At 34.5% G+C, this 72,089-nt stretch overlaps 1 protein-coding gene across 1 annotated transcript; it reads right to left on the reverse strand.

Annotated features, from left to right (window-relative positions):
• Positions 1–22,044: 22,044 nt before the first annotated feature.
• On the reverse strand, positions 22,045–25,470 carry LOC131067849 (glycerol-3-phosphate acyltransferase RAM2). The gene is made up of 2 exons (XM_058003021.2): positions 24,363–25,470; positions 22,045–23,307 (listed from the first exon to the last, which is right to left on the reverse strand). Exons 1-2 carry the CDS (start codon positions 25,056–25,058, stop codon positions 22,450–22,452), a joined length of 1,554 nt encoding a protein of 517 aa, XP_057859004.2. The 5' UTR covers positions 25,059–25,470; the 3' UTR covers positions 22,045–22,449.
• Positions 25,471–72,089: the final 46,619 nt, after the last annotated feature.

The following is a 72,089-nucleotide window of genomic DNA, read 5'->3' on the forward strand; positions in this document are numbered from 1 at the left end:
GAGGAGCATCCACTGATCATGATAATATTGGTTCATATGTTGATTTTGTTTGTGCTGATGATCATCCCATAGATCATGATTTACGTGGTAAATAGGTATAGGGGGATCCAGTACATACATGTACAGTTTGCAGTTATATATATATATATATATATTTAAATTTACATAATTTATATAGATCTCTCTATCTATATGTCTTCACTATTTACACATTTGCATGTCTCCAGCCCATGTTTGGGGCCACTACGACACCGACTTCCACGTTGGATTACCCATTTGCCACTGTGGTGAGTGCAGCTCCTCCAGCATCGGTTGTTGCGGATGAGCAGAGAGATTCGGTATGTTGACACTCTATCTTAATTTATATATATATTTAGAAATTTAATTAATTTTGTTCATCAAACTTACATTCAATATTTTAAATAAATAAATAAACATCATGTACATTTGATTTAATATCTAGATTTAATTAATTTTGTTGTATAGGTGGACACGACCATCAGGATGAGTTTACATCTAGATGGGCCATATGATCATCCTGATCCACTTGATAGTTTTCTACATACATCATCATCATTTCAGGTATTTAATGTTGATTTAAATTAAAAAAAATTGATACAAGTTTCAGAATCATATTTTATTTAAAAATTAAATTAATTGATACATATAATTGACACGTGCAACTCTTTTTTAAATACCTTGTAGGATCTTGTTGATAGTGGCTCAATTTTTTTTCATGTCGCCCCAGATATTGTAATACCTAGAGGAGATGATCTGAGTCAGGTATGTATGCGTATGAACATTAAATTATCTCTAGTTCAAAATAAACATTTTAAATATAAATTAGGTCTATATTTCTATTTTAAATCATCAATTGATCTTGATCTATATGTGTGTGTGTGTGTGTGTGTGTGTGTGTGTTCACGTACTATATATAGCATGAGATACCAGTGCCATCGACTGCCCCTATAGCACTTAGAGATGCAGAGCCCTCAGTAGAGTCTAGAGGAGATGAGCCTACTCATGTACATGTATGTGCTACTGAACTTATAATTGAAAATTTTAAATTGTTTATATATATATATATGAACATGAACTACGTAGAACTCTCACAAACTTGAACATTTTTGTCTTGCAGAGGGGATCTTCTCCTCTTCGTCCGTGTGGCTTAAAGAGGAATCTAGATCATATTTAGGGCTTACATCCGTCTTCATTTTAGGGGCTAGATTTGTTACATGTTTCATGCAATTTACTGACATTTGATCATTCCATCCCATGGGACTTGTTTATTTTGCGCACTTAGATTATATATTTCATTTTGAGCATGGACTTGATACATACATGTGTACAGACTGGGACTTGTTTATTTTGCGCGTACACATGGACTTGTTTATTTTGCACATACACTTTGATTATATTTCATGTTGACCACATGTGGACTTGTTGATCATCACACATCTAGACTTGATATACATATATGCAGTGCTTGTACATGTGATATATATATATATATATAGATATATACATATATATATATATACATATATACATATATATATATACATACATATATATATATATATACATACATATATATATATATACATACATATATATATATATACATATATATACATATATACATATATATATACATATATACATATATATATATATATATGTATATATGTATACATGTATACATATGTATACATATACATGTATACATATGTATACATATACATGTATATATATGTATGTACATATATATGTATATATATGTATACATATATATGTATATATATCTATATATATATAGATATATATACATATATATGTATATATGTATACATATATATGTATATATGTATACATATATATACATATATATGTACATACATATATATACATATATATGTACATACATATATATACATATATATGTATATATGTATATACATATATATGTACATATGTATATATATATATATGTATATATGTATATATATATATATATATAGATATATGTATATATATATAGATATATATATGTATATATATACATATATATATATATATACATATATATATATGTATATATATATATTTATGTATATATATACATATATATATATGTATATATATATATGTATATATATATATATATGTATATATAGATACATATATATGTATATATATGTAGATATACACATACATACATGTGTTTCATGGACATTATATTTATACATATATTTATTTATTTATAATCATCTCGAGCTATATGTAAATTTCATTTATTTTTAATCTAAATCTATATATGTATGTGTATGTGTACTTACATGATACTAAAACCAAATAAATAGATTAAAAATAAATGAAGCAAGTGCAATTTTGAACACATAGATTAAAAATAATAATTTAGAGCTTCATCCACATCTCAAAATAGCAAGTGAAATTGAACACATACACACACATGAGGAATTGATATTTATAAAAATAGCACACTTGTACACATGTACATATATATCATGTATTAAAAATAAAACACTTGTAATTTTGATATTTTTCCAAATAACACATGTTTACACACACAAATGTTGTATACATTAAAAATTTAATTCAAAGCAATTGATAATTTCTAAAATTACCATGTACATGCACACATATATACATACTAAAAGCTTAAATATAAAAAAATTTAATCCAGGTGCATCTCTTGAATATATAATAATTTAGCTTCATCCATGTATCTCAAATTAAAAATTTTCAAGATCCACACGTCTTAAATCTAAATATTTATTAAAGTCTAACTCAATATTCTAAAATCTAAAGTATTATATAAGTTTGATTTAATCTAAGACATTTAAAGCAGGTTCAAAAGCGATCTAGATAAATTAGATCGCCACAATTTCAAAAGCAATCTAGAGATTTTAAATTAGATCTCCACAATTAAAAGCCTGGTAACAAGATGTACCTACATGCACACAAAAAAAATTTAATCAAAACTTAATTAGAAATAATTTGTTAAATGCATGTATATTAAGTAAGTCAAATTTAATTTAAAATACCAAAATAGGACATGACTCGGCTTAAGGGGACGGGTGGCTTAAGGGGATCAAACTAGAAATAGGACATGTGCATTAAAAGAGGATCATTTGAACTAAGTTAAAGGACATGGCTTAAGGGGAGATTAATTGATTAGGACATGACTCGTCTTAAGGGCATGGGTGTACAATTGGGACATGTGGCTTAAGGGGATCAAACTAGAAATAGGACATGTGCCTTAAAAGAGGATCATTTGAACTAAATTATAGGACATGGCTTAAGGGGAGATTAATTGATCAGGACATGACTTGGCTTAAGGGGATGGGTGTGCAATTTGGGACATGTGGCTTAAGGGGATCAAACTAGAAATAGGACATGTGCCTTAAAAGAGGATCATTTGAACTAAATTATAGGACATGGATTAAGGGGAGATTAATTGATTAGGACATGACTCGGCTTAAGGGGATGGGTGTACAATTTGGGACATGTGGCTTAAGGAGATCAAACTAGAAATAGGACATGTGCCTTAAAAGAGGATCATTTGAACTAAATTATAGGACATGAATCAAGGGGAGATTAATTGATTAGGACTTGACTCGGCTTAAGGGCATGGGTGTACAATTGGGACATGTGGCTTAAGGGGATCAAACTAGATATAGGACATGTGCCTTAAAAGAGGATCATTTGAATTAAATTATAGGACATGGCTTAAGGGGAGATTAATTGATTAGGACTTGACTCGGCTTAAGGGGATGGGTGTACGATTGGGACATGTGGCTTAAGGGGATAAAACTAGAAATAAGACATGTGCCTTAAAAGAGGATCATTTGAACTCAATTATAGGACATGGCTTAAGGGGAGATTAATTGATTAGGACATGACTCGGCTTAAAGGCATGGGTGTACAATTGGGACATGTGGCTTAAGGGGATCAAACTAGAAATAGGACATGTGCCTTAAAAGAGGATCATTTGAAGTATAATTTTAAAGCAAGTATAATCATTTCAAAAGACATACATAATTTTAAAACAAGTATACGTACCTCTATATATTAAATACTTATTCCATTACATGTAACACAATTGCGTAAGAGCTCTCAATAAGGGGATGGACCTATATATATCAAACAATAATATTTAAACCATCTATATGATCAAATGGTATGTAATAAAAAGAAATTATACATGTACACAATATATACATACATACATTTAACATGTATACATACCTCTTTATTTAAATACATATTCCATTGTACCATCTGCATCCTCTCTTTTTTCCAAAGCATCTATAATTGTCTCGTGATCTTCCATAGAAATTGTCCACAACTTTTTATTACTAGGTCTGCCACGATATCTCACTAGTTGTATATTTGTTGCAACAACCAAATGCGAGTAGTGTATTATCTTCTTATGTGTTTCATAATCTTCAAAAGAAGGCAAACCATTCTTCCTTGTCAAATATTTCCTTAGCCAAGTTCCAACAACTACCACTGAACCTGTCGGATAATGAAAACCATCGTCATCTTCTTGAGGATTAACTAGTTTGTGTTTAGTCTCAACACATCGAGCCAACCAATATTCTGTTTCCTCTTCATTGTCCTCGGGTGCAACAACAGCATACACATGTCCTCGACAAACAAAAAATTAATAAATTATCACAATTTAGAATTAAAAAAATGCCATTTTTAATTTACACCAAATATAAAAAAGTTTGAAACTAATTTTATTAAATGGCCAACAAAATAATAAAAAATGATTACCTTTCTGTACAAGGTCTGAAACACAATCATAATTATCTGATGCAAATAGTTCATCATTATCTTCAATTGTGTTAATCTGATCTTGTGTTTGAGTAGGAGTCAACGATTTTTGATTCCAATCTTCAACCCATTCAATATTCTCACATACATCAGAATCACCTGAAATACAAAACTGACAAAAACATGCAAGTTCCCTTATCCATATAGTCCATGTGCTTGCATTTGAACTCTTAAATGAATGCCATTTCGTTGATCTGGTAATTGTCTCACCATCAAGTTTCGGCACAATGTTTTCATCTTCAACTAACCAAAAGAATCGTTGAATTGTAGAGTTCACACTTGATCCAGTAGATAAGGTTGTGTTGCACCAATCTACAATTGCACATGCATCTTTAAATTTTACATTATCTTCAAATTTTAATTGCTCTCTAGCAAGAATTCTTTTAACACATGCACCAGCTCCATCATGTTCTCCTTTGCCATGTCCAGCTTCAAAAAAACTCCATATATGTTGGATATTGTATTCCTTGTGAGCCCTGCTTAACCAATAAAACATTCGAGCATTCTTGAATTGTCGAGTACAATTATCTGACCATATAAGATGTTCTGTCATCTGGATTCCTATTTCTCTTATATTTATATAGAATATGCTGAAATAATATTGAACAAACTCTAACGAGTGCATCCTATTATCACTCACATAGAAATGATACTCCCTTAGGATTTTTATATCATCCTTTGTGCTATCATCTGCGTGTCTATAAACAATATGAACAAAAATAACAACTTGAGTGGAATTGTAATATTGAGATTGAATTTCCTCTTGTGGCTTAAGAGTATAGTTTTCTGCAAAGTCCACCACTGATAGTATACTTCCAATTGGAAATGTATTTCTACATGTGTGAAATTGAGAATCAAGCCATCTATCATGTTGAGAGTGTGTCACATATTTTGGTACAATCTTACTTTTAAATTCTGACATGAATGCATGCACACTAACCTTCTCTGTGATTAAATCAACACGCTTTCCTATTTTTCCATCCTTTAAGGGATACTCAACATTCTTAAATCTTCTAACATCCACTAGTTGTTGTTCAAAATTAGTTTCACTACTCTCATGCATACATTCTACTAGTGATGAAAAATTGCCACAACTAGAACATTGTCCAGAAATACATGAATGTAAATAAAATAATTGTCCATCGGTTCTTTGACAAAATAAACTTGCTACAAATTCTTTGATTGATTCAGGTGGCATATCAACACCACATTCCTGGATAAGCATGTTACTATGCAAAACACAACGTATGTATCGAAAAACATCATAATAGTAATGAAATTGCACGTGCATTTTACAACAACAAGAGACTCTTTGCTTGTTAATTTTCACATACCAGGGCTTGCATTTTTCAAATGATCTTTGACTTATAGTGATATTTCTAGGTAACAAAACTTCATCCAAAAATTTTCTATAAAATTCAGTTTGAGTTGTGTCTAATAGGTGTTTTGGATGAGGGTCACAAATTTTACACCCCACTCTCAACTTTAGAACATCTCTAGCATTAGATGATACCCTTGTATTATCATGCCAAAAATTTTCAACCAAAGATTTCACTTCAATATTCAATTTCATATCTGACCTGCAAAGTCTATCACTAAAACTCCAACTTTGGTTGATTGGATCACTTTCAATACTTTCTCTTCTTTTAGCTGCTTTAACCAATGTTTTAGGATGCATCTTTAAAATTCCACTAATGTTGCTTACCATCCTTTTATTCAAGGTTGCTTTATTCACTATGGTAGTTGTTATAGCTCATCGTGCCACATTCTTATCTTTAGATCGACTCGTTGTACCAATAGATTCAATGGCACTTGCAACAGTAGACATAACATGCTTAACAGATTCATCTTTTTTTGATGCTTTCACATAGATGCCTATTTTTTTCATCACTTTTCTCATTTTCCACATTCTCATCAATTGCATCATATGTTGACATTGAATTGCAAGTTTTTTTCGATAAAAAAATTCTTTGTATATTCTATTGGCATATGTTCTTATCTGTCTCCAAGAAATCTTACCAGGAAGATTATCCAAAACATTTTTTTCAATTTTTATAAAAAAGTTTCCCTGATCTTCAACAATTGGAGGATTTTCATTTTCACCATGTTCAAAAGGTTTTTCAGTTTCAACATTCAAAAGAATTTCATCTCTACCAACATGAAGGTTTTCATTTTCATGGACAATTCTATCAATCTCAACATTGGTATATCCAGCTTCTACTAAATCAGCAATATGAAGATCACCTATAATCACATTATCCATGTCTTGCAGAGAAGGATTTGAAGATGCACCTGGATAATTTGAAGATGTACCTAGATTTGAGGATGTTGTACTTGGAATATTCTTCATAATTATTTCATTCGTATCATTATCATCCATAATTGCATCATCTACGTCCATCTGATCCCCCAAGGCATCATCTTGAATGTTTGTCTCTTTCATTGTTGTGGATCCAGAAGCATCAGGATTATTCATTTGTCGAATCGTCATTCTTCTATCCCTTTGATGTTTGGCCTCCTCTCGTTCTTCTTGAATTTCCTCGACGGTCAATTTCCTCCTTTGTTTCTTCTTCTGACGTTGTTTAGACCCCATGACTAAAAACTTATGCAATAAATGCCACCTTCAAAAAATGGATCTAAAATTGCAACCAAAAAGCATCCAAAGGACAACTAGATCATAATATATCATTTAAAAACTTGCACATTTGAATCGACATGTTTTATTATGTTAAATGATCATATATTTATATAATTCAAAAAAAAAAAAATTATGGTAAAAGCAAACGGGATCCCGTTTGCTTTTTTTTTATAAATAATTTGCAATAAAGAATGGGATCCCGTTCTCAACACGAGATCCTGTTTGTAAAAAGATTTTTTTGGGGCCCACTTTTAGATTCGGAAATAGGCTTGGTAAATGGTTCGGAAAGCCGAACCTGAGGCTTGGAACTGGTTTGACCTGCAACTTCAAGCCTAAATCAAGCTTCATACAAAAAATGACTTCAAAAATATATCCGAACACCTAATTTTCAGAATTTTTTTAAACAACAAAAACCCATTATAGTACACACTGTCTAGATTCCAAATATATAATTTTTTAAGAGAATGGATCAATATTTTTAATTTTAAAATAATTTCTAATGAAAGAGATCCATAAACTTGAAATAACATGGTTTTTTAAAATTTTAATAACTTTTTTGTCTTTAAGTTTTTTGAAAAAAAAATTATATGGCATCAAATTACAGACAAATCTATACAGTTTAAATAAAAATATTAAATTTTTTTAATTTTAGGTCAAATTATGCTTGCCGTACACGCGGATTTTTCAAAATAGTGATTATGCCCAATTAAAAAATAACAAAAAAAAAATATATGGAAAAAAATTACAAAAAAATATCCTCATCAAAGATGAGTGAGTTATAGATCTTTTCCCAAAAGGATAAAGAAAAATAGTTTCATTTAGGTCAAATTATGCTTGCCGTACACAGGCATGGTATGGTCCTAAAAAGTGACTTTTAAACTATAGGTTTTACTAATGCCTATTCAAACTTCCTTTTTAAGATCTAGGTATTGAAAAAAATTACATATTTGGAAATTAGACTTCGAGCACTACATTTTCTATTACTGAATTTTTTCAAGAATCATCCTTTAAGTGTCTCAAATATTTCGGTCAAACGGCATGAAATCGAAAAAAAAGGGAAAAAACTTCCACTTTTTGGCCAAAAAGTGGACACAACTTTTTGCATTTACCCACTTCTAACATAGTATATTAATATTGTGGGTTTGAATCCCATTGTGGTTTTTCCCTTAACCAGGTTTTCGACGTATAAATCTGGTGTTGTGGATGCTTATCTTATGTGTTAGCTTTCTTTTGTTGATTTGCATTAGATGGTTGAAGTATCATATTTATAAGGTTAAAGAGTGCAGAACACTGATTCACCCTGCCCTCTCAATGTTCCTTGATTCCAACAAGGGTTTAATATGGTTTAATGTGTAATTTAGTTTAGGGTTAGGGTTCTTTTTATTTTATTGTTTGGGTTCAAATTTTTGTGGTGTTAGGGCTAAGGTTTAATTTAGTTAAAGGTATGGGTTTGTTTTGGTTTAGTATTAATGTTAGACTTCAATTTAGATTTATTTTAAATAGAGACAAGATAGATCACAATGAAAATTGTTGGCCATTTGGAGGAATTGATTATGTGTTCCATTGATGTTTTGTCATTGATGTCAACACCAACTGTTTTGGTTGCTTTATCGATATCCTTCTGGTCCCAGTAGGTTGTTTGGTTTCTGGTTGGATTGGATCATCATGATCCAGTATGCTCTGGTATGTTTGGGTTATGGAATTGGCTTATTCATGCTCATGTTCAGTCAGTTGGTTTTGATCTGGTGATCAGATGCTATCCTACTTGCTGGCAAGCTTGGTTTGTTGTTCCGGTGAGGGTTTCACCGATAGAGCTTTGTTGAAGATCCTTGATGATATGCATAAGTGGTGTTGGTGCGGCTTCTAGTGGAGATTCAAGATGCTGATGGTGATCATGTTCGAGACTTAGTTGATTGGGATAATTTCTTTAGCATGTGTGGACTTATATTGGGTCCCGGTATTGTCTAGGTTATGGACCGACTTAATGTAACGTGTGGATTGGACCTCTCAACGTGTTTCTAGGATGTCTTATGGGTTGGATATTATTTGTTTGGTCTTGGGCCGACATGTTTTGTAATTATGTAATTGTTTTATTGTCTCCAGTGGCCAACCTTATTGTTTGTGGTTGAGGGTTTGTATATATACGATGTAAGATCTCATTGTAGATCATATACGAATGGGATATGGATATGCAAGGAGCGAATAATGTAATAATCATTTAGGCAGAGGATTTGGTCGATCATTGATGATCGAGTTGGGTTTATGTAAGAGGATTTAGTCCTCCGGTATTGAGCTTAACCGAAACTATACTCAGGCATAGGAGATGCTATCTTTGCAGTTCATTCATTCCTCCAGATTGCAGTCTAGATTTCTACGTAGTCAGTGAGACTCCTTTTATGATGAGTAGTGCACTCTAGGCTGTTGGCCTTCCTGAAAGTGCAGACCCCTCAATTGTAATTCACATACTTACTACAAAAGTATTATCTGACTGTGGGTAGGCTTCCCATCATGGTTTTTCCCTTTACCGGGTTTTCCATGTATAAATCTTGGTGTCATGTGGATGTTATTTATTCTTTGATTATTGTTTATACTTAATTGGTTTACCTTCTATTTTGGTATTTGGTTTATGCATTCTGGTATTGATCTTTTGGGTTCCGGTATTAAATTTTTAATTGCTAAAAGTTCCGGTAATCTGGTGACAACTGATTCACCCCCCCTCTCAGTTGTCTTCCTATTATTTGAACTATCTAAAAATTGGTATTAGAGCTCTAGTCCTCTCTGCAGAAGCTTAACTGCTTAAGGAAGATCCTATGGCGATTAACAGTTCAAGTTCATCTGGTTCATCTGCTTCTATCTTTTAGAGAGATATTCCTAGGCTTGATGGAACGAATTACAGAGTATGGAAGATTCAGATGGAGACTCATCTAAGATGTCTTGGTAAGGAAATTTGGGAGATCATAGAGAATGATGTTACACCTCATAATCTGACATCTGGAAACCCTCCTCCAACAAACTTGGATAAGGAGATTGAGAATGATTGTGGAGCAAGAGAAGCCCTCTTGTGTGAACTTTCTGATCAACAAATAATGGGATTAACTGACAAATCATCTGCAAAGGCTATATGGGACAAGTTGGAGACTCTTAATGAAGGTGACCCTATTGTGAAGATTGCTAAACTTGATGGTTACCGGGTGAGATATGAAAAATTGAAGATGAAAGAAGATGAAAGGATTACTGCATTCATGGAAAGGGTAAATGAGATTGTTGTGGGAATTCAATGTTGTGGTGGAACTCTGAGTGAAGATGAAATAGTTTCTAGAGTTATGAGAGCTTTACCACCGGCTTATAAGATGAAGGCTACTAAAATTAATGAATTAAGAACAATGTCTAATACTTCTCTCAATAGAGATACCTTGGCTAGGAACTTATTTGCTTTTGAGCTTGAAGAATTTGGACCTTCTGGAGCTATGAAGTCTGAACTTGCTTTTCATGCATCTACATCATCAACTGGCAAGCAAGATTGGAAAGCTTTGTATGCAAAGGAATCAGATGATATAAAGAGAGAAGATGAAGAATTTGAGCAACTTGAAGCCTTATTTGCTAGAAGAGTACCTAAAGGACCGGTAGGAAGTAAGTATGAAGGAAAATAACCTTTTAGATGTTTTGCATGTAATAAGATTGGTCATTTTAAATCTAGATGTCCTGAAAGGAATTCAAGATTTGAAGAAAGAGCTAGAAGATCTTTTAAGCCTAACCCTAGTTATCAGAACAAGTATAAGTACAGGAAAAACAAAGACAAATCATGCTACATAGCAGATGAGGAAGGTGTGACTAATTTTGATGATGAACTGACACAAGACTCTGCTAGTGGTTCTGACAATGGAAAGGAATGGGTGTTCCCAGCTATCAAGGAAGATGTTTTGGCACTGGAAGAGAATGTACTTGAAGAGATGGCACTTGTTGCTAAAATTGAAGATAAGGATGAATGGGTAATTGATAGTGGATGTTCACATCATATGACTGGAGATAAAAGGAAGTTTCTATCTTTGCAAGAATTTGATGGTGGTCTGGTTAGATTTGGAGATGACAAAGCATGAATGTTCAAGGGAAAAACAACTATATCATTGGATGGTAAGCACAATACTGACAATGTTTATTATGTTGAAGGTTTAAAGCATAATCGTTTGGGTGTAGGACAATTAGTGGATAAGGGATTTCAATTACAGTTCAAGGATGGAAAATGCAAAATCATTAATAGATTTGGTTTGGAGATTGCAACCGGTACACAGACAAAAGGTAATATATTTTATTTGAATTTCGGTGAGAAGACATGTTTGATTGCACAAATTGATGAGAGTTGGCTATGGCATAAAAGGATATGTCATGTAAATTTTGATTGCATTGTAAAGATTAGTTCAACTAAGGTAGTTAGAGATATACCTAAGATTGTGAAGCCCTATAATCCGATATGTAAAGAATGTCAAATGGGAAAATAGGTCAGAACCTCTTTTAAGAGTATACAAGACAAATCTAACGATGTTCTTGATCTTATTCATATTGATTTGTATGGCCCTGCTAGAGTTAAAAGTTTTCAAGGTGATAGATATTTTATGCTAATCATTGATGATTATTCTAGAATGATGTGGGCTACTTTTTTAAGGGAGAAGTCTAAGGCTTTTGAAAAGTTTCAAATCTTTAAAGCTAAAGTGGAGACTGAGACATGATTGAAGATTAAATGCTTAAGGTCAGATAATGGTGGAGAATTCACATCCAGTGAGTTTAATAAATTTTGTGAGAAGCATGGTATAAGGAGAATTTTTTTTTGCTCCCCGGACACCTCAATAGAATGGAGTTGTGGAAAGGAAGAACGAAATAATCTTGGAAGCTACTAGAACAATGATGATGGAAGCTAATTTAGCTCATATCTATTGGAGAGAAGCAGTGAGCACATAGATTCAACAGAGTACATATCAAAGGAGAAACTGGAAGACACCTTATGAATTATGGTTTGGCAATACACCTACAATTAAGTATTTTAGAATCTTTGGTAGTAAATGTTATATCAGGAGAGATGATATCACTGGCAAATTGGATCCTAGATGTGGTGAAGGAATATTTCTTGGTTATTCTAATGAAAGAAAAGCATATATATGTTATAACAAGAGATTGCAAAGAATTGTGGAGAGTGATAATGTCAAGGTGGATGAGCTGAATAGAAGTCAAATCAAAGTTTATGAGCAAGAACTGACAGTGGAAATGATCATAACTGAACTGGTAACACCTTTACCGGAACAAAATGTTGAACCAGTTACTCTGACAGTATCATAAACTTCAATAGTAATTGAAGAACCGGGAAGAGGAACAGAGAGTCAGAAGACTCCTAGGTATGTAAGGATGAATCATTTAGAAGATCAGATCATTGGGGATAAGAACAATGGAGTGATGATAAGAAGGATATTGGCATCTAATGAGGTATGTTTAATTTCTCAAGTTGAACTAGTATCGGTAATTGAAGCATGTAAATATGAATGTTGGATGAAATCTATGGAAGAAGAATTAGATCAGATTGAGAAGAATAACACATGGACTTTGGTTCCCTGACCTAAAAATAAGAATGTTATTGGAACTAAATGGGTTTTTAGGAATAAATTGAATGAAGATGGACAAGTTGTAAGGAATAAAGCTAGATTGGTCTGTAAAGGATATTGTCAGAAGGAAGGAATTGATTATGGTGAAACTTTTGCACCTGTAGCTAGGATTGAAGCTGTAAGATTATTTCTTGCCTATGCTGCACATAAGAAATACACGGTTTATTAGATGGATGTTAAGTGTGCCTTTCTGAATGGGGATCTTGATGAGGAAGTTTATATTAAGGACCCTGATGGTTTTTCACTTTCAGATGATAAAAACATGTTTTGCAGGTTAAGGAAATCTTTATATGGATTGAAACAGGCACCTAGAGCTTGGTATGCAAGGCTAGATAAATATCTTTTGAAGCTTGGTTTCACTAAGGGTAATGTTGACAATAATCTATATTATAAAGTCACTGATGATGGTATACTGATTATTGAAGTTTTTGTTGATGACATTATTTTTGGAGGTGAAGACAAGTTGTGCATGGAATTTTCTAAAAATATGGAGAATGAATTTGAAATGTCTATGATTGGGGAAATGAATTTTTTCTTAGGTTTGCAGATTACTCAGATCGACAAAGGTATTTTCATCTATCAAACTAAGTATGCTTGGGAATTGTTGAAGAAATTTGGTATGGTAGACTCTAAACCGGTAAGTACTCCTATAGTTACAAGTGAGAAATTGTCAAGGAAAGATGAATCTGCACCGGTAAATCCTACAAGATACAAATCTATGATTGGAGATTTTCTATATTTGACTCAGACTAGGCCTGACATAATGAATGTTGTTTGTATTGCATCAAGATATCAAAGTGATCTTAGAGAAAATCATGAGAGTGCAGTGAAAAGAATATTTAGATATTTGTAAGGTACATTTGAATATGGTTTTTGGTACCCTAAGGATGATGACTTTACTTTATGTGCATATACAGATACAGATTGGGCAGGTGATGTTGATGACCAAAAAAGTACTTCTGGTGGAGCTTTCTTTCTTGGAAAGAAGTTGGTTTCATGGATCAGAAAGAAACAAGATCATGTACTTCTTTATCTACTGTTGAAGCTGAGTATGTTGCTGCTACTACTAACTGTACACAAGTTCTATGGATGAAGCAAATGTTGAAGGATATCAAAGTGCATTGCATTGGACTGATAGTTATTCACTGTGATAACTCTACTACTATAGACGTATCAAAGAATCTTGTATTTCACTCTAAGAAAAAGGAAATATCTATCAAGTATAACTTTTTGAAGGAGAAGGTGGAAGAAAATGAAGCCAGATTGGTTTATGTGAACACTAAAGAGCAGATTGCAGATATTTTCACTAAACCTTTGCCTAAAGAATCATTTGAGTACCCGAGAGATAGATTAGGGGTTTTTGCCCCTCCGATAGAGAACTGATTGATGTTATTTGGCATCAGTCCGGTATGCATTATCAAAGATATCATTCTTTCTGGATTGATGTGAGGAGATGCTACTGTTCAAGGGGAGTAGTTAGCCTTGTGATTCAATGGTTTTTGTTTTTGCTTTGATATTTTTGTCAGATTTTTGGCATTGATGTCAAAGGGGGAGAGATATATGTGAAAAATAGATCTTTACAAAAATATCATTCACAGGGGGAGTTTGGTCTTTGTTTCAGAACTTCATTTCTATATCTTTGTGTGGGAGATTGTTGGCTGTCTTCCATTGGGGGAAACTTGTTTGGCATTTCTTGGCACTTGGATGTTTTTCACATCTAGTTTTTCCATCAATGCCAAAGGGGGAGATTGTTGGCCATTTGGAGGAATTAATTATGTGTTGCATTGATGTTTTGTCGTTGATGTCAACACTAGCTATTTTGGTTGCTTTATCGGTATCCTTCTAGTCTCGATAGGTTGTTTGGTCTCTGGTTGGATTGGATCATCATGATCTAGTATGTTTGGGTTATGGAATTGGCTTATTCATGCTCATGTTCAGTCAGTTGGTTTTGATCTGGTGATCAGATGCTATCCCGCTTGCTGGCAAGGTTGGTTTGTTGTTTCGGTGAGGGTTTCACTGACATAGCTTTGTTGAAGATCCTTGATGATATGTATAAGTGGTATTGGTGTGGCTTCTAGTGGAGATTCAGGATTCTAATGGTGATAATGTTCAAGATTTAGTTGATTGGGATCATTGCTTTAGCGTGTGTGGGTCTATATTGGGTCCCGATATTGTCTAGGTTATGGACCGACTTAATGTAACGTATGGATTGGACCTCTCGATGTGTTTTCAAGATGTCTTATGGGTTGGATATTATTTGTTTGGTCTCAAGCCGACATGTTTTGTAATTATGTAATTGTTTTATTGTCTGGTGGCCAACCTTATTGTTTGTGGTTGAGGGTTTGTATATATATGACGTAAGATCTCATTGTAGATCATATACGAATGGGATATGGAAATGTAAGGAGCGAATAATATAATAATCATTCAGGTAGAGGATTTGGTTGATCATTAGTGATCGAGTTGGGTTTATGTAAGAGGATTTAGTCCTCCGGTATTGAGCTTAACCGGAACTGCACTCAAGCATAGGAGATGCTATCTTTGCAGTTCATTAATTCCTCCAGATTGTAGTATGGATTTATATGTAGTTAGTGAGACTCCTTTTGTGATGAGCAGTGCGCTCTAGGCTGTTGGCCTTCTTGCAAGTGCAGGCCCCTCAATTGTAATTCACATACTTACTGTAGAAGTATTATTTGACTGTGGGTAGGCTTCCCACCATGGTTTTTCCCTTTACCGGGTTTTCCACCTATAAATCTTGGTGTCATGTGGATGGTATTTATTCTCTGCATATTTTTTATACTTAATTGGTTTATCTGCTATTTTGGTATTTGTTTTATGCATTCCGGTAATGATCTTTTGGGTTCCGGTATTAAAGTTTTAAGTGCTTAAAGTTTCGGTAATTTGGTGACAACTGATTCACACCCCCCCCCCCCTCTCAGTTGTCTTCCGGTTATTTGAACTATCTAACAATACATCCTAGAGCACACTGCTCATCACAAAAGAGTCTCACTCACTACAGTCACTCTAAATAAGAAAACATAAAATTGAACTCATAAACTACATTTGCTATGCCTGATAGAGTTCCAGTTCAAGCTCTGTCTGTTCTGGTTTTGATACCCTAAACCCTTACTGGAATAACCTCTTACATAATCAACATTCCTTGCATTACAATTATCTCTCTCTCACTCACATTTCTCTCATATCACAAAATGATCTAAGCAACTGACCTATACACCCTTACAATCCTTCATGCCTTATGTCGACTTACATAGATAATTACAAAATGAATATACATGTTGGCTCAATTACATATATACATGAATATAAAAATCAATTGCCGATTGTCAGATCTCCCAAATGATGTCGGCCTCCAATACTTGTAACCTGATGAAGTCATGTCGGCCTGCAATGCTGGTACCCATAGAGTTCCTCCTACCGGAGAAGATACCTATCGGTGCCGGTGAAGTGTCTACTGGTAAACAAGATAGATCACAACGAAAATGACTCTAAAAATTCACCCAAAGATGGGAGTAGATTTTGCAGAGGCAAATATCCTAAACCTTATAGTGAATATGTTTGATGAATATGGAGCCACAAAAGGTGATTTTGTTACAAATGGCTTGGTTCAAAGTTCCAAATCTCACAAGAGAAAGAAAAGTATGGATTTCACATGACATTTGTGGTCCCTTTAATGGAACACTTAAATAATTTAAAACATAAATTGAGAATTTTGATCACTGCAGTGCTATTTTTGATAGATTTTTGAGAATTTATGATGTTGAAATTAAATGTTTCATACTTATTGGAAGAATTTTATTATTGTTTTTGTTATCACAATTTTTTTTCTCTCAAGGCATTCCTTGGTGGAAGACAAGCACAATATGTTTCTATTGGGATTGTATAAGTTCCATAAGGGTGACTATGGAAAAGATGTTTTGACAAGATATCTCTCAACAATTCAAAGATTCACTATCTTCTTGATTTTTGAGCCCAAGAAAGCATGTATGCATGAAATTTTTCTTTTTAAAATTATATTCAAGCTAATTTTCATGGTGGTTTTAGAGGCATAGAGGGGAGTGACAAGGACGTATCAAATTTTATGACCCTATTCAATCCTTTTAATGATCATTTCAACTTGAATACTGAGCATATCATAAATGAGTACTACATATATCTTAAATGAATACTGGACGCATCGTAAATGCATTGGATATGCTTTTAAATGCTTTATTTATTCTATCCAAAATGGCATAACTGAAGCACTTGGTCTATAATTCCACAGTTTTACATAGTTGCTTACATACCTAGCAAAATTTTCATAGTTACAATTGCATAGAGTAGAATTTATTTTTCCGTCAAAGAAAATATAGAGCTCCCATCTTGATTTTTTAAACATTTTTTTCCCTTGTTACTCATAAACATAATAAATTTGGCGATTTATTATTATTTATGAATATTAAATATTTTAAAATTTGATATCTCTCGACGTAATTTATTTAGATTTTTTTAAATATAGGTATTCTAGTTAATTATAATTAATCAAAATTTAGAAGAATAGTTAAAATCATAATTAACTATGAAAGAGGGAATACAAATTAATTTATTATAATTTAATTAATTATTTAAGTAGGAGGAATAAGGTGAACTTGAGTTAATAAATTGGAGAGCCTGAATTTAGGGTGTCTACGACTTCCACTTAAACAAGGATTAATAATTAGTCAAATTCCTTCACAATAGATTCTTTGAAGCTTGCTAGACAAATAAATATTTATAGAAGAAATACCCAAAACCTTAAATACCATTAAACTTTCACATGCAATACATGAAAGCAAAAAATAAAGCAATTGCAAACCATGGAATTTGAGCTCTAATACCAATTGAGGAAAAGGGCATCCCAGAAAGACCTCCAAGAAGCAGTATGAGCCTCCAATATCCTTTGTTTCTTTCAATTCAATGTTTAATGTCACGATACAAGAACATACTACCATTCCTTTAAATGGAAGTAAACATAGTTAGTTTCCCATTGTATTAGCCCTTTGAGGAAAGATAATTCAACTCACATATTTCTATGTAAATTTGAATAACAAACAACATGTAAATTAATACTTTAAAAAAAATGAAAGAAAGCAAAATTAGAGAGAAGAGAAGAAGCATCAATATAAGTGGAGAGAACCGTTTTAGGTAAAAGACCCCACACTCCAAAGCATCAAACCAATATATTGGTTTGCAATAAATAAGTTACAATACACTTGCAAGCTCATGGCCTTGACATGGAGAGTTACATCTTGCTCTTTTTTGGAGAAAATCTAACAACTTAATAATAGCTCTATAATTATCACCCTATCATCCTTCTACAATGAAAAATACAACAAATATTTAATAATATATAAGCTAGGTGCCAAAGAAAGCAACTCCATCTTCAACAAAGTAAAAAAGTTGAATAAAGCACATTATTAATAGTTCTAACTTCAGCTTGCATATTCAAACAAAACTATCCTCTTTTTTAGGTATAAATCTTCAAGGAAAGCATTTCAATCCTTAACTTAGCCCCCAAGAAAAGATAAAAGTGAAAAACTACTTTCTTTACTTTTTCTATTCAAGAATAAAAATTGCACAAGTCTCTCTTCTAAACATAGGAGATTGTTAAAATTACACAAGTTTCTCATGCCCTGGACACCAATTGGTTGAAATTAAATTTTGATGGGTCTTTTAAATTCCATGTGTACTTTAATATTTATTGATGTGGACACACTTTGTTAAATCTAGTGAAATCTATGCTTCTTTCAAAACCACCTTTAACTGTTATTATCCTAAAGCAAGTTTTAGCAACTCCTTTTCAGTCCATGTTTTTGGCTTCTCCGTGGAAGCCATGGGTGGTGATCTTATTCAAACTGAGCCAGACAAATGTGATAATTTCAAACAAAATGAAGCTCTTTGGAAGAAGGTGGTGGAGGGCAGCCTGACAACATACGTTGAAGGAATGAAGCGCTTCAACCCTTCTTTGTCTGAGCAATTTGCTCAATCTTGGAATGAGGGCGAAGTCCAAGTGGGTAGAGTAAAGTTCATGGTGTCTATGGAAACTATTGCGGTTGCTATTGGTCTTGTGGTGGAAGGAACAACCTTCCCAAAGAAACCTAAGGGTAACTACAAGGCAAAATTTATTAGGTTCTAGAAGCTGAGTGATAAAGTTGCTTGTCTGCAAAGTGGGTTCAGAAGAGATGATTTTCCTGGGGTTTGGAAAGAGGCCGCATTGCTCCTTATGAAGTTCATCACATTGGATGGGGGATTCAAATGGTTCCATTGTTAGCTATTACCTATGCTCGATCATTTGAGGTATGGTGTGACGATGAATTTTCGTTATTGTCTATTTTCATCTATCTCCCACTCTTTGGTTGTTGCTAAAACTAAAAATGTCCTTCCCCTGCATTAGGGGCTTATTATGCGTATGTATAATTTCCACTTGAATTTGACCCCCACTTGTGGGTTAGTTAGCAATTCCTCTAGTCCCACTCCTTATGCTGAGTTGTTGGATAACCCAGGAAGTAAAGACTCCATCTCTAATCCTAACCCAAAGGGACCCCTACCCAGGTTAACCCTTGTAGGTAGGCTAAATCCAAGAAACCCCTGGCCCCTCTCATTGCTGAATGCATTGTTGAAGAGTCGAAGGCAAAGGAGAATGTTTTTGAGGACTCTGCTTTTTCGTTATCTACTGGGTTTGAGTGGACTGTGGACAACCTTGTTGGTAATTCTACCACCCCTTCTATCCCCTCATTTGGTTCCCCTCCCCTCTCACTTACGAACTCATCAAGGAAATGGGAGTTCCCTGCCTTTACTGATAAGGTCAATGAGCTCTGTAATGCCTACAACAAACATGAAGCTATAATCCATTAGCTTTTAGGGCAACTAAATGTGGCAAAAAAGAAAATTAACAGGTTTGAGGTCCTCACTGAAGTGGATTCTAGAGCTTCCAGTTGGGTAATGGATGATAAGGATCAAAGGGTTTGGGTGGTGGCAAATGATTTAGCAAAGAATCTTGAGAAGTGGGAAGGGATGGAAGAGGAATTGAAGGGGCTCTATGATAAGATGGACTAGAAGGAGGATATAAAGGAGGCAACGAAGGCAATTGAGGTTCTATAGGACAACTAGGTGTCCCTAAAAAGGAAAATGGAGGAAATAATAACACAAAATGATGAAATGTCAAGGAAGAGCTCTATGGCTCTACAGGTCATTCAGGAAGAAATCAACACGAGGTAGGCTAAAAAGAAACGTCACTTGTATTCTTCCCTTGCTGTTGGATTAGAGTCATCAGTGTCAAGGGTAAAAGCTACATCAAAGTCCCCTGATATTTCTTTAGGTAAAGGTTCAAACAAGAGGCTCTCCTTCTCTAAGGCTCTCCTTCTCCAACAAAGTGAAAGCAATGAGCCAAGATTAGAAAATTGAGAAGCCCCCCACTAGGTAGGCCATCGGTTCGTGTCTTCGGTGGGGGTGTGACTATTTTTTTTGTTCTATTCGTCTAGTCTAGTCTCGTCTTCTGGTTTTGTGGTGTTTGGTTTTGAGTGTCAACTAGGTTTTGTTCTTTTTGGTAGCTAGCCTTTTGGTTTGGGGCTCTCACTCTTCATGAGACTTTGGGTTTCTTCACTTTAGCAACTATGTAATGGTTCAGGCCTCTCTCGGTTTAATCTAATGAAAACATAAGAGTGTCAAATTTGTTTTTATCTTTAACATGAAATTTTTGACTTCAATCTCCTAATTCATAAGACCTCCAAAGTGGACACCCATTTCTTAAAAGATAGGGATTACTCCATATCTACATTCTTACACAATAGGAAACGTGCCATTAACTTCACCTGTCATGTAGGATGCCACCTCTCCAAGAGAACCCAGAAAGTAAATGACAAACTTAAAAAATAATCAAGTCAGAATAAATAAATAAATATATACAATATAATTAATTAAATTAATAATCAGTATGAAGACTCAAAGATTGTGACACCTTAATCCCAACATTATTTATATTTTATATTTAATTATACACAATATCAAATTGAAAAATAATTCATAATAATATATTACCATATTAGTGTTTGAAGATTTAAACAACAATGGACATTTTGGAAATATTGTAAGACATGTAGTACTTTCCAAGTAACAAGCCAAAAACTCAAAAATAAGACAAGACGAAGCTCATGTTTGGTATGAATGTAATAATTTATTTTAAAGTAATCAAGCTACCTTGGAAATTTGCTTAGAACACCTGCCAGATGGCCCATAACAAAGTCTTTTCTATCCCACCAGTCTTCATTTAGAGATCAAGCTGTTCAACCATATTTTGGCAAGTGAACTATCATAGACCATCTCTCCATAGTTCAAACTGCTCAACCAGATTTTTGCAAGTGAACTACCACAGATCACCAGACCAAAAGATCAAATGGTTCAACCAGAATTTGTCGAATTATTATAGCTCGTAATGATGCTAAACATTAATCATAATATTCCTTTAATGTTCCTTTCAATTCGTTCGTGAATTGTACTGCATAACACTCTTCATAATTTTGGCCAAGCCTGGTTATCCTTTCGATAAAGCTTTGTCAACTTTTTCCGAGTTTCTCTCGAAATTTTTATTTCAATCAATAAACCAAAATAAAGATACACACCCATCTTAAATTTGGCCTCGATTACACAGCTGTGCATATCAACAATCCACTCCTTAAACATTGCTTACCTACAATCTCTATTCAATCAACTATTGAAAGAAAACATTGTGTATTATCTACCATCATTGCTTCTCTGCACAAAAACAATCTTTATTTAAAGAAAACATAATGGATTATCATTGTATTATTACTTCCTGTGCAGAAAATTGTTGAATTGAATGATCTGCGAAAATTCTCGGAAAAATAAATGAATCATGGCAATGAATATTAATGAATCCACCTAATTTACAGACATCAAATTGAGGCGCCACACGCTCCTTCGAATCGGGATGAAGGACGTGGGCTGCCTTTATTACTTTCAAATTACACTAGAGCGTGTCAGAATTCAACCTGTATCTCGTCAGAGTAGCTAAAAACATATAATGATTTTATGCATGGTGTAACCTCTCCTGTAATCTCATTTAATTTTAGTATTTTCTGTCCTGGTAGGTCAGGACTTAATGCTATGTAAATCATATTACCTATACATTCCACCAACCAACCAAGATCCTTGGAATATCACCAGCCTAGGAATAGCTGCTAAACAGGGGAATTTAACAACAGAGGATTAGACTGATATGGGCTGCAATGATTTAGTATAATTTTATCTCTCTGGCACTATTCCTTCATTGCCTGCTAACATCATGTACTTGTCCCTTCTGGTGAAATTTGTGCACTCAAATCCAAGTTTATCTGCCAGCTTTTTCTGCAGGTAATTGGCTACCTGGAAACTTGATTTGCCTCCTGAAAAAGTTAACTCCTTGGGAAGTTTCTCCATGAATTCAACATCATAGCAAGGAGAAGGATTCATTAAGAATAATATAGGATCAAGGCACTTGAATCCCCGGGCTGTGGTTCCATAGAACATACTCACATTTGCATTCATGGCCACTGGAACAATATCATCTGCTAATTCTGCAAACAGACAACTAAAACGAAGCAAATAAGGTTCCCTGCATGTCGTCCCCTCTGGGCAGACAACCAGATCTCCTTCTTTCAAGAGACGTTGCATGGTGGGTCCATCAAATTTTCTGTTTCTTGTTAACCGGACTGTCTTGATGGGAGCCAGGATTTCAGACATTCTACTGAGGCTGTAGGTGACTGCTGTAACAGGGCGTCCCAGGGCTGATGTGAGAAATATGGGGTCTAATAGAGTTCTGTGAGGACAAACATACAAAACCCCACTGGTATCCTCTCTCTGGACTGGAGGTGAACCTTTTACTCTGATTCTTACTCCCAGGAACGCTCCCACAGGGACTGCAAGGTGGTAAGGCAGGCATAACCCTACCAACATCCTGGTTATGGCCAAAAATATGCCTATTGGGTACCACAGAAAAATCCCTATGGAAATCAATGGCGTGGGTCGAACAGCTAATCGCCCATCGTGGAAAATCAACGGCTTCACGTATTGTTCCCTTGGTACAGTTTCCAAATTTTTGTCTGAGGGCACAACATATGCTTCCTGTATCAAACAAAACATATAGCAACCTCTTATGTTATAGCAAGTGTTAAAAGTCAGTCTTCCTGTAAAATATATTGAGCAACCTATAAGCTGTCTTATGTTATAGCAAGTGTTAAAAGTCAGTCTTCCTGTAAAATATATATTGAGCAACCTATAAGCTGTCTGAAAAAGAGATCATTCTGAAGGTGGAATTTTATCTAAATCAGTGACTGCTATCACATCATCACAAGACATCTGCCACAGACCCCTGAGTGAATGTAAATGTGTAATAATCATATGACTAAAACGCGGTTCTTCTATGAAAATGACAAATCATGGAGATTCCATGGTACATACTGGTACATAGTACAAGGTATGACTTGAGATAGCACAAACAGAACGTATAACAACTGTAAAGGAATCCCAAAACAAAAACACCAATGAAACAAACCAAAATCAAATTTATACACCAATGAAACAAACAGAACGTATAGCAACTGTAAAGGAATCCCAAAACAAAAACACCAATGAAACAAACCAAAATCAAATTTGTACACCAATGAAACAAACCAAAATCAAATTTGTTGGTTTGGGCGGGTTCAATTTAAATTGTTTGGGTTAGTGGAAGTCATTAAAAACTTTCATTTTATAAATTCAACAGATTAAAATAGATCATTAAATGAAGATATACATCAAGAAAAACGATCTGACCGCAAAAGAAAAAGAAAGGGTGGTCACAATAAAAAGTAGAACTTATCCAGAAAGATGACCACTATACAGTAATCAAGAAAGAAAAAGGTATCAGATTATACAAGGACGTGAAACGGTAAAGTAATGGATATTATAGAAGACCTTAAAATAAAAATTCGGTATAACAACCAGCTAAATCTGAACCACAATATTTCAATTGGAGAACAAGAAAATGAAGACGGGAGGCAACACTAAAACCACCCAAACCCACATCAAGAAAGCTGGCAAAAACAGAAAACAGACATGATAAATCCTCTGAACTTCAAGACTCTGAAAACTGGCACAGACTTATGTATCACTAGGATAAAAACTCCATGACATAATACCTTGCATAGAGACATGAAAGGGAAATCAGTGAGGCGATCACCAAGGCCAATATCGGGCTTCTTTTCTCCAAAGAAGTCCTTGACAGCTCTCTGCTTCTTCATTCCAATCAACACCCCTGGTTTGGCCACCAAGCCAGTGCAATAACCAGCAACAACCTGCAGTTCAGTCCCCAGAACACACTCCACATCTAGATACTCCTTGAGAAACGGCTCCACCATAATCCTGGGATTAGCAGTCACAACATATCTCTTCCCACAAGACACAAAAACCTTGTACGCTTGAGGATGCATGTCTTCTATATAAAACTTGGGCAGAACAGCCCTTCCCACACTGGTAACCTGCGTCACCTTAATTCCTGCCATGGCCAAAAAGATCATAACTTGGACGCCAGCCGCCTCAGAGACAAAATAGTACAAAACCCACACCAGAGGCGAAGCCAGGAGGAGCACCAATGCTCTGAGAGGCCCCCCTGCTTCAAAAGCCATGAGCATAAAGTAAGGAAAAGAAGAACTGGATCTCATCAGAGTACCATCAAGATCAGATACGACACTCTGGTTTTCCCTACTCGCTAAATCCCCACATTTGCTCACAGGAAGAAACTTCGCTGCCCGCCCACCTGCCATTCTGCGAGCCTTGAGCCATGATGTCACGGGCAGCAAATTCCACACAGATTCAAATAACCTGACAAATTCCATAATCTATGGCAATGGCTATGGCTACCTCCTTATTGAAACAAAACCCACACAGAGAAATCCCTTCAGATGTCACAATTCCTTAACTTTCAAAAACCATCCAAAAGCAGAAACCAACCTGGTATGAATGTCGCTACACTTCTACTATATTTTTCAATACCTCACCCACGCCGGGTGCATTTAAGTAGCAATTCCTTCCAATTTTGAATTTTTCTATTTTAATAAACACCTTTCACAACTGTGTTTTCTAGCAACACCATAACCGATTCTTCCCCAGATGTTATTTTCTCTTTTATAAAATAAAAAACCCACTTTTATTGCCCTTCCATGGCATTAAACGTGTCTTCTAAGGCTGCCCTGGATTTAACCACCATGGCTTGCTAATTTCTTCTCTACCACACCTAACACAGAGCCCAACACATTTTCCATTACGTTTGCCCCATTATATTAAATCCCATTACGTTAGCCTAATGTTATCTTCCTTCCTTCCCAACTGTTGCGTGATTGATTTGGATAATCTTTTATTAGCTTTTATGGGTAGCCAAACCTTTGCCTTGTTTTTCTCGCCCTGACAAATTGAGCATACTTTGAATGGCATGTAAGCGAAATTAATGTCCTGAAGATTTACAGAGTCAAAACCATATTTGGGTGGCAGAGCCTCCAAAAGTCAACCCAATTCCGCCATTAAAGAAATGCATTTTTATAAAAGGAAAACTGCAAGTTTTGAACACGCTACTTAGCCCTGGGATTTATTGTGTATGACAAAACTACAAATGTCGACGCTTCATGGGACACTTATTTCCACATACTATAAGACAAATGTCGTTCCACCGATACTACTGTAAATAGGCAATGAGCTGAGGAGTTGGTTACCTTTGAATAAATCCTGGGTAATCATTATGCTGCACACGAAAGGATCTGATTTGGAAGTTGTTGAATACATGAGATTACTCCATTTCAATACTGTGGATTTTTCTTGTCTTTAATGGATTGGATTATTTAAGTTTAATTTTATCTATTTATGTTTGCTGTCGTTAAGTTTTTTACAATAGTTAATGGGATTTCTAGTAATTGTTGTCTTTCAATCTTGGAGAATAGTTAATGGGACTTAGTAGTAAATGTATATGATAGAATGTTTATTTTCTATTTAATTTATATATATATATTTTTACTTTTAATTAATTTGATCAAAGTTGATAAGAGTAAAGGATGAAGTCAAGTCATAAATACCAAGAAAACTGATTGTAATCAATTAATGGTTTGAAAGTTGTTCAACATTGTTTTTATATGATTCATTTTTTTTAGTTAGAAGAGATAGTCAACATCTATCTTTAAGTTGTTCACATGTTCATTGTCTCTATATAGTATATGGTGTTGTGAGTCGTTTTGGTTTGATAATCTAATGCAAAATTATTAGTCATTATGGACAAAGTTTTAGGGATGATAGAATCAATACTTTTGGCAAGGTTTTGTTGAGTGGTTTCTAGGTTGGAGATCTAACATTGTATCTATTCCATCTAGTTCGGAAGTTACTAGGAGTTGAGGTATAAATCTTATTTCTTTATTTGAGAGAGGTAAGATATAACATGTAGGATGATTGGTTTGTACCTAGAGGTGAGGTTAAGTCGATCTCAAAGGTGTCAGAGAACTAGTCAAGGACCTTATAATTGCATAATCCTTTTCTTATGCTATTGGAAAAAATGCTACTACTTAAACTATTGGCTCAAATGCTACTGCTATATAAACTTTTGGATCAACTACCCATGGATATATATATGGAAAAGACTTAATAATCAATAACTTGTCAAGCTACTAGGTCTTCACCATCTATTTGCTGCTACTAGATGTGCTTGCTCTATTATCGGATTTGCTACTAGAAATATTGGATAAGCTAGATAAACTACTACAACCCAGAAGATTACACTAATGAGAATCTGGACGTGGATCTGGTTATGCATTCGGTTCTACACATGGCTTCATTAAATATCCAAGAAGCATGGGGTTGCATGGATATGTACAAATAATTGTCATGCTTAAATAATCTATTCACAAATAGAAGAGTGGGAGAAAAGAATTCCATGCATGAGGCACGATTCTTTCCAATTCAAAAACTTTGACAAAATTTTCCAACTTCCACATATTGACCAATGATGATGAGGTTCTAATTTTAAAGAATAATGCAAGGAGTTTGTCTTGTCGATGAACCTTGAGAAAATTCCTCATAGCAATTTAACTAACACCACAAGTGATCCATTTACATATAAGATAGATTCCTTGGGCTTTGGGATTAATGATACCCAATTTGCATTTAGTCTTTGGTTGTCTATAGTGAAACCATGAGATGACTTTAAAACCTAATTTATCACCCCCCTTAGAAAATTGAAATATTTTGGTATTCTTGTTGAACTCTTAATAGAATCAATTAGATCACATCCAACATGAAGAATAATAAACATTTAAGCAATAGTTAATAATGAGATTATATTTAAAATTTATGACATTTGAGTATTTCTAATAGCATATGATGCAAGGAATGAATTATGATGTTAGTTTCTATAACATTTATTTAAAATAAAATATCAAATTTATATTGAAGATACTGAATTCTTAGCAATGGAGGACCACTATTTTGAAAGATATTTGAGATAGGCATTGAAGATCATAAAACATTAACATAAATTGAATAGAGAAGAATACTTGGGCTTAAGCCACATATGGAGATCCAGACTTAAATCCTTGATTCAATAAAAATATATATAATTTTTTTTCATATAATTAATATTAAAATGAGCCATGTAACCATTCAATGGCGATAATGGCTAATTCATTTACTTTTTATTTTATTTTTCCTTAAGTAATTTTTTTGGTAACTAGGAAATCATTAGTCCAGTAACTTGGATCACTTGCATGAAGGCATTGATCAATACGGCAAGCCCTTATAACCCTTAGGGCGGATTTGAATGCCCCTAGCCCTAATGGATAGGTGGATGAGATTTGAATTAAGGTAGACAAATTGCTGCACATTTAGAATGAGGAGCCGCACCATGTGAATTAAACCTCTAGAATTTTTTCTTAAATAATTATTATTACTTAAAATGATTATACTTTGTTAAAATTACCTCTTTAAAATATAATAATTTATAATTCTAATACATTTTTTCATACAAATAATAATATATTATAAAGTGTATTTTTAAATATTAATTAATTTTTACTACACACTTTTTTTAATCATTTAAAATTATTAAAAAAATCATTTTTAAAAGATATAATTTTTTATTTAATAAGCCAAATTTATATATTGTCTTATCCAAAGCTAAATATTAAAAAGAGATAATGAAGTCTTATTATTAAAAGATTTATATGGCGATTCCCTCACTTCATCGCTAATTAAGTCTCATGTCACTATATACTAGCATTGTTGCTTCCATGAACAATTAAAAGACGTTCTTTTTATAATCATTTAATAGTTTGTTTTGTTGAGCCATTAGAAAATAAATAAATAAAAGCATTAAAATTTTTATTTTTATTTATTTTTCTTTCTTCAAGGGAATTATCCTACTATGGATAATTTATTTTTTCTTTTTTATTTTTTCTTCAAGGGAATTATCCTACTATGGATAATTTTTGTTTTGTCATCATGCTGATTTATGTGGTGCAAAGAATGCATATCCAATCTCAAAAGAAAGATCATTGAAAATGATATTATATAGAGAGGTATTTTTAAGAATTTATTTTATTATTTATTATTTTGTCATATTGTAGTTAAAAATAAAATATTTTAAATTGAGTCTAAAAATGTAGAAGTGGATTTATTTAGATTTGTTTGTTTAAAATATAATTGATTTGTGTGAATATGACATTTTTTATATTATAATAGTTAGTAATTAAGAAAAATATTGATTGAAGCTAATTTAATATGTTTAATAAAAATTGATTCAATTTGCAAAATCATTTATTTCTATCTTGAATCAAATCAAACTTTCAAATTTAAATTTAGTTATGGATTCAAAATGACTTTTTTTCTAGTAGTTCTTGCTGGTTCAATTGAACTTAAAATATGTGACTTGCAAACTAAGATATTATATGATGTAAATACTTTCAAAGATAAAATCATTTTTTTTTTCTAAATTTAAGGTTAGAAGTACTTTACACATAAATTTCATACACTTAAATATACCATGATAGTTCCTAAACAAATTGTAGCAAAATTAACCTAATTATGACATCTAACAAATTTTGTTTAATAATTTATCATCTAAAATAAATTGGACTTTAGGGATTTTAATTTTAATTAACATTAAAATTTAACATATATCATATTTGGAAGTGATGATCAATGAACCTCCTTCTAGTGGTGTTATTGTAAGTGATGATCAATGAACCTCCTTCTAGTGGTGTTATTGTGACATTGAGTTAGTTGCACTTTATGTCATTGCAACCATTAAATTAAATTCATAATAGCTATCTTATAGCGTCCATAGTGTAAAATTTTATAGTGAAATTGACACATTAGATCATTTGATGGCACTATAATGTGTCATAGTAGTATATACACATCCAAATAAGCTTCACATATCTATTTATATGTGCATTCAATAATTCCCATAATCAAACCTTTGATTTAACATTCGTTATAAGGCGTTGATTCACATTAAAAATATATAGATATTTGCAACCTTGAAAAACACCTAAAACATTTATTGTTAAAATCTAGCTATTCATAATTAGATGTTCTTATCAATTAATATCCTAATTGCATTAACAAGTTCCCATTCCAAAGGATTAATTTAATTTTGATTGGAAGCGTTTGATTTAAATAAAAGACCATATTAGTTTGACCACTTTTCAGTTGTAACCAAATTTAACTTAATAACTTACATAACTATAGTAGTTTATTCATAAAATATAAATTTAATTTAAGTCAAATATTGAAGTAATTTTAAGCATATAGAGAACAATACTCTACTACTTGCACTTAATGTTAACAAAAGTATGATCATATGCTTATGGATAAGATGTTAATCAAGATATCTATACTTGGTTTACCACTATTTCTTATTGAAATAAAGAATGTTTTTATAGATTTTCATACATCTTATTTTATTTTAGTTATTATGGGGTGAGTTTTAGATGATGCTAAATACTCTTCCTTATTTTGGTAGTATATCATGACATTATTGTCAGTATATTTTTATTTTCCATACATATTCCTTACATTTTTAATCTAGTTTCCTTAGGTTAATAAAGCATATTAATGTGAGTGGGATGAGTTGGTGACATCTTCCATGGGAGTTACACTTTCTTATTTTTGGTCTCTCTCTATTAGTCATATTTGTTACCTATTTTCTCTCACATAGTCTATACATACTCTCCTAAGTTGTAAGTACAGATTCATGCAACTACATACTTTTGTTCTCTTATAATCCTATTTTCTCTTTTATCAAATTTGTATTTTTTCATTGGATACTACATCTAATTCTATCTTTGTCTTTGATCATTTGTATTTGTAATTTTATAGTTTCTATTTCTTGCACTAGATCTTAGGTTAACATCTATTTTAAAGCTTCTAACATGTAGCATCATAAATTGCACCCCTATGCAATTTATTGCTCAACTAGGCCCTATTTTAGTGTTCTTGGCCTTTTGTGCCCGACATGCTTGATCCAACCCTAATTTAGCATATGTTTCTCGCATATCCTTCTTATTTTGGACCTCAGGTCCTGATTTGAGGCCACATTGGGAGGAGTAGGTCACCCAGAGGGACCTTCTCCTTGATGTTTGGCCCCAAATTTAAACCATAGCACACTCAACTAGTTTCAGCAGGAAATATTCCCATGTTGGCCTACTCCAAGTTTTGCACCCCAAAATGCTTGAGAGAGGTATATAAGAAAGGTATCCTCCCCATTTTGGGTAATCAATCAATCAAATCTAATAAAGAAGACTCAATAATGACAGGCTATTTAATTCAATTCGAGAGCAAGTGATCAAGCATCAAGGTATTGAAGACTAGGAGTAATTGGAAGATCTATGCATTTGTGATGGCCTTCATGATCTCCTCCTCCTAAGTTCAACTACATTTAAGACAACATCATATCTTCATGAGCATTTCAACATAAAAGAGGGTTTATGAAGGTATAAAAATTCCATTTTAAATTCTAGCCGTGACTACCTAACAACACACTTTTAATTCAAGTTCAATTCAATTCAATTTCAAGGTTGATTCCAAAATTGAGGTTTGACCTAGGAAAACCCTTTTCTACCCAACATTTTATCTCTTTTCTCTGGTTGTGCAGGAATAGGTGGCCCACTTACAAAAATAGATACATACTAATTAGGTAGAGATGTACAACCTATAATTCATCATAGCAGAAAGTGCCGAGAGTGGGTCGAGCACATCAACCTAGTTCCAAGAGTGGGTCAATTTGGGTTCCCAGTCTATCCATTTTTGCCTCAAACTTGGACTGCAGGTCAACTACAATCTGTTATGTTCTCTTGTCTTCTAAAATTAGTCTACCAATTTACTGTCTTTATGTGCATGCCGAAAGCTATCAATTTTAGCCTATTTGATCCTAGCTCATTTGATTCTCATTTGCAATTACATAGTCATCTTCAAGTACCTTACAATGAAGGATCATTGCATCCACTTTGTGCTTGAGCCTTCTTGAGCTACCTAGTGGATCATCTTCCTTCCAATGTAAGGCAGGACAATGAAACCCAAGAGAACACTTGATCCAACCATGCATAAACTTGTGAATCCTATTTTCCCCACCTTACATTTTGATGAACCTGACATATCCTATGCTTACTTCTGATTTTTAGATATGATTTGTATGCATTTCATTAAATTCCTATTGCAATCATATAGCTTATGCATTTAGAGATTCAAATTTTATTCATTTTATGCAATGCTTAAATAGTCAATTTGTTAAATATTTATATTATTTAGACATTTCCTTCATTATCTTTGTACATGAGTTTTATGAATTTGAGCCCTATATCTAATATCCCCATGAGAAGAAGTTATAGACTTATGGCTTCCCTTAGAAGTGTAGAGCTTAAGTCAACTAACATTTTCCATAGGAACTTGGTGAAACTTCTATACCTACACATGAAATACCTAAAATTATTGACAATAGTTCTTCCCACATTTCTCATGGTGAGGATGAATCCCTAACACGAGTGTCTCCTAACCAAGTAGTAAACATTTTCCATGATTTGGAAAAGCTTGAATATTAGATGGGTCAAGAACACTCGAATAGTGATGCAATCCCCTTGATTGAAGGGTTGAGGAGGATGGATCAAAATGATGAATAGGGTGCGGATTTGTTGCATGTCATATCTCATATTGTGAATGGTGATGTCATTCCCATGAAAAGTTGTGTCAAAGATCTTAACTTTTCTAATCCCCCTAATATCGTTGAAAATACCACCATGTCCCAATATCATTGCCTAATGTGCCTACTTATTCTCTACCTGTCATGGCTACATATACACAAAATGTAAATCCTACACATATTAGTCTTGGAGGAATTTCCATCATACCTCCTTTTGTGATTGTTCCATGTATTTCCCAACCATCTCAGATACCTACTTACCACAATGTCCCACATTCATATTCCAATGCTCCATACATTTTACATAATATTCCACATCCTTAATTATCCAACACGTCCAATACCAACCTATCGAGCAAAGAAACCATTAGTAATCTAGCCCAAAGTGTTTCATCTTTAAAAAAACAATTCGCTTCCATGAACCAATCCAAATTCAACATTCCCACTTGTGACATTGCTAGCCTACTTTCCCAAGATATATTTCGTACCATTATCTCTCAATACATGGAAATCCCTCACCTAAAGTTTTACAATGGAGAAGGTGATTCCTTGACTCATGCAAAAACATTTCAAACCTTGTGTAGTGACTTCTCAAATGATCATAGACTTATGGCTAGATTATTTGTTAGGACATTTTGAGATAAGGCCTCGCAATGGTTTTTTTATTTGCCTCCTTATTTTATTGGTTCTTTTAAAAAATTAGCTAATGCTTACACACACTCAACATCAAATAAATCACACATTACCCAGGACATAGATAAGTCTCATAGTCCTCTACTAAATAGACTAGAAGAGAAACACAAAACTTCCAGTTTCCTTAGAAATATTATTACTTTCTAGTACACACCTTAATCATAAGATCTCAACATGAAACATAGTAGCATGATTGATACTACTTTCCACATGGATAAGATAGTTAACATTTTCCAAAGCATGATTGAACAATGTTAATAATTTATATACAACTATATCCAAAGTAAAATATCATTTTCTTATACATACACTTGCATTCACATCACAAGGATAAAAACACAAGGATTACACATTAGTCCACATGGATATTGCAGTATCATCAATAGCCAAGAATTAGTACCAATAATAATGTTCCACGATGGTGATGGGCTACATGTACCTAGTGATCCCTTCCATACAAGTCCACAATAACCTCTCTTGTTTGTGTATTGGGGAAAGACTCCAAGAGATAATCAATACACTAGTAAGGTAATGGATCATAATTTCTAACACAAATCACATGTACCCCCATCCTCAAAGTTTCCTTGTGTCTACTTACTTGTATACACTTAGCTAAGGTAATCTCTTTTAACCCCAATGAGGAGTTACATCATGAAATAAGACCAACACTTGAAAACAAAAATATATCTTACCTTAGCCACCAAAAGATCATAAATACTAAAGAATAAAATTTCAATTTCAACAATAAAATAAATAAATGTGCAAAATTACAGTTACACTAAATAAAGTGTAACATGAAGAGTTATGTAAAAAGTAAATTCATAAAATAGTCGCTAAACTATTATAAACAAGGTAAAATATAATTTTATAGCCCATACAAGCACAATAAACTCACCATTTTAACCAAAAGAAAGTTCATAATCATCAAAATTACAAAATACATCACTATGTGACTATAAACTATCCATTAAATGAGGAAGGAGGGAATTCCTATCATGATTGTAGCATATTCCCTCATATATGTTTGTGGCATGATCCCCACATGGTCTGACAATGCACCTAGAGAAAAAGATACACCTAGACCACATGCTCCTCTTATTTCACACTACACGAACACACACAATGGTTGTATGTTGTATGGAAATGTGCCTTGTAGAGAAGACATGTGTAAGTCATATCCCACCTAGCGATGTGCCTCACAAAGAAGATACATGCAAGTAACTCATCGAAGCTATGGGTATAGATGGTGTATATGGTGAAAAGTGTTCATGATAAACTATTGTAAAACCATAAAGATCCAACCATAAACAATCTAGGTCCTACAATGAAACATTCACCAATACCAATATTGATACCTAAGATCATGCAAATCAACAAAATAAAGCAATATTACCATTCACATGTCAAATTAAGGATATGTTGAATACCGTTGAATCGCATTTTGAATCTTTAGAAGGTTGCAGATGAATTGGTTAGGAAAAGATTTAATGAGATGAGATACCAGTCAATTTTGAAAGTGGTTGAGGGAGATAGAGTCAGTTAAAAGACTACAGTAAAGAGTGTAGAAGATACATTAGATGAAGGCAGTAAGATATTAAAGTCATGTCTCTTTTTGCCTAAGTTTCCTACAGACTGACAATAAAATAAGAGATCTTGAAGGATAATTAGCTGGTATAGCACAATCATTTGTCTCGCATTCAGTCTTTCCAAGTACCCTTGAAGCTTAGATAATGGATCTTATTGATAAAATAAAGGGCTTGACTAAGGAAAAGTAATAGATGATAAGCAGAGTGGGAGAATTGAGGAGTCTAATCACTCCCCATTTGGACACTTTTCTTGGAGCCCAACAAGATGAGGTTAATGCTCTGGGTAAACCAGTACCATTAGATCTCAAAGGCATTTAAATTCATGCATACCTATTTAGTGCCTTAATCAATGTTTTAGAGTGTTTCCTGAGAGAATGGAATGAATATTTGAAGTCCTTGAAGGTAACTTATGCGGATATTTTCAAATTCATGTAAATTATTGCATAAATTCTTTTGTACATAAGTCTTGGTGGATCCCTGCCTTTTCCATTGATGTCAAAGGGGGAGAGATTAGTGAAAAATGGTGCACATTCTTAGGGGGATCCAGTTGAGCCAATTGAGTGTATAGACTTTCATATTTTTTGATTGATTGTAGTTTTGGAATATTGGACACTTGACATTTTTCATAGTGTTGCCATCAATGCCAAAGGGGGAGATTGTTGGCAAGAGACACTATTTTGGTGATGTTCCAGTGAAGATTGATGATGTTCAATGCATGAGATTACTTAGGGGTTCATTGATGGAAACTTCGCCTAGTAATCCTATCCGGTATATGGAGATTGGGATTACCGGAAGTCTTAAGTAAGTTTGGTTATTCATGAAGCATAAGTCTGGTCGATGAAACAAAGTGTATAGATCTGGTAAGCATTATTCATTTCCGGTGACTAATTTCTTGTTGCAATAATTATAATAGTTGATTGGATGTGTGAGGAAACTTATCATGCAATTCTAGTCTCCGGTGTTGATTCTAGTGCAAGTTTCTTGGTTTGGTATCCGGTATTGAAGGAAGATCAGGGTTATCTTCATGTTTGATGGCCCAACATGTGGTCGGGATTCCTTGAGGTGATTCAAGTGGATGTTGATGAGTTTGAAATGATTGGGAAAACTTATGGGAAGCTTTTGATCATATGTTTTAGGTCTGGAATAAGGATTGAGCCATCACATCACTACAGATTTCACAATTTGCTGTTTTGAGAAGCTGACTAGTTGGAGATCTATTTTGGCGGTGCACAATATAAGATAGACTTGAATGATGATTTTAAGTGTGTGTGTGAATGCAAAATTGTATTGGAAGCAATTGAGCATAGTTTCACATGCACATCTTGAGTCTTGATGATCCAGTATTTGGTAGTAGAGTAGAACAGAGCAATTTTTTTGAGCAGTGACAACAGATCAATTTTGAGCCTAACCAGAACTGATTGCTGGAATTTATAGAAGTTGTACTCCAGTTCAAACATTGTAGTTACTTCTGTGATTCAATTGTAGGATAGTGAATCCTCCGAGGTTGCAGCCCTGTTATGTACTTGATTAGTGAGCTCTAGGCAGTGTGCCTGAATGCAAGTGCATTCCCCTTTTTTAATATTGTTCTACTACTGGCCATAGTATAATAATCTTGTGGGTTCAAATCCACTGTGGTTTTTCCATTTTGGGTTTCCACGTAAAAATTCTAGTGTTATGGTTGCATGTTTAATTGGTTTATGTTTCTACACTTTGCTTTCAGTTATTTGCATTTGGTGGTCAAAGATCACCTTAATAAATTTGTAAATTGCAGAATATTGATTCACCCCCTCCTCTTAATCTTCATTGATTCCAACACTTACAACATGTATCATACCATGAATACAACATCCTATTCCATTACAATATCATAACCTTGAACACCTCATCATCATGCCCTATTACATACAAATACTTGGTATGAGTACATAATCTCTTTTATATTTTCAATGTCATCATGATTCAATATATTATCTCAATACATAGAAATTATCTCAGCATAAAGAAGAATCATAGAGTCCATACCAAAACTACAACTACTCATTCTTTTCCATATTCCAAAGATAACTAACCTCTTAGAAGCCTATTGCTCATGACCCCGATCCTACACATGCAAGAGCCCACTCTCCCAATCCATGGACCAAGACCTTACGGTGAAACATAAACCATAATAACATATCATCACATGAAGGCTCAAAATAAAATGATACATAATCACAATATAACTGATACAAAATTGAAGTATCAAAGGGAATCATAATACCAACACATGAAGCAAGAGCCTTCACTAAAAAAAGCACAATAATAAACATGAGTAAGGAATGAATTCCTCTGACTTATTCATAGCCAAATACATCCTCAATAGTGAGGCACAATCCTCTCACTGGAGCTCTAAAAATATATCCCTCAACAACAAGGCGATTCACCTCTTGCTGGAGCTAATCAACACATAAACACAACCATCAATGGTAAGGCACAAATAATCAGACTGGAGCTAAAAAAAATCATGAAAGGATCAAAATAAAATCAAAGACACCTCTAAGATCATCAAATCAATCACAAGAAGCCTCTAGTAAAAGCCCAAAATCCAGAAAAGTGACTTCACAAGACCTAACTGACAAATCTGGTAACTGTGGGTAGAACAATGCATCAAAAACCTAGTTTAGCACATGTGGGAGACAATTTAGCTCTCCCATGTCATATTTTGGCATTTTGGGGCCAAACATTAGTGTTTTGGGTCTTGAATGTAAAAATTAAAGAATTTATGGACAAAACATGAAGTGAAACTTGGCAGAATTGCATAAGGACTCACAATTGAACAAAAGACACTCCCAAAAGGCGTGGGAGGATGAATTAAACTTAAGGAAACACATAAAAAAAACATTATGAACATACAAAGAGAAATTGACATCCCTTCCACGCATCTCCCTATCACAAACTCACTCAGAATTACACAAAACCATACCAAACTTACACAAATTAGATAGATGTAAAAGATCACCATGAGGTATAAAAAAACAATACAAGGAATTCTAAAGGCCATCAAGATCACAGGGAAGGGAAAGACTCAAGATCATAAAGAATTTTGTAACAATGAATCTCCCGACAATGTCCATTTTCCAGATTTTACATATAAAACTTATATACATAAATTAACTTTCCCCAAAACCAAATCGAAAACTTTAAACATCAAAATTTATTTCCCAAAAAATATTTCAACAATTGCGATGCATACAATATTTCAAAAATAGATTGCAGAGAAGAAATGAAGCTCCAACCTAGAAAATCACAATCCAAGGCAAGCATTTAACCGGTGAAGAGAAATCCAAAATTCCAGTGATTCTAATCCAAAATATTCAATCAAACTTCCAGCAATCCATTCCAAAGTTCAATCCAAAATCCAAAACTTTAGTCCAGAATTCCCCTGGATGGTAACCTGACAACATACCAAAAGGCTCAAATAATTAAAAATCAAATCCAAAGCTATAGAAATCCACCGGCCAATCAGATAATTTCATTAAACTATATATTATACCTACCATGCGCAAAAATGAGGCAAGGATTATTTAACAATATTATTTACTTACCCCACTCAAAATCAACCAGTAGAAATAAGGGGTAGGTAACTATATAATATATTCGGTTATTAATAGTAACAAGATAATAATAATATGAACACAAATAAGCACATAATAAATCAACCCCAATAATAATTAAATAAATAAATTAAATGGGTGAAAGGCAAATAAATATAAATTTAGAATTAAATATAGAATGAAAGTCAATAAATAAATAAATAAATAACCATTAAACAATAAATAAATAATTAAATAATCAATTAAGCAATAAATCAAATAATTCAATAAATTAATCCCAAATATATAATTATAAAATCTCAACAATAATTAAATATCAAATAATCGATTAAACACTAAATAAACCAAATAAATAAATAGCCAATAAACAATAAGTTAATTAATTAAATAAATCAAGCTCAATTAATGATTAACCAAGCTAATAGAAATACATATTAAATAACTAGTTCCAAATAATAATCGAATAATCAAACCATCAAATTAATTAGCTATAGTATTAATACTATACTAATAAAATATTAATTACATATAATTCACATACTCACAACACCTTAAGCAACCCGACATAGGGTCGAACATTGACAAGAGACTCTAACCACCAACTTGCACCACAACACAACTGACAAGGTGAACAACTAATCCTAGAGTATGAGAGGGAAACACATGCCACCTCTGACAATTTTCCATTAGGATAAGAAATGCTCAGACCTATGGAACGAGGTGGAGTCGATGTTTGGTACCTGCAAACCTACATCCACCACTAAACACAATACAACATATAAAATAATATACCATAAATAATCAGGCAAGTGATAGAGAATCACAACATCATATCATGCTCGCAATGAGTGGTATGACATCGTCCCTATTACGAAGATACTAGAAGACAATCACGATCATCATAACATCAACTCAATCATCATCATAATCGTGGAATAGGGTTAGCATAATCAAGATGCCATCATAACCTCATAAATAATATAATTCATACATAAATAGTGCTCGTGCATAAGCCCAATCAACATATTAGTCCAGGACATAACTTCATCCACAAAAATAATAATGAATCCACTAATTCCAAAGAGACTATTAGAGTACAAATCTAAAATTGTATATCACACCCTCTCATAAAGGATGAGTCAAGGAGGGGCACTACATTACATGATGTCCTCTCTATAAGTGTGCAAGCATCCCCACACCACTCAACACCAACTAGGAATAACATAACATAAAATTTCCCTACATGTATCTTTGTACATGGATTCATGTCCTCAAGCCTAGCTTTCTACCATCAACAACAAATTATCATGACCTACAGTATGTTGAAACACTAGTGTGGTGTGGCATCATATATATGGGAATTGTGTAGTAACACATGTAGATATGAAAATCACCACAACATGGGAAAATTCAATTTCTACATGCTAAATAAAATATACATAAAATAATGGGCTAAGAGCAAATGAAGGCACACCACAATGTGTTGCACTTGTACTACAACATGTACATGAGTTCAATGTGTAACACAATAACATGAAGGTAATGGTAATAAGAATGATCTCACCATTGTATAAACAATGATACATCAAGAGATGAATTTGGTAGACTTCTTTAGAAATGGTGCTTCCCTTGGGTACCTATACTAATCACCTTGTTGAATAATTTGTGGCTTTTTATGGTATCAAACTTGCTTACTCTCTTGGATATACGAAAGTGTGGATTGAAGGTGACTCTTAATATAATCAATTTTTTAAAGGGGGTTTCATAAACCTAGTTGGATGATTGAGACTTTGATAAATGATGCTCTCAACCTTATAAGGTCTTTTAATGAAGTTGTTATATCCCACATTTTTGGGGAGGCAAATGTGATAGCAAAATCTTTTGCTAATATAGGTATTGTTAGGAGAGAGGAATTCCTTTGGAGTAGAATTGACCCCCTCCATCATAATGTCATAGGCATTATAAAATTTTATATTCACCGTGGTTGGTAATTATATGTTCTTTTGGTGGGTCATATTCATTTGTATTATGGTAATTTAGATTGAGTATGGTCATAATGGTGATAAATAGCTATTGTGCCACCTCACTCAATGCTAATTCATGATTGCCACACAGATTGTGGGCATTTTTCTTGTCTTGTTTTTGAAACTCTTATTCCTAAAAAGTGGTTTCTAGTAAGAAAACAACTATATGTTGGGTAGGATCTTGATTGTTCAATTTAGTCTTTGCTTTACTTTGGGGGGTGAAAGGAATAGGAAAGAGCTTATTTATTGTGATCACATTATGATGCTGTCAAGCACAATACAAAGGTTTGGAGGAATTTGAAGAAGGGCAGGGTAACCCCTTACCTGGAGCATCTCCATCACATGAACCCAAAAGTTTCTCACTTGTTCAATAAGGATTGGAAGAATTGGACTCTTAATATGTTTAATAAAAGCATTGATATTACTAAGGAGCATAATAATAACAATAACAATAACAATAACAATAACAATAACAATAACAATAACAATAACAAGAACAAGAACAAGAACAAGAACAAGAACAAGAACAAGAACAAGAACAAGAACAAGAACAAGAACAAGAACAAGAACAAGAACAAGAACAAGAACAAGAACAAGAACAAGAACAAGAACAAGAACAAGAACAAGAACAAGAACAAGAACAATAACAATAACAACAATAACAAGAACAACAAGAACAATAACAACAACAAGAATAACAAGAATAACAACAATAAGAACAATAATAACAATAATAATAATAATAATAATAATAATAATAATAATAATAATAATAATAATAATAATAATAATAATAATAATAATAATAATAATAATAATAATAATAATAGAAACCCCATCCTTCATGAGGACATGCTCTGCCATCTTCCTCCAAAGGGAAAAGTAAGGAGCAAATCCCACCTACTCTAGAAATTTTTGAGGAATTAGATACTGGTGTAGGGGAGGATATGGAGACAACGTTTGGTGAAGGGGATGATTATTTTGGAGAGGAAATTTTGAAGATAGAGGTTAGTGCTTCTTTTGACTAAGTGGGTGCTTCCAATCCTCCTCAAGATGAGAAAGGTAGATTCACTAAAAGGAAGAGAATGAATTCTATTTTTGCTTATCCTTAGGATCGAAAGTTGGAGGCTGAGGAATTGACAGTGGTGCACTCAAAACTTGCCAATAACCCTAGTGTGGAGAGAAATATCCTTAGTTATAACAATGCCCCTCCTTCTCCCTCATGAAATGGGTCTAGTAAGGAAGCTCGACCTTTGTTTCCTAAATATTTGTAAAAGGATTCTCTGTTTCTAAGTGGTGAGTGTGAGGACCTAGAGGATTGGTTGGAGGTGGCATGTGATGCTACAATAGACCAGTTTAGGATGTCTAAGTGTCTCTTCCTAGAAATGAAGCAAGTTAATATTAATATTCACTTTTTGAAGAGCAAAGTTGAAGCCTTCGAAAAAGGAGATAGTAATGTAATGACACTGGCCAATGGGAAGAAGATGTTCGAAGTACTGGACAATGTTGTGAATGATTCCAATCTTACAAAGATTGATTATGAAGGTTGTATTGAGGTGCTTTAAGCAAAAATGAAAATAGGAGATGATAATATCATCAACCTTGTCAATATGATCTATAGGATGATTCACAACAACACTGAAAGCATCAGGATATTGGTTGATAAATGACAAAAATCTCAAGCTACTAAGTCTTTTGACAAGAATTTCATTAATATTTGTAGATAAGGGTAAACAGGTGTTGGATGAGAAGTGGTGTCCTTCTGCTCAGACCAGAGAAAATCTCAAGAAATCCATGTAGAAAGAAAAATTCAATTTGCAGGATATGCAAAACTTGTCTTAGAACCTAGATTAGCTTGAAGCTGAAGTTGTCGAGGCTCCGAAACATCCTCATTAGAGATGTGTTTGTTATTTTTTGTCTTATTGGATTTGATCTAGTTTAGATCTTTATTTTGAGTATTTGCTAATAGTTGGCTATCGGTTGGCTTGGTTTATCTTTATTGCAGTGTTTTGTATATAGGGGTCTAGGGCCCCTTCAAAACCTAATTTTCTCTTAATAAAAAACAATGATACACCAAAAGAAGACTAAATAGTAATGGGATAAATACACCACAATGAACCTATGTGAGAGAAGGGAATGGCTCCTATTGACAATCAGGTACTAACTCACAATCACAATCCACACCCAAAACACACTTTAGAATACTAGCAACATGCTCAAAGACTCCCTTCGACAAAAGAATTCTTAGGAGTCAACATTGCTTGACTAGATGACAATATTGTCAATTTTCAAGAAAGAAGTGGGATGATGGTACAATCACCTCAAATCCACTCAAAAACCACCTTAGACATATTTAAGAAAATAACCAACCTTGAAAAGAGGATACCTAGCCAAGAGATACACACCTTTTCCGAATGGAAGGATGATAGGTCACTTTCAAGAAATGACACACTTCTGCAAGAAAGGAGAATCCCTAATTCTTGATGTAAGTATTTCATATATATGAAATGAAAACATAGACTGACTCTTGAGGTCAAAGGGGACATCTTTCATGTTTATATTTTTCTTGAGAAATGATTAAAAAAACACATTCTGATGATGAAAGGAAAAAACTAGGTTAAATGAGGACACTAGTAACTCGATGCGACAATAGCATATAGATATGACACTAATAATTATACACTATAGTACTAGTTTGGTGTTGGAATCCTAGTCTAGTGCTAATGTCATTTACCAGTGTTGTAATCCTTATAGGGCATTGTAGTCATTACACAACACTACTATTCGAACTAGTGAGCAAACCTATGCAAACTAGGGTCCTAAGGTTATGCCAAGAACCTCAAAATACTCCAAGATGAATCTTTACAAAAAATGAATGCTAAGGAAAAAAGAAAAGACAAGGCCAAACAAAAAAATATCTCTCATGAACTCAATTCCACAAACACACAAAGGACAAGGTAGGGAGGTGTAAATTAGGACCTTCCAAATGCTCCTACATGATTCCCTAACCAAAAAACTCAAGGGAAAGAATATATAACACTATTCAAATTTTACAAAACTTTATAAGAGGCTCCAAAATGGTCTCCAAGACGAGCCAATCCCTAAGGAGGGATACTTACTCATCTACTAGCGAATTAGTACTCAAAACACCACAAAAAAAACAATTTCCAAATATTGTGTTCATTTTAAATCACAAACAAAGGTTCATAAGTTCATTTTTTCCAATTGCATGAAAAGATTAAAAGGCGAACATCGATACATGTAAAAATATATTTACTAAGTTGGTACCACATATGTGGCACATTTCTAATCCATCTAATAAGGAGGCCCAATAACAACCTTACATAATTATGCCAGGACTCAAATGTCCAAGTTAATTGTAATTTTACAATATTATACAAAAGTAAAAAGAATGAATTAAAACTTAACCAATATGGCCATGATATTGAAGCTCCTCCAAAGTACCTATAATACTCAATGGTGGTTACAATGCCACCCAACCATGTGGTACACAAAGTTCCACTCCCATGTATTAGGAGATATTGACATAGGCCAAAAACACACTCATGCCAAATGCATTGCGAAAGGGCTTAAACACACACATCATACATGGAGCATACTTGCATCATGCATGAAGATAGAGGTAATTCAACCTCTCAAACATACAAACTTTATTGAGCACAACACTACGGAATGACAAGCCACTCCCATTAGGAATATCTATCAATTACATACAAAGGCACTCCCATTGGGCACAATCACCAATGGAGCACACTAAGGGTCTTTGTTGGGCATGATCACTAATATCATGACCTAAAATACTCACATTGAAAACACTCACCAATGGGGGAAACATCAAAGCTACTCTAAGCGAGTAGGAGCTAGACCTTAAATTCCTCACATTTGACAAAATATGGATATGGCACCAAAAACTAATGCAATCATTTTGGCTCAACAATTTTTTTTAACATAATATTGAGTTGCCTAAAATCTAATTTCATGAAGAAGACTTCAAATAACCCACTCTATTTCATCCAATCTCACAATAAAAATAAATAAGTTGAAAACTTATTTTACAAGAAAAATTAAAAAATCAAAAAATAAAAGATACTCTTTGATTCTAGATGTGAACAATAGCCATTGCACATTATTGATTTTAATTTTCAACCAATTCCTAAAAATCTAGGCATTTTAATGATGTATTTTAGAAAATTTCACAAAATAATTAATCTACACATTGATTTCAACTTTGAAATTAGTTTAATTGCAATTATTAGTTCCCTAATATAATTCAATCCGTTTAGAAATGAAAACAAGATGAAAAGGGTGAGAAATGAGGAAAAAACCTCAATTTTAGCAATCCAAACAAGCTTACGATGCTTCACACATGTCATGGAGGAGGAAGATTCAATTCCCACACAGGATCATATGCACATTCCTATCCCCATGTTTCAAATCTCATTGAATTTTATCCACAACTTCACTCCCAATCCAAATTTGAAAAATAGGACAAGGGGAGGGTTTGAAGTGCAATTGTCTTCAGCAAGAGTCAATGAAAATGGCCTTTGTTTTTTGTCTTTTATTCTATTTTCTCTTTTCATATTTTCTTAACTTTCTTTATTTTAAATTTTAAATTTTCTATTTTACAAAACAAAACGATTTGCCTTCATCATTACAACTATATATTAATACAAATTAATCAAATATAAATATACATTCCCACCCCAAGACTTTTACAAAATTAATTAATAACTCTATTTTCCCAATTTTATGGAAAATAACACATTAGGCATAAAACAATCTTTTAATTTTTTAGACACTTTTATGATTGGAGGAGAGTTTAAACCCACTTAAATGTTTATTTTAATATGATTTCAATTTAAACATGATGAAAACTAATATATATGCAATCATTTATTGCATGTATGATTAAATTAAATGTAAACAATTTTAATCAAGGTCTTTTCAGAAATAAAATAACGTTATTTTTTTTAACCTTCATTTTGCCTAGACCAAATAAAACACTTAAATACAAACTGATTGCTATTCTATATTTTAAGTATGATTAAATCCATATATACACACCATATTATTCCATTTATTGTATGAAAAACATATTAGACATTTACTAGCAATTCACAACATGGGTGGACTTCAAAATTGCCTTCGATTTAGATAGACTTACTAATTTAGGTGAAGAAATTTCTTGTACCTACATACTCCATTTCCATATTATGTGGAACTTCCATGACATTTTTCTTTGTACATTTTCCAATGTAATCGTGATGAACAGAGATGAAATTGTTTTAGTCAAAGGCTTTGTATATCCAATGTGTTTCAAAGTTGGAGAAAGGCAACAAACAGTATGGGAAGGGGCGTGGGAGAAAAGTAGATATACATACATACGCTTCAAGAGACTAACGGACAAATGCCTTTATTTGAAATGAGTTGTTAGTTGTTGGTGAACAAATCCTTCAAATTTGTAAACGAAATTAATAGTAGTGGGAGCACAATATAGCATGGAGCCCACAAATGTGATAAGGTGAGCAACAGAAGCACAATAATGTTGATATATTCTTGCATTTTCTTCTTTTGATCTGCTTCTTCTATCACACGTGTCTCTTGTAGATAAACCTAAGTAATGAGTTGCTCATTGGCTCATACGTAACCTCAATGTGGGATGTGTCATGGTGAGCCTGATCGATTCATTGATGTACACCATTTCTTTTGATATAATTTATCTCATCGATTTAAATATCTTTCTTTTATCTATAAGAATTTGAATTTTATGTTCGAATAAAATCTATAGAATGTGCAAAAAATATTATTTGGTCTTGTGTGGTACAATTTTAGATTTATCTATTGATTTGACAAAAGGTAAGGCGATCAGATTGTGTCATAAAAGTTGTCCCGATATCATATGTGCAAGCTCTTTTTGGTGGAGTGAATTATCCAAAATGCTTTAGTCTAGAAATCATGTGGTGATCATCATCAATATCATCAAATAAATCTTCATTTCCCCCTTTTTTTGAATGAGACAATAATGTCGATTTGTGGAAAAACAAGGGAAGTGCTATAAATATATTGATATAAAAGTGGATCTTTTGATAAGATACACTCACACTTACAACAACACATAAGTTTGGAAATGAACAATGAGACAAGGAAAATATTTATTTTTCAAATATTAGAAGTAAATAAACTATAACTATACATTGACATTCATCATTCTATAATAGATCTATCTCATATTATTAGTCCAAGCCTAAAATCTTAAAATAAAAACCTTTGTTGGTTCTTGTTTCTTTGTTTACATTCTATGAGTTAATTCAAGGCTAAATATCGTAAAAAGTATTTCATGAAGCATTAGGTAAATCCTTGAAGGAACTAAATAAATAAAATCATGTAAGTGTATAAGATTGATGGGAACATCTTAGTGATCAATTGATTCTCCTTAGAATAAAGGAATATCAATTGGATATGTTGTAAATGTCACAATAGATTACCTTTGAAATCATACTTTGTAAAATATAGTTCCAAAACAATTCACTTGGTGAAGGATAAGTCAAACTGTCATATGTGAAAGGATTGTGGAATACTTCTATAGTGTCATTTCTTGATTGAGCTCTTTGTGCATAAGATTCAACATATCATAGTAGATCATCAATCCTAGTGATGAGGCAATTCACATAAGGTGAAATATCATGCTTAACATGTTCCATATTTGCATTTGTATGCATCATGTTATTTAAAATAGTGATAGATAATGTAAAAGATGCAATTTCAACTAATAACACCTTATTCTCATATCTACCAAGAAAAAATATTAAATATCGTCGTGTTGCTCTTCATCCTTAGGTATGTCTAAATTATGTGCAAGATGGGATGTAGAAGCTACCTCACAAGTACTTAAAATATGCAATGTAAAATCAAGAATTGATAAAAAAGAATGTCTTTGCTAAAAAGTGGTATATCACAACATCATGTATAGAAAATTCAATAGAATGCAGTAATGAAGGGCCACTACAAGGTAGAGAACGATAATCAAAAGTAAAACATGATCTAGGTATTAAAAGCAAATGCATATGAAAGAACAAAAATGATGTATAAATCCATAATGACTTACAAGACAAAAAGAAAAGTTAATGGCCTTAAAATAATGATACACTCCAAGGAAATATAGATACAAGGCCTATAGTACCACAAGTGGTATGCCCTATCTCATCTAATCACGCATATAATATATGCAGGCCTACAGACGATGCATATGAAGAACTATCTCCATGTGTCAAGGAAAGATGATAGTATTCAATTTAAGGTTTTGCAAATGAAAAATTGTTTCATTTTTAAAAGGTCTTCAAAATTGGGTATCAAAGGAAACTTCAAAATTGGGTTTCAAGTCAACGGACTCTTGGTCTATTGGTGAAGTTGAAAGGTTCTTAATGAGCCCACAAGGAATCAAGTCTTTCTGAGTGCAAAGTTCCGACATCATAAAAGATGAGGCCAAAATCATGCCCGAAATGAATTTGGTGGAATAGATATCCCTAACATAAAGATGATGAATAATCTTAAAAAAATAAAAAAGATACCCCTAACATAAAGATGATAAACAATCTTACAAAAATAAAAAATATACCAACGAAAAAATTAATTATGAACAAGTTCAAAATGTATGTGAACCTTCCAGTGCATTATTCTGTTCTAAAGTTGGAGAAAAGGGAATGTTACAACAGAATTCAATGCCCAGAGTCAACCTAACTCCGTATTTCATGGAAGCGAGAACCCACAGTATGGGAAGGGGTGTGGGATTTTATGGGCGAAAACTAGAAATACAGATGCATCTTCATTCGACAGACTTACCGACAAATGTCGGTCACGCGGAACAAAGAGATACTCTTTAATGAAATGAGTAGTTGGTTATGGTGAACATATCCTTCAAATTTGTAGACGAGATTAAAGTGTACCTAAATGGTTATGGAAGCACAATATAGCATGATAAAGCATGGAGCCCACACGTGATAGGGTGATATAGCAATGAAAGCACAATATAAGATGTGAGCAATGAGTGTAGGACAATTACAATATAAATTTTAGTGAAAGAGAGGGAGAGAATAGGGTTAAAGAAATTTTATTTATATAAAAGTTTGTAATGTTCTTTTTTTTAGTTGTTAGCTGTGGTGGTTATGGGATGATATGATGTATTTAACAAATTGGTGTATCATTTGGTAATGATATGTTTGTTCACGGTGTTGATTCTCTGTGTAGACACTTGTAACTATCTGCAATCTTAACAAAGAAAATATAGTACATGAGATGTATTTAAGGTGAGAGAAGCATGAAAACACACACAACACCTAAAGTGATAAATATAATAAAATGCGTCATGTAATAAAGAAATAAAGCATCTTGAATAATAATTGTGATAAGCACATGGGTTGCGTATTATTATTAATGTGTGTAACTTTGTCTCTAGTATACGAAAATGGGGAATGGTGATGTGGCCTTTTAATGGATAGAGAAACCTATGGAAACACATAAGACCCTAGAGAAAAGTCATATGCCTCCATCATGCCATCTAAGAGAATGGAATAATGGTTGAGGTAAGTTCGTGGGCCCCTAGCGATAACCAAGCTCTATAATATGAGGAAGACACAATAACCACTAATATAAAAAGATATGCAATAATAACACAATAGAGAATAGGAAAGGCAAGATATAGTAATGGAATCATGATATGGCATGGGCAAAGCATGGTACTTCCTAATTTAATAGGGCGATATGGTATTGAGAGTATTATATGAGAGCATAAGATGTGAGAGATAAGCATAAGAGAAAGCTAGGCATAAGATAAGGGTACATGAGAAGGAACATAAGAGATATGTCATAAACATGTGAGCAAAGTTAAGCATTAAAATCAACCACAATGTTCATAAGGTGTAAAAGATAAGAGAATAGATAAGAATCATGGGGAATAAAAAAAAAAAAGGTCATGGTAAGGAAAAACATAAGAATGCATATAAGAATAGGAATGTATAATGGAAATTGATGAATTGACATGGTAGGCATGAGAAAACATAAGAATAAGGCATGCAAGTCCATAATAATAAGTAAATAATATATAAATGGGAATAAAAGAAAACATATCAAGTAAAACGGAAGAAAAAGTGCTCCCTACTGGGGGAGGATAGTATGAAAATAGATGTACATGAAGGCACAATAAAAAATGCATAAGCAAGAGGCAAAAATATAAACAATGAACATGGGTATGTAGGTATATAGTCTATAAAGAATCTCATGAAACAACAAACATATATAAGAAGTGATGTAGAAGAATCTAGGGGTGTAGGGAAATCTTGCATCATCAAAAAACAATGTTTATTCTTAGTTCAATTAAGATTAGAAAAATTAAATTAAATGTAGGATACTATATGTCTCCATGTAACTTGGAAAGTGTTCAAGGGGATATAGGGGGATACAATAATTTAATACTTGTGGCCTATGTCAAATGATAGTTGTACTTTTCACGAGGAGATACAATTTAGCATTTATTATAAGGTAAATTGGAGAAATTCTCAATCTTGGGATCCACTTGAAGAAGGGGAAGAGTCATGCATAAACATGTCTTGGTGGTTGCAAAGAAGAATGGGAAAATACACCTCCTTAGGCACCCAATTTGGAAAATTGAAGAGGCACCATCTTAGGCGCCCTTTTGGGGAAGTTGAAGAGTTATCTATTAGCTATGTGTTGATTTTATTGATAGCCATGTGTTGTTCATCCAAAGGAAGCGTTAGATTTTTTTGATGAATACATGCATTAGATTCTATTAACTTAAATTAATGTACACATATTCACAAAAAAATATAAAGGGACACAAGGTCACCCTTGAAAGTCACATGGGCATATCCTGGAAAGATAAAACAAAGTCACATGAGTAGAGACTAGAAAGAAGAATACAAAATACACAAAATAACAATCATATGGGTGAATCTTAGATAGTAGATAACCATAAAAAAAGACACTTAAGCAACAAGAGAAATCACGAAAGGTCCAGGGAGTGACATCAGGCAAGGACCACCCCTTGTCAACAGTAGATTCTCCTTCCTCCTTATCTATATTATCATGAATATGTGATATATCCAAAATTAACTTGGCAATTCCCTTAGAAGAATCAGACCAACCACAACCATCAGTAGAAACTAGCCACCCACTGCCACCACCAGAAATTGACCACCCACTACGACAACCCATTGCCACCACTAGAAGATGACCACCCACTATGACTACAAGAAGTCGACCACCCACTACCATTGCCAAATATCGGGCCTACCCCCCAAAACTCCACCTAGAGGAAAAGCCTTCATGTAGGGGAGAGGCAACAAGGAGTCTGGGACTGAGGGGCTTGAGAACGCTAGGTTGAAGAATTACGACCACAAGAGGTAGAGTTGTTGGGAGGAACCAAGGCCACCATGCAAGGGGCATTTCCCCAGTGTTCAGGAAGCTTCTAGAGGTGAGAAACCTCTAGCACCTTATTGTCTTGCACCTAGATTTGAATCATCACATTATTGCAAATACATGCTTTAGTAAAAAGAAAAACACGTGGCAATAGAATTGTGAGAAAATAAAACATTTCTATCTTTCCACAAAGAAAATAGGATTTTCACCTTGAAAGAATGTCACATTTGGGTATACTTGAAAGGGAAGTGAGGCTAATCCACAAGGAGAGCCATGCACTAGGAAAATGGCTCTAGATGAAAGGGGTAAAAAAAGTTATGAATCCAACTCCACAAGTTTTGAGCATGACAACAAAACTAGGAGATATATTTGAAAGAACCTAGTTGACCACAAAATGGACAATGAGGGTTCATAATGCCCATATGCTAAAGGCAAGAGCCCAAAGAGAAGCCTTGTAAAATAATACACCAAAAAAAGTGGGTGAGCTTAGGCTTAATGACAATAGGCTATATATTATGAAATTGCCATTACCAAACAAAAAGAGGCGATTTCAAGTGCCATGAAAGATTCAAAGTAGACACCATGGCAAGATGCGGAGAAAGCCAACTATAGACCATACATGACTTATAATTGTAACAAAAGGTGGTGACAAGAGATTAACACTAGTCATTCCACTAAGTCTTCACAATATGAATGCCAATCATGTGTAGCATAATCAGAGGCAGAGCTGATAGAACAATGTCAAATGTCTCTTGATCTAGTTGAGAAAGTGGTGCAGTCACCGGTTAGGAGGGACCTCAAAGAGATCAATCTGGACCGGGTAGAAAGACTAAACACAACGAAAGCAAGAGGATATGATGGAGGCAATGCATAACTAAATGAATAAGATCATTAAAAATGATTACAAATAACTGGTAACATTCGGGATACAAGATTCGACTCACTAGCCTACTACATACATGCTCAATTACAGAATCAGTCAACTCCAAACCTCAGAATATTAGGATATGTCTTCTTTATTCTTACCCTTCAATTATGATGCTAAATTATATCGATTTATATGGGCTAGATGGATCTAGGTTGGCCCAAGAGGGATCAAATACCGAAGAACAAGATCAAACGCGTGAAACACCCAGTCGGCCTCTGCCAAAGAGAATCCTCCGGAAAATCCAAAGGAAGAAGTGTGGATCAAGGAGAAGGTTGGCCACATGCCAAGGAACATTGGGATCAACAAACTAAATCTCTGCAAGCTATGGAAAGGATCCACAAGATTCACCAGTAGCAAATAGGTCCAAGCGGTTCTAGTGTTCTAAGTCAAAAAACTGTCTCGGAATCGAGAAGTGATAACTTATCGAAAAATATGATCCAAATGTTTCAAAGTTTAGGAATAAGGAAGATGATCATGTTCACAAGCAAAATCCAGCTCCGCAAGGTTTGGTGAGAAAATGCAAGAAAATGGAAAAAGAAATGCTGAAATTGCAAAAATAGAAAACAAACTCAAAATAAATATTTTTGGTTGATGCAAGATTGCCAAGAACCGGGGATGCTCTTGCATCAGACATCCAAGGTTGTTGAAAAAGTGAGTCCCTCACTTTGCTAGGGTCAGAGGAAAACCAAGGCGGTCCACCTCTGCCCGAGAAATCCAAGATGAATCTTCAACTGGTCTGTCCTTCCATTTCACAAGATACTCCTTGTATTGACTGCTCCGGGTGCTAAGCCCAATCGTACGGTCCAAAAAGTCTTCAATATGATCTTGTTCCTTCCGAGGCATCTATTTCTTCAAGTCTGCAATATTGTCTTCACTGAATTCTGATTCATGATATTGATGTAGATCTGCAATGTTGAATATAGGTGAAATACTCAATCTATCCGGTAGCTCCACTTCATATGCATTTCCGAAACTGAACTTCCTCATCTGCAACTTATTATAGGTTCCAACTGGAAATCTTTCTTTTCTCAGATACACGATCACTTCATCACCAACTTCAAATTCCTTATGTCTCCTCTTCTCATCTTCTTTCTCCTTTTACTTGCTATTCATATCCTCCAAATGCTGCTTAACCTGAGTATGCAAGGTCTTCATGTGATCTGCAAATTCTTTTGCCTCTACACTCCATTTGTCTTCATTATTGATATCTCTTAATTCTAATATACCTCTAGAGTGTGTTCTGGTAACAATCTCAAAATGTGTTCTTCTGGTACTCTCGTTCACTGAATTATTGTAAGCAAATTCTGCTTGTGCAAAAATCAAATCCCAACTTCTGGTCTTTTCTCCAACTAAGCATCTCAACAAATTTCCTGAACTCCAGTTTACTACCTCTGTCTATCCATTAGTTTGTGCGTGAAAAGTAGAACTGAATTTCAAATCTGTCTTCATCTTCTTCCAAAGTGTTCTCCAAAAATAACCAACAAACTTAGTGTCTTTGTCTAAAACTATGCTCTTAGGTAGTCCATGTAATATCACCACCTCTTTGAAAATTAAGTCAGCTACATGCACTGCATTTGATGTCTTCTTAGAAGGTATGAAATGAGCCATCTTAGAGAATCTATCCACCACCACAAATATAGAATCATTTCCTCTTCGTGTCTTAGGTAATCCAAGTATGAAATCCATGCTTATGTCCTCCCAAGGTCTCTTTGGTACTGTCAAAGGTTTATACAATCCCACATTATGACTACTACCTTTTGCAACTCGACAAACTCTACAACTCTGCACAAATTTACTGCCATCCTTATGAATCTGAGGCCAAAAGTAATGTTTACTCACCAATGCTACCATTTTGTCAACACCAAAGTGTCTGGCTAATCCTCCACTATGCTTCTCCTTTATCAGATTCTCCCTCATAGAACTCTTAGGTATACACAACTGAACTCCTCTGAATAACATTCCATCCTAAATGAAATAGTCCAACCACTGACTTCTGTCCACCATAACCGGTTCTCTACATGCTCTCCAAGGTTCTGTAAAATTTGGGATATCATCATACAAGGTCTTCAACTCCTCAAATCCTAATACTGTCACTCTCATCTCTGTCAGCAAATTCCTCCTTCTACTTAATGCATCAACAACTTTGTTTGACTTTCCACTTCTATGCTTCAACACAAAGGTGTAACTCTACAAAAACTCTACCCATCTCATATGTCTCTGATTCGACTTACTCTGACTGTTCAAATACTGCAAGTCTTGATGGCCAGTATACAACACAATTTCTTTAGGAAATAGGTAATGTCTCCATTTTTTCAAGGCTTGAACTATGGCATAAAATTTCTGATCATACACTGAATATCTCCTCCTGGCATCATTCAAATTTTCACTGAAATAAGCTACTACTCTCCCTTCCCGACTCAATACTGCTCCAATTGTGTTCTTACTTGCATCATAGTCCACTTGAAATACTTTGTTGAAATTTGGTAAAGCTAACATAGGCTTCTCAATGACCTTCTGCTTCAACAATTCAAAAATTTTATTTGCTCCGGTGGTCCACTTGAATTCCTTCATATCTCCTCTCATTTTCTCAGTCATAGGGCTACAAATTGAACTGAAATTCCTAAAAAACTTCTGGTAGAAACTAGCCAATCCATGGAATGATCTTACCTCTCCAATGCTTTTTGGTGTAGGCCATTCAATAATTTCTCTTACCTTCTCAGGGTCCATCTTCAATCCATCCGTAGATATCAAAAATCCGAAATAGACTAACTCCTTTTTCATGAAACTGCACTTCTTGAGATTTATAGCGACTTCTCCTCTCTCAACATCTGCAAAACTTGTCTTAAATGCAACAAATGCTTTTCTTTTGTCTTATTAAAAATTAAATTGTCATCCAAACATACAATAACAAACTTACCCAATAATTTCTTCAATACCTCATTCATCAACCTCATGAAAGTACTTGGTGCATTAGTCAACCCAAAAGGCATCATCAACCATTCAAACAATCCTTCATTTGTCTTGAATGTTGTCTTCCACTCATCTCCTTCTCTGATTCTGATACGATGATATCCACCCTTTAAGTCTATCTTTGTGTAGTATTTGGATCCACTTAAATAATCCATTATGTCATCCATCCTAGCTAAAGGAAATTGGTACTTCATTGTGATCTTGCTTATTACTTTGGAATTAGTACACATCCTCCATTCTCATCCTCCATTCTTCTTAGGTGCTAACACTATTGGTACTGCATAAGGACTCAAACTTTCTGGGATCAAACCTTTCCTCAACAATTCGTGCACTTGCCTATTCAACTCTTCATTCTTTGTCGGTGTCATCCGGTGTGCAACTTTGTTAGGCAAACTAGCTTCAGGAATCAGGTCCATGCAATGACTAATACTCCTCACAGGTGGTAATCCATCAGGCACATTATCTGAAATGATGTCTTCACATTCTGTTAGCAATTCTTTTATCTCCTCCAGTTGTTCTTCATCATGTTCTAGGTTCTTAGTCTTCTTAGGAACTAAGGCAAAACACAAATTTTCATGTCTCATTCCATCCACCAAACATATTCTAGCATTCATATAGATTTCACTCTTCAGGGGCTCCTCCAAGGGTAACAAGGTTTGTTTCATCCTATTTGCTACAATAGTGTATATGTTCTTTCTTCCATCATGTATTGCCTGTCTATCAAACTGTCAAAGTCTACCCAACAAAAGGTGACAAATATCCATATGCATGATATCACACAAAAATTCATCATGAGAATTCCCAATTTTTAATTTCACCAAGCATTACTCACTTACTAACAACTTATGATCATCCTGAATCTATGCTATCTAATAAGGCTTAGGGTGTTTCAATCTTTCCAACTTCAATTTAGTCACCATTTCTTCTAAAACAAGATTATCTGAACTACCACTATCAATAACTACTTTACAACACTTACCAGATACCTTACATCTGGTCTTGAACAAATTTTGCCTTTGCAAGGGCTCTTCATCCTCTCCGATATGACACAAGGATCTCCTCATCATCAACAATTCTCCATCTTCCAGTTTGTTAGCTAATCCAGTGGGGCTTTCTTCTACCAATGTTGTTCTCCCAGTGTTCTCTGTCTTCTTACATTCGAAAGCATGATGTCCGTCTCCTCCACACTTAAAGAAAGTGCCTCTAAACACTCTCTTATCTTGTCTTCTATCATATTTTCCCAAAATTTCATTCTTGTAACTATCAGGTTCAATCCTCTAGTAGAAATTTATGTCATCCTTCTGGTATGAATTACCATCTTTTCTTACTTCCTTGTCCTTGTTTTGATCTGTACAGGTTCCTCTTCCTCCAGAATATCCTCTGCCTCCTTGAAATCTTCCTCCAGAAAACCTTCCACCTCTACCTCTCTGTCTTTGCTCATGTCTTTTGTTCAACTTCTCTTATGCTTTCAGGGCATATTGGTAAGATTCTTCAACACTCTGCAACTTGATCAAACTGCGTTAATCTTGTATAGACATCCGCAATCCATTCAAATATCTTTCAACTTGATCAATATCATCATCGACATGTCCGGATCTGATATTCAACTTGTAGAATGCTTCAATATATTCCTTCACACTAAATTCTTTTTGCTTCAAGTTCTGTAACTTCCAGAATAGATTTACTTGGTAATCAACTGACATAAACTTCGATTTTAACTTGGTAACCATCCGCTCCCATGATTTGATATTTTCTTTGCCTCTTCTTTGTCTATCAACCTGCAAATGCTCCCACCAAAGAGATGCATTACCTTTCAACCGAGTATAGACATATTTCACCTTTCTTTCCTTTGCGGTGTTCTCAAAATCAAAATACTTCTCCATCTCCGAGATCCAATCCATTAATACATCCGAATCCAACTTAGTAAAATGTGGTTTAGTGTTTTTCCTACTCAAAACCGTCAAGAACCTTTCTTCATCTGGATTGATCGCCGGTGGGTTTGCTACTTGATCTACCAGTGTTTCTTCTTCTTCATCTTCACTTACATCTTCAATATGTCTACCTCTTCTTTGTGCTACTTCAATGGCTTCCAATCGGGCTGCAATTCCTCTCAAAATTGCCATCACAATAGGGTCTACATTCCAACATGCTGCACCATTCCTATTTCCTCTTCCCGCCATCTTCACGCTAGTTGTGTGTAGTTGCAGGTCAGATCCACAATCCGCCACCCCACAACAAAATCTTTAGGAAAATACAATCTTTGGAATGAAATCTCGCTTTGATACCACTTGGTGCAATCACCAGTTAGGAGGGACCTCAAAGAGATCAATCCGAACTGAGTAGCAAGAGTAAACACAATGGAAACAAGAGGATATGATGGAGGCAATGCAGAACTAAATGAATTAGATCATGAAAACTGATTACAAATAACCGGTAACATCCGAGATATAAAATTTGGCTCATTGGCCTACTACATGCTTACTCAATTATAGAATTGGTCAACTCCAGACCTCAGAATCTTAAGATATGTCTTTGTTAGGACCCAGAGGCAACTAAGAGGGGGGGTGAATCAATTGTCAATTAATTTCATCCCAAATATAACTTAATCAAATTTGATACTTAATACCGGTAAACTAAACTTAATGTCGGTTGACAGATTAGCAGTTAATATTAATACTGGTAAAACTCAATGCATAAGACAGAAAGAGAAAAAACATCCACAACACATAACACAGAGATTTGTACGTGGAAACCCTGTAAGGGGAAAAACCATGGTGGGTAACCTTACCCACAATCAAATGATACTACTGCAGATAGTATGTGTATACAAATGGGGTCTGGACATGCAGAAAGGCCAACTACCTAGAGCTCACTGCTCAATCACAAAATAAGTCACACTGACTACAATTGGATGGTTAAATCCAATGATAATGTACTGCTCAAAGTAGCATCTCCAATGCTGGATTCAGTACCGGTTAAGCTCTGATAATCACCTTCAATCCTTCCTTGAACCTTCTCTATGGTTTGCTCATATGATATTAAATATTCACACATACCATGTTACAAAACCTTATACCATATACCATTATCTTTCTTCTCCTTACTTACTTCATCTCACAAATGAGATCTTACATATATACCAAAGCCTAAGACCAAATGTGTAGGTCGGCTTATGAAGAATATTATAATTAAACCAATTACAAATGAGTCAAGATGCGATGCATCATGCCGGCTCAATACATCTACAACAATATCCAATTAATTAAATCATTTTCATAATGTGTCATGCTGATCTGGAATAGATAATGCATGCCGGTACATAAGCTAGACCAATTTACTAGTAACATCAAATATGTCAACCCGATTAGACCAATAACCAAAATAACAAAACCAAGTGTCCGAACCATGTCTTCGACATAACCAAGTGATCTCCAGATGATAACAAGTCATCTTCAGTGCCGGTGAAAAAAACAACCTATCGGTGAGCGATATACTAGTGACTGTGCATAAGTCACTGAACTTGCCGGTGAACATAATGTGCTGGTTCAACATAACTAAAGATCTCCAGAAGGATAAGTGTTTACATCAATGACAAAACCAATGCAACACACCCATAATACCAACAATCTCCCCCTTTGGTATTGATGGCAACACAAGATGGAAAAACATCTAAGTGCCAAAACAGAATGCCAAAAACCAAAAATCAACAATCTCTAGAATAGATCAATACCAAAAATTAAAATACAAACGCAAAGAGTATATATCTCTCCCCCAATGAATAATCTCTTTCTCCATAGGATAATGTTTTTCCATATATATCTCTCCCCCTTTGACATCAAATACCAAAGCAATACAAATACCAGAACATACAACCAACTCATAAAACTAATTACAATAATCAATTGTTTTAACCAGCTACTCCCCCTGAGAAGTAGCTCTCCTCCATCAAAGCCAAAAAAAATATTTCTCTGTTAATTATATCGGTTTGATGCCAATCATCAACTATCTTAGACTCTACCAATGAGGGTGTTACCCCAAGCTGCTCTCTGAGATATTCAAAAGTTTCCTTAGGCAAAGGATTAGTAAAGATATCTGCAATCTTCTCTTTAGTATTCACATAAACCAATCTCACTTCTTTTGCTTCAGCATTCTCTTTCAGAAAATTATATTTGATAGCAACATGTTTAGTCTTAGAGTTAAATACCGGATTCTTAGATATATCAATTGTGCTGAATTATCACAATAAATGATTATAGGTTCTTTGCATTTTACCTTTATTTCCTTCAACATTTTCTTAATCCATAATACCTGAGTACAATTAGTTGCTGCTACAACATATTCTGATTCTCATGTTGATAATGATGTACAACTCTATTTCTTGCTCAATCATGAAATCAATCTGCTACCAAGAAAGAATGCCTCACCAGTGGTGCTCTTTTTGTCATCCACATCTCCTACCCAATTTGCATCAGTGTATGCACATAAATCAAAATTTTCATCTTTAGGATACTGTTGTTCATAAAAAATGATTAACCCAAGTACACCCGCAATTGATCTATGAAATAGCCAATTCAATCTATGAAGAACCTCAGGGCTTGGACAACATGACAAGGATATTAATGCTTCTACTCTTCAGGCTTTGAAAAACCTAGGCGGGTATACCTTTGATGCTTAAAATTCAGACTCATTACCCACATATGACAACATCAATAAAGCAGGTAGATTTCATAAACGATTCAAAAACAAGGAGGGTACTGTAGATAGGCTAAATCTACATTGACAACTCAAAAATGTTTGAATCATGAGATGGAGGGACACTTCAAAACATAACATAACATAAAATAAAGATATTCTAATTGGATTTTAAATTGTTGTTCTTGACAATCCTTCAACATTGTAAAAGACTAGTGCCTAATCCTGGCCACAGAGTCATGCATAAAACTAGAAGGGAGATCTCAATTACAAGTTTCTTTCCACATTAAATTCTCATGTACTAATGCCTTACATTAATACAATCCTCTGCTCTATCATAAAACCATACTTATATATCCAATATACATTCAAAATCATTAATGCTGGGTTTCAGGATTTAAACTTTTCCTTGAAAAATACCCAAAAGGCAAACATTACACTCTTAGAGAAGGCTAAAAGAGACAATTCCAAATTATCCTTGACAATATGAAATTGAATGAATCTGAATACATTTTGGAGACAATTTCATGGAAAATCACACATGCCTTGCATATGTGTAAAGACATTTCATTATGCAAATTGCAAATTGCTGAAAGTTATTTAAAAACATCGCCCTCCACCATTTGAATTTGCCCGAGACTTTCTATGGTCTTCAACTCGCGTGAGAGGATTTGTCCATGGTTATGGAATTTACTTTACACTTGGCAATCACACCTGCTTGGAAACTTCCATGCCCTTTTAACAAATTCCATTTGCTCAAAACTCTTGCATCTGGCACCTCACACCGCACAAGCAGAATTCAACTTAAGATAAATTCGCTAAGTAAATGATTGTGAGCAACTATTACTTTCAGAACCCCATTGTAAAAGAATTGAAATCCATTCCATTTATTTTGTTATGAGTGCACCATGTTATTTTAAAACCACTTCAAACTAAAATTAGTGCACGGGCATGAGCCAGGTCAGGCCCCAAAGTGGGTCCGACATAATTTTTTTTTCGTTTTCATGCAACTGACCTTCGAAATGCCTCAGGAACCTTAAACATACCTCTGGAATCAATCGACACCATTTTCGGATCATCACACCGAGTTTTACAACTTTTAGGCACTTACGCAACATTTTCGCATTTAATCGCGAAGACATAATTTTCAAACTAGTCAAAACACCTTTTTGGACCTCGCCATCTGACAGGCATGTACTCTGATATACAAGAATGAACTCTACCAAACAGTTTCTGTAGATGAATCTTAAGTGAAGAGATATTAATTGTCAAAAACAACCAACTGGCTTTGTCGACATTGCGGACCTGATGAAGTCAATGCTCAGGCAACTCATGATGCCTTTCTTAAAAATATTAAACGATCTCCGTAGACCCTCAAATCTGAGACATAGGTACCTTGAATTACATATAAAAACTTAGAATACTCATTTCGACCAAAAGGATGAATGGGTGCAAATGGTGCGCTCATGAAAATAGCTACTTTAACTGATACGCCAATGAAAGTACGGATCACTGAAACAGATGGCCTAAGAAACCCTTTTGAAAATCGATCAAACAGATTGTCAGGAGCTTGAAACTAGAAATATAGCTTGTCATTTATATGAACAATAGCCCGGAACAAACATTATGACATAACACTCACTGAGGCAACTTTTACATTTATGCAAAACAGGGTTCCGACTGGGTCTTGAAACAGGGACTTGTCAAACCATACAAACTGCAAACAGATCGAGGTTGTAAACTGAGAAAATGGATTCATGAAGACTTGAAATTTTGCATGGAGGCACACTTTTATGCATATAAATCAATCCATTTTGAATTTAACCATGAATATCAACAGGGAAAAAGATATAAGCACTCAAAGTAGGCTACTTGCTAAAATCTGCATTTGCACCTAAAATGCACTTTCAACTCACCCCTTGAAATGGGTACCTGATAAACTGATCCAAATTGAAAACTGAAAGTTGCAACACACTGCATAGGTCAAATGAAAGGTGTACAACAATTTTCCAAAGCCTTACCCTTTGAAAATCAACTAGCTCCATTTTACCCTCTCTCTAACTAGGCCATTCAAACTGACTCATTTTATGATCATTTGGAAATGTAGAGCAAAATTTTGAAATGGGCCTCATTAAATTCACTCAAATTTAATGAGTCCCAACAGTGGCTCTAACTGGGGATGGTTGATTGCAAGATCAACACAAGAATTCAGAATCTATGGTTAAGCAAACCACCCAAAAATGGAATACATCTCTTCTCTTCTAAAAAATAAGGCTCCTTATTCTACCCAAACAACAAGGCACTTTATTGAAAACCACACAATTGAAGCAAATCAACTGTACACAATATACAACTTATAGATGGCCCCGGGCCATTAAAACTGAAATCAATTCTTACCTCTGTCAAACACATGACTTTCATTTCCACAAACTGGAGGTAAGCTAAAAGTTTCATTCACATCCCCCTGATCAATACACTTCCATTTCTAATCAGCTGATCACATAAAACATAATCATCAACATGTTCATAATCAATCAATCTTTGAAAACCAAACAAATGCTGAAAGGGCTGGTCACCGCGTAACATAAGAGTGTCATACTCTTCACCATTCTTTCCCAGCTGAAATGAAAAGTGGCCTAACTTATTCTGAAAGTTGAAAACATGAGGCACATCTCTATTGCTAGTTTGCTCAAATGATGAACACTCTTCCACAATGATGGCTTGCAAACTAGAGAGGAAAACTTCCTCATAACATGACTGCAATTCATCTTCATGCTGATCACAATTTCTATCAGCCTCTTGCACTAGTAACAACACACGATCATCACTTGTCAATGGTTCACTACCCACTTGCAAATCAGGGAAAATTATTTCAGATTTGTCATGCCTTTAAAATCTAAGTTCAGAATCAACATATGAATCTACATTATCACACCTATCAAACGTGTATGCATTTTCATATTGTCCATTACTCAAATCAAAAATAGGGAAAGAATCAATACCATAAGTATCATACTTCACACCCTCAAAAACATCATCAGTATCTAAACAAGTACTAGTTGGGTGTGAGAGATTGGGCACATTTTTGGATGCATAAATTTGAAAATCAACAGCTAAGAGTTCTGAAATTTGTTCACTACTTAGTGAACCTTCTTATTCATTTTCATTTTCCTTGGCTTCATCCTCCCAGCTGTAAACATTGTCCCAATCTGATAAAGGTATTAAATCAGCAGTGCTCATTTCTCTATGAACATTTATTTCATCATTACAACAACTCGCATCCACATCATAGCCTTTATCATGCTGCTCATAAAGTGCTGCTATATGTTGCAACATAGTTTCATAATTGGGGTTGCAAATATCTTGTGGATTGAACTTAACAATACTGTCATTCATATTATTCAATTCTGAAAAAATCTAAAGAGTTACAATCATGCACACTAGAACAACAATCTATATTTTCATCCTCCTCATACTTAGAATAAAATTCTGTACTTTTATACTGATCATAAGAATCATTTTCAAAATCACAAGAGATATCCTTGCTCACAAATTCATCTCCATTACTTTGGTATTCATCAATTTCACTGTCAGCATCAGTATACTCAATATTATGTGCATTTTCAGATTTATTTAGCTCAATCTCATCCATCCATTCTTTGATACATGCAACACTTTCTTCTCTCAATGTTGTAGACCAATTAATAGAATCAGGCTCATCAAACTCTAAAAATAACTCAATCAAAATAGACTCATGGGGTCTAGCATCAGCTAAAAGCTCATTCAATGCAGCTATAAATCTTTCATAGAAAACATATGATGTCTCTTCTTTTCTTTTCCCTACTTTCCTTTTTAAAAACCAGACAACTTTATCTTGGATCTCTTGAAGACATACTACAATCTCTTTATCAATCTCTTTCAGATTTGACAAAGGATTAGGAGATCTAGGAACTACATCTAGATCCATCAGGTTTAAAAAATCTATTGAACCATTATCTTGACCATGCATCTTATTGTTTCATAAATTCTTTTCAAAGCACATGCAGTCATAATTTTTCACAACCATACACACTTCTCCCATCACTTAACTGAATTTTTTGTTAAAACATGAAGTATGTAAAGTGCAGATTTCTTTTCCTTTCTATGGTGACCGTTTCACGTTATAAGGAACATATAATTTCATGAATACCTTGAGGAGTACCAGGAGAAAAATTGCTGCTGCTGTTCACTTCACTTCTGACTGGAAATTTGAAGAACTCCTCCAAATCTCAGGTTCATTCTTACAGAGTCGCCACCTCCTTGAAGAGGAATAAAATCTAAACATTGATCTTCACTTTGAAACACTTTTAGATTTCTGGGTCTCACCACACACAATAGAGTCACATAATACTTTCAAATTTCAAAGCAACAAGACTTTCCAGGATATATATTTCCAAATTTGAAAATGACTCAGACTTGTAAACTTCTAAGACTCTTCCCCAAATGAATTTTGGTACAACTTTGGGATTTGATTCAACATGAATTATTACAACACTTCCCCAGCAGAGTCGCCATTTTTGTTGTTCATAAAAAATGATTAACCCAAGTACACCCGCAATTGATCTATGAAGTAGCCAATTCAATCTATGAAGAACCTTAGGGCTTGGACAACATGACAAGGATATGAATCCTTCTACTCTTCAGGCTTTGTAAAACCTACGAGGGTATACCTTTGATGCTTAAAATTTAGACTCATTACCCACATATGACAACATCAATAAAGCAGATAGATCTCATAAACGGTTCAAAAACAAGGTGGGTACTGTAGATAGGCTAAATCTACATTGACAACTCAACAATGTTCGAATCATGAGATGGAGGGACACTTCAAAACATAACATAAAATAAAGATATTCTAATTGGATTTTAAATTGTTGTTTCTTGACAATCCTTCAACATTGTAAAAGACCAGTGCCTAATCCCGACCACAGAGTCATGCATAAAACTGGAAGAGAGATCTCAATTACAAGTTTCTTTCCACATTAAATTCTCATGTACTAATGCCTTACATTAATACAATCCTCTTCTCTGTCATAAAACCATACTTATATATCCAATATACATTCAAAATCATTAATGCTAGGTTTAAGGATTTAAACTCTTCCTTGAAGAATACCCAAAAGGCAAACATTACACTCTTAGAGAAGGCTAAAAGAGACAATTCCAAATTATCCTTGACAATATGAAATTGAATGAATCTAAATACATTTTGGAGACAATTTCATGAAAAATCACACATGCCTTGCATATGTGTAAACCTGCAAACTGAAACAAATCCTATAGCAAAGACAAAACTGGAAACCCAAAATAGCACACTATCATTTGCAAAAAATGAAAAATGTCATCACTGGAACTTGCAATTTTGGATTTCTCCCTTGGAGAAAAAATTTCTCAAAAACTAGAACCCCTACAATTGAGAAGAAATGGGAATAAGATGAGGAGGGAAAAAGATCAGATTTCATCAAAATTTGCCAAGTGTCTTCTTTTTCCTTAATTGCAAAAATATCTCCTTCCTTCCCATGGAAACTTCTCTCAAAATATCCCATATTTGTTAAAACTAACTGCATGATTCGATTCTTCATTCCGATAGCTTTCTGGCGATATATAATACTTGCTGTTTCATGCAAAAATAAGCCTCTGAGCGAATTAATCCACTTTAGGTGCACCATCATTTAAATTTTTGAATTTTTTATATAGTCTGCACTATATATTTAATTTTGATTTTTCACCTTGATTTTTGCCCTGACGTCCTACCACGTGTCAGCTTGTGATTCGCTGATGGGATCCACTGGGCGCCACTTGAGATGACACCTCATCAATCCACCACTTGTCCGCCTCGTCACTGCCACTGGACTACCGTGTGTTCGCCACCTCATCGCCACGTTAGCGGGACCCATGAGCTCACGTGTCACTTGGATCGACCATGTCACCTTTCGCCATTTGGCGAAGGGTAATGGGCATGCATCTTTCCTTCGCGAATCCACGCGCACCATCGGATCTCGCTGAACTTGCATGGTCTTTAACCTCCATTTTTCCGCTTGAGCTTTTCGCCATTTCGCGAAGGGTATTCTTCAAGAATCTTCCCTTCACGAATCAACGCACAGCGTAGGATGAACTTGCTCACTGGTTAAGTAGCCCTTTCTTTGCAAAACTCACCTGCCTCAGGATCCGTGCCCCTACGTGTGGTCCACTTGGTCGCTACTCGGCCTCCTTGGTCACCTCGAGAAGTGTGCTCATGCATGTGGGGTCCACTTGGGTGCCCAACCAGCACCATTCATCAAAAGCCTTTGAGGCTTTCACATTATAGATGTGTGGAGCTTTGCTTATAAATGCTAAAATTTTCCCTTGCCCAACCAATGTGGGACTAAAGCTTATGCCTGGGACTGCAATTTTCTCCTTCCTTCCGATGGAAACTTCTCTCAAAATATCCCATATTTGTTAAAACTAACTGTATGATTCGATTCTTCATTCTGAGAGCTTTCTGGCGATATATAATACTTGCCCTTTCAGGCAAAAAAAAGCCTCTGAGCGAATTAATCCACTTTAGGTGCACCATCATTTAAATTTTTGAATTTTTTATATAGTCTGCACTATATATTTAATTTTGTTTTTTCACCTTGATTTTTGCCTTGACGTCCTACCACGTGGCAGCTTGTGATTCGCTGATGGGATCCACTGGGAGCCACCTGAGATGACACCTCATCAATTCGCCACTTGTCCGCCTCGTCACTGCCACTGGACTACCGTGTGTTCGCCACCTCGTCACCATGTCAGCGGGACCCATGAGCTCCAGTGCCACTTGGACCGACCACGTCACCTTTCACCATTTGGCAAAGGGTAATAGGCGTGCATCTTTCCTTCACAAATCCACGTGCACCGTCAGATCTCGCTGAACTTGCATGGTCTTTAACCTTCGTTTTTTCGCCTGAGCCTTTTGCCATTTCGCGAAGGGTATTCTTCGAGCATCTTCCCTTCGCGAATCAATGCGCACCATAGATCTTTGACAAAATTTCTCATCGGTTAAGTAGCCCTTTCTCTGCAAAACTCACCTGCCTCGGGATCCGTTCCCATGCATGGGGTCCACCTGGTCGCCACTCGGCTTCCTTGGTCACCTCGGGAAGTGCACCCGTGCACATGGGGTCCACTTGGGTGCCCAACCGACACCATTCATCAAAAGCCTTTGAGGCTTTCACATTATAGATGTGTGGAGCTTTGCTTATAAATGCTAAAATTTTCCCTTGCCCAACCAATGTGAGACTAAAGCTTATGCCTGGGATTGCAATTTTGAAGCAATTTCAGAGTGTTTTAATGGCTGCCTTTGCACTTGTTTGGGATTTTTTGAGGTTTTTTATACCACATTGCTATTGTCCATCTTGTTTACCACACAACCCTGCTATTTGCATTTGCTAACAAGTTTCATGCTGCCTTTACCATCCACACAACAGGGAATAGAACAAATGATGGAGTTTGTTTAATTACCTATGCCTTCCTCCATAACACTCCACGCATAGCAGGGAGAATGCTTTATACCCGCCATTACATTTGCTGGAGAGTGTCAAATCCATGCATGCAAGGGAAAGGTCTTCAAATCTGCCAATCTTCATTTATTGAAATCTTCTACAACTGCTATTTGTATTTGCTTTAAAGGTTTCCATAGCTGCTCAAAAAAACCACGTAGAGGGGAGGACTTGCATTACTTGGAAGTTAAATGTTGAATGTTGCATTGGCTGGAGTTTATACTGCTGTTGTTTAATGCCCAATCTACCACGTGAGGGAGGAGGATCTGCACCTTCTGTTTGCATAAACTTCTGTCCTCTCCAACACTTCCAAATGTGTTTGCTTGAAAGTTGAAATAGCCTCCAAACTCCACAGTAGAGGGGGGAATTTGGCATTGGAGTTTTATTTGCTGAAGTATTGCTTCAATTTCAAATGTCTCTTTAGCCCAAACACCACGCGAACAACAAAAGGAAAGACATTTCATTATGCCAATTGCAAATTGCTGAAAGTTATTTAAAAACATCGCCCTCCACCATTTGAATTTGCTTGAGACTTTCTATGGTCTTCAACTCGCGTGGGAGGATTTGGCCATGGTTATGGAATTTACTTTACACTTGGCAATCACACCTTCTTGGAAACTTCCATGCCCTTTTAACAAATTCGATTTGCTAAAACTCTTGCATCTGACACCTCACACTGCACAAGCAGAATTCAACTTAAGATAAATTCGCCAAGTAAATGATTGTGAGCAACTATTACTTTCAGAACCCCAATGTAAAAGCATTGAAATCCATTCTATTTATTTTTCTATGAGTGCACCATGTTATTTTAAAACCACTTCACCATAAAATTAGTGCACGGGCATGAGCCAGGTCGGGCCCCAAAGTGGGTTCGACTAATTTTTTTTTTCGTTTTCATGCAACTGACCTTCGAAATGCATCAGGAACCTTAAACATACCTTTGGAATCGATCGACACCATTTTCGGATCATCAAACCGAGTTTTACAACTTTCAGGCACTTACGCCACATTTTCGCATTTAATCGCGAAGACGTAACTTTCAAACTAGTCAAAACACCTTTCTGGACCTCACCATCTAATAGGCGTGTACTCTGATATACAAGAATGAACTCTACCAAATGGTTTCTCCAGACGAATCCTGAGTGAAGAGATATTAATTGTCAAAAACGACCAACTGGCTTTGTCGGCACTGTGGACCTGATGAAGTCAATGCTCAGGCAACTCATGAGGCCTTTCTTAAAAATATTAAACGATCTCTGTAGACCCTCAAATCTGACACATAGGTACCTTGAAGTACATATCAAAACTTAGAATACTCATTTCGACCAAAAGGCTGACTGGGTGCAAATGGTACGCTCATGAAAATAGCTACTTTAACTAATACGACAATGAAAGTACGGATCACTGAAACAGATGGCCTAAGAAACCCTTTTGAAAACCGATCAAACGGATTGGAAGGAGCTTGAAAATAGAAATATAGCTTGTCATCTATACCAATAATAGCCCGAAACAAACATTATGACATAACACTCACTGAGGCAACTTTTACACTTATGTAAAACAGGGCTCCGACTAGGTCCTGAAACAGGGACTTGTCAAACCATACAAACTGCAAATAGATCGAGCTTGGTAAACTGAGAAAATGGATTCATGAAGACTTAAAATTTTGCATGGAGGCACACTTTTATGCATAATTCAATCCATTTTGAATTTAACCATGACTATCAACAGGGCAAAAGATATAAGCACTCAAAGTAGGCTACTCGGTAAAATCTGCATTTGTACCTAAAATGCACTTTCAGCTCACCCCTTGAAATGAGTACCTGATAAACTGATCCAAACTAAAAACTAAAAGTTGCAACACACTACATAGGTCAAATGAAAGGTGTACAACAAGTTTCCAAAACCTTACCCTTTGAAAATCAATTAGCTCCATTTTACCCTCTCTCTAACTAGGTCATTCAAATTGATTCATTTTATGATTATTTGGAAATGTAGAGATTTTTTTTGAGATGGGTCTCATTAAAATCACTCAAATTTAATGAGTCCGAACAGATACCATAAACCAAGATTTGTTGTGCCTTGTAGATACTGGAAAATCCTTTTCATTGTTGATTCATGATTTTCTCTAGGATTACTCTGAAATCTTGAAACAATACACACTGGATTCATTATATCAAGTCTTGTTTGTGTCAAATACAATAAACCTCCAGTCATAGATTTATATTTTGTCGGATTAACAAGAGCTGAATCATCCTTCAATGCCAATTTATCAGTTGTAGTCATAGGAGTACTTACCGGTTTGGAATTTTCCATACCAAATTTCTTCAATAGTTCTTTCAAGTACTTTGTTTGACATGTAAATATACCTTTATCAATTTGTGAAATCTGCAATCCTAAAAAGAATTTTATCTCCCCAATCATAGACATTTCAAATTTTTCTTGCATCTTATTAGCAAAGTCTTTACATAATCCATCTTCTCCTCCAAAAATGATATCATCAACAAAAACTTCAATAAACAGGATGTCATCATTAGTCACTTTGAAATATAAGTTGTTGTCAGCATTACCTTTAGTGTAACCAATCTTCAAAAGATATTTATCCTATCTAGCATACCAAGCTCTAGGAGCTTGCTTCAATCCATACAAAGCTTTCCTTAATCTGCAAACCATATCTTTATCATTTGTCAATGAAAATCCATTAGTCTGTTCAATATAAACTTCCTCTTCAAGATCACCATTCAGAAATGCACATTTTACATCCATTTGATATACTTTACAGTTCTTTTGGGCTGCAAATGCAAGAAATAATCTGATTGCCTCAATTCTAGCTACCGGTGCAAAGGTTTTATTGTAATCAATTCCCTCTTTTTGTAAATATCCTTTACACACTAATATTTCTTTGTTTCTGATTACCTTACCATCTTCATTAAGTTTATTTCTAAATATCCATTTAGTTCTAATTACATTTTTGTCTTTAGGCCGGGGAACCAATGTCCATGTATTGTTCTTTTCAATTTGTTCTAATTCATCTTCCATAGCTTTAATCCAATGTTTATCTTCACATGCCTCAATAACAGATGTTGGTTCAATTTGAGAAATTAAACATACCTCTTCATTTGCCAGTCTTCCTCTTGTCATAACACCTTGATACTTATTCCCAATTATCTGACTTTCAGAGTGATTCAGTCTTACATACCTGGGTGTGTTCACTTGCTGCTATTCTTCAATCACTGTGGAATTCTCTGATGACGCCGGTGTGACTGGATCCACACTCTGTACCGGTGCACTATGTATAGGTTCATTTATGATAATCTCAACTGCCGGTTCAGAATCCATAGACCTTGAATTTCCTCTAAATTGTTCATCTATCTTCACATTTTCACTCTCAATGATTTTCTGCAATCTTTTATTAAAACATCTATATGCTTTGCTCTTAGATGAATAACCAAGAAATATTCCTTCATCACTTCTAGGATCAAATTTACCAATATACTCATCTCTCTTAATATTGTATTTGCTTCCAAATATTCTGAAATATTTAAGAGTAGGAGTATTACCAAACCATAGTTCATAAGGAGTCTTACTAGTTTCACCTTTGATGTGAACTCTGTTAATAGTGTAAACCGCTGTATTCACTGCTTCTCTCCAATATACATGAGGTAGATTTGCTTCTAATATCATGCTTCTAGCTGCATCCAGAATAGTTCTGTTCTTCCTTTCCACAACTCCATTTTGCTGAGGTATCCGAGGTGCTGATAGTTGTCTTCTGATTCCATTCACTTCACAAAATGTATTAAACTACTTAGATGTTAATTCACCTCCTTGATATGATCTTAAACATTTGATTTTCTTACCGGTTTCATTCTCTACCATTGCCTTGAATAGTTTGAATTTCCCAAAAGATTCTGATTTCTCCCTGAGAAAAGTAACCCAACACATTCTAGAATAATCATCAATGATTAGCATACAATATCTATCTCCCTGTAGACTTCTTGTTCTTGCCGGTCCACACAAGTCGGTATGGATTAAATCAAAAACATTATTGGATTTCTTAGAAATACTCTTAAAAGTTGTTCTAACTTGCTTTCCCATTTGACATTCCTTACATACTGGATTATGAGGTTTTACAATCTTAGGTAAATCCCTTACAACCTTAGATGAACTAATCTTTATAATTCAATCAAAATTCACATGACAAAGTCTTTTATGTCATAACCAATTTTCATCAATATGTGCAATCAAGCATGTCTTTTCACTGTTATTCAAATGAAAGATATTACCTCTAGTCTGATTACCGGTTGCAATCTCCAGACCAGTTCTATTCATGATTTTGTATTTACCATTCTTGAACTATAACTGAAAAAACTAATTGACCAACACTCAAAAGATTATGCTTCAAACCTTCAACATAATAAACATTGTCAGTATTGTGCTTACCATCAAAAGATATATTGCCTTTTCCTCTAATCAAACAAGCTTTATCATCCCCAAATCTTACTAGACCTCCATTATATTCCTGAAAAGATAAGAATTTACTTTTATCACTAGTCATATGATGTGAACATTCAAAATCTATAATCCATTCATCCTTTTCTTCAATTTTAGCTACCAAGGCCCACTCTACTGGTGGAATAGTAGGTGCCGGTTGATCTTCTTTTATTACAACAAAAGCCCATCCATTGTCTACCGGTTCTTGATCAGAATCATCAGTAACTCCTTCATTAGCATAGTAACATGATTTGTCTCTATTCTTCTTAAATCCATATCTTTGATATTCAGGGTTAGGTTTATGTCCTTTTAGCTTCTTCTCTCAATCTCGCATGTCTATCAGGACATCTAGATGCCATATGACCAACTTTATTGGAGTTAAAACATTTAAATGGTGCTTTACCTTCATACTTACTATGAATAGGACCTTTAGGCATTTTCCTTGCAAATAGTGCTTCAAGTTCTTCCAATTCTTCATTTTCTTTTCTGATATCTTCAAGTTGTCTTGAATAAAGTGCTTTCCAATCAGATTTGTTAGACGACGATGATGATGCTTTGAAGGCTAAATCTATCTTAATTGTAGCAATAGGACCAAATTCCTCAAGCTCAAATGTTGAAAGTTTTCCAACCAAGGTGTCTCTAGATATTGATGTATTAGGCATTGTTCTCAACTCATTAATAGCAGTTACTTTCATTTTGTATGCCGATGGAA

This window comes from Cryptomeria japonica, chromosome 8 (assembly GCF_030272615.1).
Source record: "Cryptomeria japonica chromosome 8, Sugi_1.0, whole genome shotgun sequence".
In the NCBI taxonomy this organism is placed as follows: Eukaryota; Viridiplantae; Streptophyta; class Pinopsida; order Cupressales; family Cupressaceae; genus Cryptomeria; species Cryptomeria japonica.

What these genes read in the sequence shown, in the direction of transcription:
- LOC131067849 (XM_058003021.2), bottom strand. Translation starts at nt 25,058, where the DNA reads ATGGAATTTGTCAGGTTATTTGAATCTGTGTGGAATTTGCTGCCCGTG. An exon ending in CTTTCATGTCTCTATGCAAG is followed by an intron (nt 23,308 to 24,362) that starts GTATTATGTCAT and finishes TGTTTGATACAG; the next exon opens with GAAGCATATGTTGTGCCCTC.